The sequence below is a fragment of the Condylura cristata genome, unplaced genomic scaffold, assembly GCF_000260355.1.
Source record: "Condylura cristata isolate star-nosed mole 26May11 unplaced genomic scaffold, ConCri1.0 scaffold00003, whole genome shotgun sequence".
Taxonomy (NCBI): domain Eukaryota; kingdom Metazoa; phylum Chordata; class Mammalia; order Eulipotyphla; family Talpidae; genus Condylura; species Condylura cristata.
Window position 1 is genome coordinate 28,818,483 of NW_004567104.1, and position 64,029 is coordinate 28,882,511.

Below are 64,029 nucleotides of genomic sequence, written 5' to 3' on the forward strand. Positions count from 1 at the left end.
GATGAATACACAGGTGACTGTGACTGCAATTCCCACCCTGCAGTTGCTTAATGTCTCTTCACTGTTAATTAATATCTTTAAAAAAGTTATAAGAAATTAAAAATTAAGATATATTGGTCATTAAGACTTTTTCCTTTAAAGAATTGCTTAAATTCTTTTTCATTCATCAATTTACAAATACTTAAATTCAAAGTATCAACAATAATAAAAACTTTATGAACTATGGATAGATGTTATAAAAGGAATTTGCTTTTCATATTGTATTCTTTGGATGCTCACTTTCTGATTATCACAGCAATAGCTGGTGTTAGCTAAAACCCAACTGAAATAGGAGAGAGGTGTTTAAGATTAGAGTTTGTGTGTGATTTTTCATCTTAAGCAAGTATAAATCAATATATTAGTTTTGTTTGCATATTACCAATAAATATAAAAATGCTTGCTTTTTATTTTCCTTGTATGAATTATTCTTATATCCTTTGCCTACCTATTAGAAACTTTGTAAATGTGAGTACATTCTTTCTACTATAGCATAACAAATATCTGTACAAATGTAAAGAACTCAAATTCATTACAGAAAATTTAAACATACATAAAATATAAACCACATTATATATATCCCCAAATTTTCCTAGTTTGCCATTTAGTCTACTTTATCAAGAGAATTAAAGTTCTATATAACCAAAGCTTTAATCTGCTTCCTCAGTACAATACGAAGAGAAATCCTTAGAATTATTCAAGCCAGAGAAGATAGTATCATCTTACCATCGCATGAATTTTAAATAAGGGAATTCTTAGGTGGAAAGCAGTGAAAAACAAGCTGTCCGCAGAGGATACTGGATAAGGAAATTGTTATTAATTATTATTAATGTTTTGATAGAAACAACATTAGAAGTAGAGCAACAAGGTATAGGGAGTAAGCCTGAATTTAATCCCCACACTGATTAACTGAGACCATTCTTTGGGTTATCTACATTCAAAAAAAAAGGGGGGGGGAGGGGCTCCAACACTTCCATACACACACACACACACATATACATACACATATGTGTGTGTGTGTGGATATAGATATGAAGGTCTACTGGAAAGGTGAAAGCACCTACTGGTTTCAGGCTCTCTGCCTCCCTATCCCCCTCTTGGGTGACTGGTTTCCCTGCAGTTTAAATGAGGTCCAGAAAAAGTTACCACTTCTCACTTTCACTTGATGCCATCTCAAAGAGCTATTACTTCTTATTGCTTGTGACTTACTTATTTGGTAGTTTTAGCTGCACTTAGAGTGGGAAGGATTTTGCTTCAAGGTGTTAAAACTTTAATTGCACATTTCAATAAATGTTCTTTCTTTAAATGAAGATTCAACTTATGTAGGATGACAAAGTACAAGACTTTGAAGTGTGACACCATAAATGAACAATTAAAGTAAGACTTAACAATAAAAGCAATTAGTCAAAAAGTCACTTTTGGAAACTTTACTCAGTGAACTTTTGACTATTTTTCATAACCTTTTATAGGCAGAAAAACAGTTGAAGCATGCTTACATAAAATTATGTTAAAGGGAATTAAATTCAGACACAATTTTTTTCAAGTAAAATTTGTCTAGAGAAGACTCTATAGAATTTAAAACTGAGCATACTGACTTCCAGCATATTATATAGAATAACTCACTGAAATGAGGAAAAAATTAGATTTCTATTTTACTATTTCTAGTAAAGTGAAACTAACATTTGATGATGTGGTACTGAGCTCAGACACTTTACATCTGTTAACTCATTAAATGATTATTTATACAGGAATATGACGACTAACTCGCTGGAAGTCAGAGAGTAGCAAGCAGGATGAAGCCAAGTAATAATGGCATCAAATTCACTATTAACTAAAGATTTCTGATAAAATAGGCTTTAATAATATTTAATATCACATTTTAAAGAATTCTACATATACATTTTGCTCATTTTAACATCTCAAAAAACAATTATCTCTTAAAGCAGACAACATTAAGTGCCAGTTTTTTTTCTTTCTTCGTGGTACATAAATAATAGTACAACTTACATCTTGCTTTTATGAAATACACATATCTATTCACTAGATCTTGTTACATTAGACATTCATGAGGTATGCACTATGTTCAAGATACCCTGGAAAAATGGGAATTCCAATAGTGGCAGGAGATAATAGTGATATTCTAATTAGCTGAAGTGCCCACAAAGTACTTTGATATTTATACCTAATTATGTGGATTTGAGATTCTATCCAGTTTTAATTGAACTGATGCAAAAAAACCGAAATGGTACCTGATATATGGTACTTGAAGAAACCATTCATGGAAACTGAATGCATTTAAAGTATAGAGTTAAGAAAATAACAGAATTGAGACATTACATTACTTCATTAAGTATATTCTCATCTGAGATATTAAAATAGCAGTATTATGTATATAAGTTTATTTATTATTTATTTTATTTTATTTTCCTATTAAAAAGATGCACAATCAAGAAGTTGAGAGGCTAATGGTAAAAGAGAATTCAACTTCTGGTCTTAAAAAAAATCACTTAATAACATTTCTTTCTGTTAAATAAAATGTTATTTTTAAATATTCTCTCACAAGTGAATGGGTGGGGATAGTGGTGTGTACAGAAAAAGCAAAAAATGACTGCATTTTACTTAATAAAGGCACCACTAAAAGGCCCAGTTATTTGTGGATTCTGTATGAATAACCCAACTCTCAGTATCAACACTAAAGGTGTTTTCTCTGCCTCTCAAACACATGTGCAAAGCAGTCCAGAGCAAATTTTGAGTTGCCCTAACGCATAACTTCCCAAAGAGGTTAAATAAAGTGATGCTTTACCTTCTTTAAACTTCCACACTATCTATTTGGCATACAATTTTTTTGCTCTTTTGCTTTTTGTTGGTTAATTCACTGATTAAAATGATTTCCAAGTATTATGAGGAAATGCAGACTAGTGTTCCCAAGCACAAGAAAGCTGGACATACCTTACAGAAAAAATGTATGCCTGAATGATAAATTTCATTTAGGCATGAGTTACAGTGCTGTTGGCCATGTGTTCAACATTAATCAACAACATAGATTAAACAAGGTCTTTAAACAAACAAAAATAAAGCAAGGTTATGTATTGTCTGGTTGATGAAAATATTGCAGCCAGGGTTTACAGGAACCTAACCTAGAAGTAAAGGTTCAGTATTCACTAATTCAAGATTTGCACAATCACTTCACAGAATCTAACAGTCAGTATGGCTTACATTCCTTGTCACTGTCATATAAATATGAAATTCTTTTGCCATACACTCTTCCACTGAACTCATGAATTTTAAGGATACTATAATTGAAAGAGCTATTTATTTTTAATTCTCTTTAAAGGAGTATACTGTGTATAGTATAAATGAGTATACTGGTTATAATTAAAATTAAACAGGTTGTTTCAAATGTGCTCAACAACTTTATGTGCTCAACTCACAGAGTTCCTAATACTGTGACAAAAATATTAGGTTGTCTTAAAAGTCACAATGCATTTTTGGCTTTTCACACAACCCAATAATATATACAACTCATCCCTCCTTATCTGGGGGGATAAACTCCAAGACATCTCAGTGGATGCCTGAAACCCCAGGTAGTACCAAACAGATATATACTATTATTTTTCCTACATACATACAATAGTTTAATTTATAGTCACAATAAGAGATTAACAATACAAATTAAATGAACAATTCTACCAATATATTCTAATAAATTATGTAAATGTGATTATCTCTCAAAATATTTTGTGGTAGGTAGTATTGACCATGGGTAACAGAATCTTGGATAAGAGGGAACTACTGTATTGCACTACCAACAGAATTATTTTCTTTGCTTTAAAATCACGTAGCCATGTAACAGTGATCATAAACCAGTCCAATCCTTTTTACTACTTTCAACCAAGCATCATGAACTTCAATGGGCTTGGTAGCTCCTTTGGGATTATCACCCTCTAACTATCAATCAACTCTAACAATCAAAGTCACTCATGTCCCAAAAGGCCCCTCTTATGTGAATAGTTCTTACAAAGGAACAGTCATTTATGTAGGTGAGTCAGTCCAGAATAGTAACTTTTGAGGCAGAAAGACCTGGAAATAAACCCCAGCCAATTACTGAGAGAAGCCAACCATACAACAGGAGTACAGGAAATTATGGCACATCAAAGTTGAGAATAAATTAAGGCAGCAGAGAAATATAGTAATAAATCACTTAGTAGCCAAACAAAAGGAAGCTCCTAATGGAGAATAGCTAGTTTACATATATACCAGTGAGAACCACAATTCTGCTGTTAAATATCCTTAAGTTACCTATTTAGTTTTTGTTTTTTGAATTATCTTGTCTTCCTACTAAACCTATGTTCTGGTGAGATTCTATTTTGTTAATCCCTACACAACCAGGGGCCCTGTCTGCCTGACCCCTTTCACATTTGAAGCAGTTTACTCCAAACAGAGGTTGGATTATGTATTAAAAGGATGTATTAAAAGAATTTAAGATTCAAAGAAGTGTGGGGGTGTTGCTAGACAAACTAAGGCGCCTCTCCACCCCAAAAGGCCACAATTCTAAGCTATGATCCTATTTTTCTTCAAATCCCTATAAAATGCCACCACCAAATAGTAGTTCCTGTAACAGTCCTGAACAGGTGTGCTCTTGCTCCAATATTCTAAATTTCACGAACAATCCCATTTTAGTTTTATAACTCGACAAATTGCCTGCATTTTTTTTTTTCTTCATTGAGCCATTGCGCCTTGGCTCTTTTTCTGTGCATAAAAACACCCAACTCGTTCTTTCTTTTTAAAAGGCGGGTATGCTCTTCCATAGTACCAATGTACACAGTTAATTAATCACCACACTTATTAATGAACCTTGGATTGTAGCGATACTGACCAGGGTGTGGGTCAGGATGCTTTTGATTACGCTCACGTCAAATAGAAATGACTGCGGAAGAGATGGTCTTTTTCTTGTTAGGGTCTCTTATTAGCTTGAGATTAGTTTCTAAAGGGTTCTCGAGACACGAGAAAACACTTTCATTTTTGAAGAATTTCAGAGAACCCGGAGTTCAGAGATTAAAAAAAAGCTTTAACAGGTGAGGCTCTGAAACTTCAACTTCATTCTTTACGGTTCCCAATCCTCCCAAGTTCAAGATGCTAGTTTAAAAAAAGAGACCAAGTGCGTATACACTTAAAGAAAGAAAGAAAGAAAGAAAGAAACAACCCGATAAACGTCGCAGCTCCAGCCTTCTTTCAAATCACCCCACCCCTTAGCCTGGCCGGAGAGGGAGACCCGAGCGGCGCGGCAGCCGCATCCCAGCAGCCGCCCAGCCCGCCGGCGCGGCGAGTCGGGGTCGGGGGTGCGCGGATCCGGGAGGGCGAGGCCGCCCGGACGGGGAAGGAGGGGCTCCGTAGGCCGGCCGGGCGACGAGCGGCGGTCCCTCCCTCCCGGCTCTCACCTCAGCTCTTCGTCGACACTCCGGCCGGGCTGCTCGGCCGCGGGCACCATAGAGGACGTCGCGGAGCTCTTGTTCTTCAAGATCCCCTTGATGGGCTGGTGCGAGGCCGTCGAGGCCGCCATTGCCCGCCGCTCCGGCGGTCGGCTCAGCGTAGCTGCTGGGTGCCGGGTCCAGGAAGGAAAGAACGCGAGCAGATACTCGCCAGGCAGCCACGGAGCCCGCTCGGGGCTAAGGCGGCTGCACCTGCTACCGCGGAGCCGGATACCGGCGTCGTTCTCACGACACAACGACCCCGACGCCACAGCCGACGCCGCGCGAGTGGCTGCCCCTCGCACGCCCTAGGCCACGGGCACTTTATCAGCGGCCCGCGAGCTGAAGCCGGCCTAGTGCCCCAGCGCTGGAGCGACGCCGACGCCAAAGTCAAGCGGACCCGCCCTCTCGCGATATCTAGGGCGGGGCGGGGGCGGAGCGAGAACAAAGCCAACCTCCCGGCCCCGCCCCTCCCGGCCCCTTCGGTGGGCCCGCCCCTATGCTGGCGGGTGTAGCCCGCTGGGAGCCCTGGCGTGGTTTCAGAACCTACAGAGATTCCTGGATGTCCTCTGCACTGTTGTAGTTCTCCCCAAGCACCCTGACTCCCACCACACTGTTATTTGTGTAGATTATAGATGGGAAAATCGAGACTCAAAAGTTCCGTTATTCCCCAAATATGTTAGCTGACTTTCAGAGAAATATGTCCCTCTCCCCACTTACCCCACATAAAAATGCAACTCTATCTTATAACATCATGGAATATCAGCATTGGAATGGTGCGTAGAGACCTATTATGAAATCATAGAATATTAGCTTTATGAACTCATAGACGATCATCACTATTGAAATAGGCTGTTACCATTGGAGGAGCTGAAGGACACAAAGGAAATATTGCGTGACCACTACAGCCACAGGACCTTATCCACAGCCTGTGGTCATAGAAATGAAAACCTCTGAATTCTAACCTGGTGCTTCCACTTTTTAACATATTCTATGCACTGATAATCCCGTGCAAGGTGTCACTGGCACAAGTTTCTAGAATTGTGATTTATCTCCCCCTCCCCCAAATTTCCTAGGAAATTCCTTTAAGGTATCCACCTGTCCAACGTGGGGAGAATCAGCCAAAAGCCTGGGAGCTATGTAAGAAGGTCTTTTTTTGTAAGAAGAGCCCCAAAGATGAAAAGCAAAAAAAACCTTACTATGTGCCTGGGCATGAATGGAAGATCTCAGGACACTCAGAAGCAGGTAGAGCTTGAGGTTCCAGGTGTTAGCATATGTGGGGGTCCAGGTTGGGCATATTGCAAGGAGAAATGGGTTCTCTGGAGTACAGAAAAGGCCAGAAGTTTGAAGCCCTGGGAGCAATCTCAGCAGTGTGTTGTATCCTCAGGGTCAAGCTGGGACAGGAAGAGGGACTGCCAGTATACTCCAGCTGCACAGCCTTTCTCCAAGCAGTGCCAGTACCAAGAGTTGCAGAGATGGAAAAAATGGAGGTCTTACAGATGAGCAATCTGATATGGATGGAATTGTGTTCCCTTCAAAACAAATATGTTGAAGTCCTAACCCTTAATACCTCACAATATCACTTTTTTTTTTAAATAGGGTTATTGCAGATATGAGTCATACTAGAGTAGGGTGGACCCCTAATGCTGTATGACTGATGTCTCTTATAAGAAGATGTGCATGTGATGACAAGGGACTGTAGTGATGCAACTATGAGCCAAGCAACACCTGGGACTACCCAAATCTGAGGCATGGAACAGATTCTTTGTCAGAACGCTCAGAAGGAATCAACCCTGCTGACACCTTACTTTTGGACACCAAGCCTCCAGAGCTGTGAGACATTATATTTCTGATGTTTAAAGCCCCCCAGTTTGTGGTACTTTCTTATAGCAGCCCTATATTCCCTTGCCACTTCTACCCATAGTTCCCAACCCCTCGTCACCAGGCACTTTCCCATGACCCCTTCCAGGCCACCTTTCCTTTGACAGGCCAGAGCAGACTAATTTATGCAGAACTACCACCTTCAGCAGCTCATTCTTCTGTGGACTTACAGATGACTGGGTATGGAAGGAACACTGTCAGTCCCATCACATAGTTATCAATTCAGGTGCTGCTCTTCTAGTAACCCTGGTGATCTGAAGTTTGCCTCCTCCCAGTGCAGCTCATTTTATCTTTGGAAAGTTCAGAAAATTCTTCCTTACTGTTCATTTAAAGATCAGTGCATTTTATTGTATGATATGTAATCATTTTTATTGTATATAGGTTTGGAGGTAGTATCATTGCATATATAACTTGCACTTCAATAAGGTTGCTTAGGAAAAAGAAAAACAAAAGACTACATTGAGATAAGACCTGGTTTCCAGCAACACCTATTGGTGTAGCAGTGTGGGCTGGGGGCAGGGCCCTACTATTCTATCTTACCCAGGTGGCAGGAATCTCACTCAAGTCCCCTATTTCTAGGCCCCAAATCTCTCATCTCCCTTTGAACTATGCTACTCAGGAGCAATCTCAGTGTTCCGGCAAACTGTTCTGTTTTTATTGCCCGGCCCCTAGCCTTGAACCGAGTTCCTAGCAACACGTTCTGTTCTGTTCCTAGAACCAGTAAACACGTGACTGCTGAGTGGAGATAATGGAGGGAAGTGCATATGAAGGGCAGAGGGCAACAATTTTGCCTGTCAGAGGTGCATGTGTCCCCCAGGAATTTCTCTAGCGCCTTCCACTGCTGCTCTTGGCTCCCACTCTGTTCCTATCCGGAGGTTTCGGCTGCCCTCCGCCCTGCCAGGCCAGGCTGCTCACTGGATCTGACATTATGCCTTGACAGCCCTGCCTAGCTCCTGGGAAGAGAGGAGGTTTTCACTGGGGGAAATAGGAAGGTTGCCTGCCTTCCTGAGTCCTTTTTCCTGCAGGTCCCACACGTGTGTTCCTCTCCTGTCCTGTCAGCAGAAAAATAGGTCAGGAGTGGTCATCATGCTCCCAAGGAAATACACAAAACTTCCCTTTATGTTCTAAATTATCGGGCAGATTTGCTTTGTTCCTGCGTTGGCCTGGCAGTTACCACCCTGAATCTTAACAATGAGTCCTTAATTAAGCACTGCCTTGCTTTAAGACCCTCTAATGAAAAGGGCTACATCAGTATGACATAATGTGTTTTATTACAGTTAATAAAATAAAAACCATTGGAACAGCAAATGATGAAAAGTTCTCTGAAGAACCTTGAAAAAATGTTACCTCCATCAAAATTCAAACTTTTGCCTCTTATATTATTTCTGCCACTCCCAACTCCACTGAGTGAATGAAGAAAGCTTTCTGAATATCAAAGTAATCATGAGGGGCCTCCCTGGTGGCCTAGTGGTTAAGTCTCAGTGCTATCACCACTATGGTTTAAGTTTGAGCCTCAGCCAGGGAGCTGACCCACATGGTGCAGCAGACCTCTCATGTCTTGCCTGCTGCTCTCCCTCAGCAGTATTTTTCAACAGATCTGCCTGTTCTGCTCCCCACTCTGTCTCTGGTGAGACCTCCCACACCCCACACCTCTGGCGTACACCCCAGTTCTTCTATGAAATAGTAGTTTGACTGCAAGACTGTGAGTGTCAGTACAGCTTTCTTTTATTTTAGAATAATTGAGCTAAGTAGTGGCCCAAAGATTTCCAAATGCCTCAAAGAGCTCTCTCTTTGTACCTCCTCTGAGACTGGCTCTTGTGGGAAGTCATCTGGACCAAACAGCCTAAGCACTGAATTATCTGTATTTATGTTACATTTCCTGTGTGTGAAATATCTGGCTGTCAAGAGATGGACTGTGGATGGAATCCTCCATCCTGGTTTCAGTTGTGTAGATAGCTGTTGAGCTCAAGGAGATCACATTTAAAAATATATACATGTATAAGGATTATTTGACAATTATTTCTGTTCCCTTTCTAAAGCTTCATTGTAGTTGCCTGACTTGATGCTACTCTACAAGGGGACAGTGGACAATTTTAATATGCCCACTATGTGACTGAGCTATTTATTCACTGGAATAAGCTATGGAAGCCAATATTGCTTGGTTTCTCACCAAGAACCGAATTCCCAAGCTAAAAATTGAATTCCCACCTGCTGAGGTCATCAACCAGGGTTGGAGGAGCAGAGAAGTGAATAATGGAACCTCTGGAAAAATATTCAAAGGTCATGACCGAACAGTCATGGAATCAGCAGCAGCTCTTTGTTTGCCAAGAATAGCACATTATTCTTTTTCTTTTCAGGTAATCCCTCCATGAGGCAAGAAAAGCACAGATTTTGTAGAGCATGGTAGAAATCATGGTAGTCAGGACAAAAAGAATCAGAAAGAGAAACGCAAGTCAAAGACAAAGATTAATTTTCTGCTTAAAAAAGACTGATGTGCAATTGTGGCTCTCTCTACTGTTTCTCTTCTTTTCAAAGCTATTTACCAGAAGGATTCCTCATCAATAAAACCTCCAAATTTCCAAAATACATTTTTCTGAGGATACTCAGAACATATATACAGTTGTTGGGTATATAGAAGTTTCATTAGTTCCTGAACGTTTCCCAATACTTTTTAAACTATTTAAATTGGAGGACTCTGGAGAAGTACTTATTTTTTTCCAAAAACTATCAGACAAAATAAATAAATAAATAAAAGAGAGAAAAGAAAGAGGTTAGGATAAGCAGTGTGAAGACTCTTGGTTAGTAGGATATGTGAATTATTTTCTTGGTTAAGCTACAAATTCATCTTGTGCCTGCTAGCATTCACTCAGTTTTTTGTAAATTTCTGTAAGTCTACTGGCTTGATTTGTAAATTATTGCAAGTAGTAAGCAAGCAGTGCCATGAGTTATAATTTTATTGTGCTATTTTTGCTATATCTGTTGCATTTCATTATTCTATGAACTCACCATAAACTAAGGATTATAGACTTTAATTAAGAATACATGTGATGTTAGTATACACAATTCATGGAAAACCCAAATGCATTTTGAAGTTTATACAGTTATTGTTTACAATGGAAGATGTTTTACTTTAGTTGTGTTTATATTCGCTTGCATTTGTTCTAGCTGGAATTTCTAAAATATGATATCTTTTTCTCTTTACTTGACTGGTTATAACAGTCTCCAGATTGGTTTAGAGACCAATCTTCATGTCCCTTACTGTCAAAATGTCTTCATGGTTTTCTTGCTGCTCTCATATTTAAAAAATTAGATTATGAGCCCTGGTGGTGCAGTGGGTTAGGATGCAGCACTACAAGCGAGCCTCAGCCGCTTCAGTGCAAGTTTGATCCCCCACCCCAGAGGTGATCCACATGGCGCTGCAGACCTCTCCTGACCCACCCGCTGCTCCCTGCAGCAGTGTACTTCATCAGTTGGCCTGTTCTGCTCCCCACTCTGTCTCTGGTGAATCCTCTCACCATCCCTGCACCTCTGGCCTGTACCCCAGTTCTGTATGCATAAACAAATAATTTTTAAAAAATGTGTACATCCATAAAAAGACTCTGCTTTGTTAGCTGCAGCATTAGATGCACAGAGAACACTTAGCTCCTTCTCCCCTTTTATCCCTTTTTACTCAAGGATCTCAGTCTTCAGCAGGTGCTCATGAAATAGGACAAAGTCCCAACTCCTTGGGCCTTCACCATCTGGCCATATCATCTCTCTAGGTTCCCTGTCTTTTCACATCTACTTCCTGTCTCCCATCGTCTTCACACTAGTCACATGACCCTTCTCATTGTGTTAATGTATCCCATAGCCCTTCATTCTTCCATGCCTTTATTAATCTTTGTGAAATGCCATTCCCCATTATTGCCCTGAATCGTCCTGGTTCAAAGGTCACCTTCTTCACTGAGCTAGAGTTAATTTTTGGTTCCACGCACCCTCTTTCCTCCACCTGATTTCAGGGAACTATTTGCATTCCTCTTTCTTATGGTTTCATAATTCTCTAAGTGCTTTCACTTCTATGATGCTTCTCTAGAGCAGCTGCATTTCTCCTTGTCTACCTCAAGAACATAGCTTAATAATTGCAGTGTGTGTTCACAAGGAGCCCTTGATAAGTGTTGTTTGAATCAGTGAATAAATGAGTCCACTGCTTTAAGATTCTTGGAGAAGGAGCTGATTAAATATGTCTTGCTTTACATGGCAGAGAGAGACATTAACAGCTAGAAATGCTGGAAAGGAAATAATGAACTAAAAATTGCCAAATAAGCTGGAGAAGGCCTTGATAGAGGATGTGATCCTGCCAACAGTCAGAAGTCTTTATTAAGGGCTTGTCATGCCCAGGCCCTTTTCTAGGTCACACATACTGCTTGCTTTCACAAATGGAACTACAGCAAGTATTTTCTTTTCATTATAATTTCCAACCCTTGCTGCATTGTCTTCTGTTGTTAAACACACCCACACATAATCACACACACACACACACACACACACACACACCATCTAATTGTAATTAGGTCTCTCCTAGCTCTGGTTCTGTGTTCTGAGAGAACAACATTGCTGTTTTCCCAAGGGTTATCGTCCTATTTATGTCTGTCAGGAGTTCTTATTCAGGGTCTTGTGCTCTGGATGGGATTCCAGACCCTCTGGGCTCAGACCCTATGGCTCAGGAAGGTGGTGGGAAACCCTCAGAGAGCCATAGAGCTCTCACAAGAGCAATTGGTGTCTAATTGCAAATGTCTCCCTCAATTTGTCCTCCACGGACTGGAAGTCTGGAGAGTGCAAGGTAAACGAGACTTTGGAGGAAATTTCAGTTTGGGAAACCAGCAGCAGGAGCCATGTGGGCTGGTGTTTTCTGTGCAGACATTTCATTTGCGAAACATAAAGCAGGAAATGCTGAACTTTCCCAATAATCTTTTTAAAAATATCTCCATGAAGAACAGTCTAGGGCATAAAAATCTTACTTCTCACTTTTTCTCTTATATGAGGTTTTCTAACCAGAGTCTTGAATTAAAAATGGAGTCAATATGAAATTAGCATTGTCCCTAGAATTTTTTTTTTTTTCTAGGTATGGCACCCTGACTGTTTTATTGTGGGCAACAGACTAGAACATACTTTCTAAGCGCTGGTCATTAGTGGTTTACCTACTTGAAAATCAAACTCTACAATAAGCTCCTAGCTGACATTTTGTTTTAATTTTATAAGTTACTGCCATTGCCATAAGGGACAAGGCTGAAGAGAGGACCCCACAGGCAGGCACAAGTCAGCATTTATTGGTTAGTGAAAGAGAAGGAAAGGGAGCTCTGAGGAGATTCTCTGGGTGAGAGGGACTCTCCAGGTGCCAGGGGTAGGGCCTTTATAGGTTTTAGGACTGGGACTTGAGAACAAAGGAACTGAACTTTCCTGGCTGAGAAAGCAAGGAATGTAGACTCAACTGAGGTCTATTTCTTGTAGCTAATTGTGGGCGCCAGTCAGCGGCGGCTCGGTGGTCATGCAGTCATGACAGCTCAAGGTGAGCTCTCATGGAGGCTGCACCTGGAGGGGCTGGTTTGAACTGGTCTCCTCTCAAGGTCTGAGATTCTTTCCTTCTGGTTCTGCATCCCCCCCCCTTTTTTTTTTGTCATAGCAGCCAACTTGATAAATTACAGAAAGATAGCCCAGGAATGGCAAGGAGTAGTAAGAAAAACAATGATCCCAGTAAATTTATTGCAGCAGGTGTCTGGGCCCAGTAGGTGTTTGGGCCCAGAACAATCAGGTTTGTTTAACCTCTTATTTACTAGTATATGGCAATGGCAAAACTAAACAGCAAAATTTTGTCCTGGAGTCCTATCCTGATCCTGTTCCATGATCCTTCCTGTTAGGACTTCAAAATAGCTCTGGGTGGTGTATGTGTGTGTGTGTGTGTGTGTGTGTGTGCACGCGCGCGTGTGTGTGGTGTGTAACATCATTTAACCCATAATAGCTGGGTAGGAGGGAAAGAAAAGGAAGGATCAGAGAAGGCTGGCTTGATAGAATTGATAAGCTGGTAAGTTGGAACCATCCAGGTGCTGCAAGGGACAGAGAAAATTGTCATATCATTTAGAACAGTGTGGCCTGCAGATGGCACCTTTGGGGAGCTGCAGGTGGTTCAATCCAACAGGTGTGAAGGGCATTTGCCCAGTGGTGGCCAAGAAAGTGCAACAGGATCCAGGCCTAAAACTTGCTCCTTCCCACCTAAACATGCCTTCCCTCCCTAAATATCCTTTTTGACTTTCCAGCCACCTTGGGCTCCTATGACCCCATCACTCCTCACAGTTAGATAATTCCTGTCTACCTGGTTCTACCTCTGAAAATCTCCTAAATCTGCCTTCTTTCTACCCCCACTGCCTTAGTTCAGGTCCACATCATCCCAGCACGTGTTGCAATGGCTACCTCACTGGCCCTCCTGCTTTCCCATTCACCCGTTCCCTCTCCTGCTCTCTTGCTGCCAGAGTCATGGCTCACAATTAGTACCTTAGGACAGTGTAGCTCTCAGGGGGAAAATGTCTGTGCAGGCAGTAAGTTTATCTTCTTTCTGTGGTGAAAGAGGTTGCCTGAGCCTGCTTCCTGGGCTTCATCCACACTTCCTCATCAGCCCCTGGAGTTCCTTGTAGCCAGGGGACTTCAGCCTCTGATCTGCCTTTAGGGACCTTGTTCTACCCTAAAAATGAATTAATACACTGGAATTTTAATTAAATTTTTTTTAAAGATTTATTTATTTATGTATACAGAACTGGGGTACAGGACAAAGGTGCATGGGGTGAAAGGATTCACCAGAGTGGGGAGCAGAACAGGCAGATAGACAGAAACACACTGCTGAGGGGAGCAGCAGGTGAGACAGGACAGGTCTGCTGTGCCATGTGGGTCAGCTACCTGGTTGGGGATCGAACTCATGCTGCAGTGGCTGCATATAGCTTCATAGTGCTGTGCTTAACTCCTTGTGCTACCATGGAGGGCCCTGAATTTATTTTTTAATGCAAGCTAAATTAATTCTTAGTTTTCAATCCTTCAATCAACTCCTTCACCTTCAGATAGTAAGCTGAACTCAGCCGTTGATGAGATTATCTGACCCTTGCCAACTTCATAGCATACCATAGGACCCTGGACCCAGATGCCTCTTGAATTACTTGAGTCCTCTAGTATGACAGTCTTTCTTCAGCCTGGGAGCCTTCTGTTTCTGTCTTACTCTAGTTCATTCTTACAATGCAGTTCAGAATTCAGTCCTGAGAAAAACCATCTCTGAATCCTCCAGGCCAGTATCAGGTAGACTCTGCTGTGTACTCCCACAATGTCCTATTCTAACCTCAATTCCAGGCTTCTAGTCCTATGTGCTTTCCCGATTCTACACTGTAATGGTTCATTTCTTGTTTATCTTTTCCTTCAGACAACTCAAGCAGGCTCTGGGTCAATTCTCTTAAATGCAATGTACCTAAAGTACTGCCTTTTGGCATAGGTGAGGATATCCAGTGCTTTTTTTTTTGGTTTGTTTGTTTTTAACATTTGGCATTTTTGTTTCTCTTGGTGAAATTGTTGGATTTCCAAGGACATTTGATGTGGACACTGAGGCACCCCCTCCCCCAAGTAGGTATAGCGTACAGTTATTCATGATAACAACTAGCAACAAAACCTGCTTGATGGGGGTGGAGCAGTTAGCAGGCAGCTGGATACAATGCTGTGGATGAGATACTAAGATTAATAGGCGCTCTGAAGGCTGCTGTCTGTCTGTGGGGGATTCCCATGGCAGAGGCTTGAAAGAACTTGTTTCCAGTCACCTCTGCCTTATTTATACTATTTTGTGCAAATTAGTACTTACAGTTTGTAGTATTTATACTGTACCTTTTAATAAATTACATTCAGTCATTTTGAGATCTTGATATACAGTAAATAGAAACAATAACCACAAGGACTTAACACCATCACTCATAAAATGTTGCAAGTCTGTTATGAGATAACTTGAAATACAAAGTCTGAAGTGTTTTGGGTCAAATATTTTGAAAGTCTTTATAATACCAAGAAGAACAAAGGATAGCACCAATAAAAGAAAAAGATACTCAAAGGGGGATTGACTTTTAAGCCGGAACCCTGAGTTAACTTCATTTCTCTGTTCTAAAATTAGGGAAATATTAAAATAAGTAAGACAGGGTTCTGCTTCTAAGTCCCTTACCATCTAGTGAGGGAGACTGGTCAGCCAACAGCTAAGAGTTAAGGAGATAATTCAGGTCAATAAGGTAGAGGTGACACATTGGATTTATCTTTGGAGATAGTAATTCTAAGAACAAGAATAGTCGCCTTTCTGCCAAAGCTAATCTATGAACTGTAGGCATTCTCAGGAATAATTCAGATAATGAGTCAAACTATTCCTCAGAGTAGATAACTGAAAATGAAGGTTATCAAGCTTTGCACTTAATGAGGAAACTCACACTATTTCTTGACCGTATTGAATTTGGTGACTTATAATGTTTCTGGGATGTTTTATGGATTCTGTTTTTATAAAGTTGCTCCATTATCAGAACAGTCTCCTTTTATTATTTGGAAGTAATAATTATTCTTCATTTTAAATTTCTTTGCTTGGTGATCTCCCCCTGTCCCCCCCACCCCCCAACAGTTTTGTGTTTAACTAACATGTAGGCTTACTGAAACTCCTCTCTTAGGAAGCCACCCAGTGGTGCTCTTTGTAACTTTATTTTATTATTATCATTTTTCATAGTCCAGAGCTCTTATTTCCCCCCCACACCTAGCATGCCAGGAATTCATGGGAAGGGGTTCCAGCAGTTCAGGGTCCCTTCTATTGGTCCTCAGCAAGGGTGCCTCTCTGGGTGGAAGCAGCTGGTGCCTCTGTTGAACCCAGGTCCCTTTTTCTTTGGCTTCCTTTCTTTCCTTTCCTTTCACATGTTTCAGGAAACTATCCTGGCTCTTACAGAACTTAACATGCGCAACACAGAAAATACTCTTGGCAAGAATCTCACTTTTGTTTGTTTACAACAGTGCCAGCTGCATGTCGGGTAACTACTCATATATAACTGAAATGGGAAGGTGTTTTCTCCAGGGTGTTAACCCTTCCCCCAGGCCTCACCCCATCTTCCCCAATTGCCGGCTGTCTGATTAAAGTGTGCTTTAATGTTTCACTTCTGGTCTCTACCTTACTGGCGTTTGGTGGTGACCGGGGCCGAACTCAGGTCTTCTGGTTACAGTACTATCACATTTTGTCTCATGGAGACAAAAAACACTTATCTTATAGGAGGTGTCTTGTTTTATTTTGGGGGAAAACTAACAAAATGGTGGAAAGACATAAATTATTCTTCTCTGGTAGAAAATAGGGTCCAAGTTAAAGTCTTAAGTACAATTAGTCACATAGTCTTATTCAGGTCATTTCACTTTACTGGATTGCACTTTCTCTATTTGGAAAGTGAATGTGCATTTGAGAGGATGATAATCCGTGGGGAAGTATGGAAATAGTAAGTTTGGAAGCAATCTTAGTTGACTATGTTGACAAACATATATATATTCCTATATATGTTATTTATAATAACTAGTCACTTATTCAGCCCTTGTATTCAATCATTTCTTCACTTACTGCACTCATTCATTCAATAAAACTGTATGGAAAATCTACTATGTGTTTGGCACTATCCGAAGCTCTGAGGATATAGAATACACAAAGACAAAAAAAGGCAATGTTTCTGTCTTCAGAGACAGGAAAGAGCAACAAATTTATAAACAAATAAATCAATAAGATCATTGTAGACTGTGAAAAGAGTAAAAAAGAAAAAAGAATGAAGTGACAGAAGGTAAATGGGGAATCATTTTTACATAGATGCTTGTTAAGATGTCATCTGGGCTGAGACTTTACAAATGAAATGCCAACAACTTTAGCTTCCAGGCCTACCGAGGTAAGAGTTTATTCGTATCAGTAATCTGTGAGTGCAAAATGGTCCATTTAGACTACTTCCCATGTACAGTACTCTTGGTTGACAAAATGCTGTAGATATCAGCCTCAGTTTTGTAGATTTCCATAGCAACCGTCAATGGGTTGGTCCTGGTCCTTACCAATCCCTCCCTTATTTGGGAGGGAGGGTTCCAGGAGTCTGAGTCTGTGGTACATGCCCTAGACTCATCATTCCTGCTCAGGCCAGGCTACAGGCAAGGAACAAGCACCTGCTTAGTCACAGCCAAACTGCCCTGACAAAGGTGTGACTCCCTGCTTCCCCCAGCCCTGCCCATGCCAGCCAAGGAGTTTCTGAGCCCATTTGTCATCTCCTGGGGACAGAACTGACGCACAGAGTGCTGGCAGCTCTTGGGTTGGAGACAGAAAGCTTGAACTAAAAGCAGGCAGAGCTGGTGGTTGTCAATATAGGAGTGGAATTTTTCTTCTCCCACTTGTCCTCTGTACTCAGAATTTTACGCTAGAAGTTAGCATCTAATCCCCTCAGTTTTGAAAGGTCTTTGTAATTTTGATATTCAGGTCTCTCATTAACTTTTGAATGAGAGATTCATTCACAATGAATGTCATTTTAAACTTCATGGCTTAACATCTTAAAAAGGACTCATCAAAAAATTCTAAAAATGACAAGTCTGGCTACATGTGTCATACCTGATGTCTCTTCTCCAGAGTTGCCCCACTTCTAAAAGAAAGCATTCACTCTATCCTTAGAGCACAGCTCTGAGCCTTCCTACCTTCCACTGAGTTACTCCCACCACACTGCTCTTCAACTTTCAGGAGACCACTCTTCCCATAAGAGTTTCATGGTCTAGTAATTAAAGACATACATGCACAGATAACTCAAGGTAAAGACCATGAGTCCCTGTCTGCTATTTCCCACCATTCTGCTTAAAAAATAAAGCACTGTTGTGGTAGGCTAAAATGTCCTTCCAGTTTATGCTAACTGAAATTAATCAGGAGAAAGACATGTACTGGATGATTTCATACATATGTGGAATATAGAGAAACAAAACAAATGAACAGACAAAACTAAGCCAGATAACCCCCAGAAATAAACCCCATGAAATATGACTACTAGAGGGGGAAGGAAAAGATGGAGACAAGTGGGGAAGGGGGCCCAGTGGACTATGTGGAAGATTATGGGTGCTTTGCTGATGGGTGTGGAGCAGAGACATACATCTGAAGAGGTTTGCCTCCGAATCACGTGCCGTGTCGTCAATCAATGTTACCTCAATACAAAAATACAGTATAAAAAATAAAGTTAAAATTCCCTTTCAAAATTGCCAAGTCCTCATCCCTGAAGCTTCTAAATGTTAGTTTAGTGAATGAGTTTTTGCAGCTATAAATAAATTAAGGTTCGGAGATGGGGAGTTTATCTTGATTTATTCAGGTAAGTCCTAAATGTCACCATAAGTGTCTTTGTAAAAGGGAGACACAGGAAGACCCCCTGCCCCCCACCCCAACTCCCTCTACCACACACAACACACACACACACACACACACACACACACACACACACACACACAAGCTCTGTGAAAAGAGAACAGAAAGATCTGTGAAGATGGGAGTGATGCAGCCACAGGCAAAGAATGTCACAGGCCCCTGGAAGGTAGAAGAAGTGAGAACAGATTCTGCTCTAGAGCTTCCAGAGGTGCACACTCGATCCACACCTTTCATCTGGTCCACTGACACAGATTTTGGACTTGAGGCCTGCAGAACTCTCGGAGGAGAAATTCCTGTTCTTTCCAACTCCAGTTCACTGCAACTTGTTACAACAGCCACAGAACATTAATACAACTTATTAATTGCTTAATTGTGGAAATACCCTGTGTGCCCTAGTCAACCGCTACCTCGTTCCTTCTACTTCCAAAGGTAACCAGGAGTTTGGATTTAGTTTATTAGTCTCTGAATTCATTATACTTTTAATACATATGTATATTCTGAAATAATACCATTTTGTATGTAATATCCTACTGTATCCTTCCACATATTTTTTATCCTTCTGCATATTTTTATTTATATATGTTGGAGTATATTTTCTAAATTATATATACATATAAAACTGGGGTTCTTTTTTTTAAAAAAAGATTTATTTATTTATTTGTGCATACAGAACTGGGGTACAGGCCAGAGATGCAGGGGTGGTGAGAGGATTCACCAGAGAGAGTGAGGAGCAGAACAGGCAGATAGAAGAAGTACACTGCTGAGGGGAGCAGCGGGCGGGTCAGGAGAGGTCTGCCATGTTATAGGGTCACCTCAGGGGCAGGCGGGGATTGAACTCATGTGGAAGTGGCTTTAGCTTCTTAGTGCTGTTCTTTAACCTGCTGTGCCACCAGGGAGGGCCCTGGTATTCTTTTTTACTGTGACATAGTGTTACTGTGCGTGTGTGTATGTACCAAAGTTTTAAAATCAACTCTGCTGTTGAGGTATATTTTGGTTGTTTCTATTTTCTCAGACAGGATTGCAATGTACATTTTTTCCCCCTGGTATATGGCACCTTTTAGGTGTAGGAGTATGACTTGGATATTTGCCAGGGAATGCAATTACAAAGCCAGAGATTGTTATCCTCAACTTTTCTAGATATTGCCAATTACTCTGTAAAAATGCTTGTGAACACTTGAGAGTTTGGTTTTCAACAGCAGGAGATCTCAAGAGGGAAATGATGTGCACCACAGGTGTAGAGCTTTACCAAAGTGAGAGACCCAAGCAGAGATACATAGCCAGTTCTCGCTATAGCCAATAGTGGTTCTCAAAATCTGAATTGCTTGACAAGTCTGCAGTCTTTGCTTTCTTTTGCTGTATCTCCACCCTGGGATTACTTCAGTGAAATGTGACATGACTTATTGAGAACCAGAAGATTGGGTGTCTGGTAAGGAGCAAAGGGAGAACAGGCAGGGGAGTAGGCCTGGAAGGAACACCCCGAGGACAGAGGTGCCAGGCAGGAGCACGCATGTCAATCAGAGACATTAGTGACCTGGAGCAGACTGAGCACCTATCCTGTGGAAGGGGTCCAGCGGCTTCAGCAGCACTTCCCTCTCTTAAGAGATTTCACCATGTATATCAAGTTTAGCTCTGATTTAAGAGCTGCTCTAAGTAAAATAATGAAGAATACCTTTGTGCCTATATCTTCTTTCTCTTTATAGCGAGAACTGGATTGCATAAAATAATCTTTAGATGACATGGAAGTGATACTCTGTGCACTTTCACAAAATAAAATATAACTTTGAATGTTGTTTAAAATGTATATGTATTTGCTGGAGATGTAAACATAGGTAGTTGTGGACAAATAATAGGATGTGATATCTGGGATTTGCTTTAAACATTCCAGAAGAAGAATTGGATGGTAGTGGGTGATAGCAAAACAAGATTGGTGAAGTGTTGGGGATCACTGGAGCTCCTGATGAGAAGGTGGGGATTGGTTATACACTACTGTATAGTTTATCAGTTATCCTACTTCCTTTCTTTTCTTTTGGATTTTCTTTGGTTGTTTTCTCCCATTTTTCTGTAGTTACTTATGTTCCCAAATATTTTCAGGTTCACTCACAGCTGATACTTATTTTATAGTTAGCCCCAGACAGCCAGCCAGCCAGCAAGCCTTTCATTCACAAAATGTTTTGTCTTTGAAATGGGCAAGATGTTGTAAATGGTGCAAAATGTAATTCTTTTCATTGTTTTTGAGGTAACTGGATAGCTGTTAGGATAAACTCATCATATTTTGTCCTATAAGAGAGATAAAAGCAGCTGAATGCCCTTGGAAATAACTGTATTTTAGTGGAGCCAAGGGACCTCCGGTGAATAGCAGTGAGATAAGATACAGGGCGTGACAGCAGGTGAGCCAGGGAGAGAGGGTCATCCTGCAACACCTACCTCCTCCGAACCTCCTGCTTTATCTCATGGTTTTCAGTCTTTAGGAATTTCAGACTGCAAGCTGCATTTTGAAGTTAAACTCAATAAAATAAAAAAATATTAAGGTCCTTGGGATTTCTGTAAACTTTAATATAAAGCATAAAGTCTCTATGGTGATACTTCATGGGTGAATTGGTGGTGGGAATTTATGGGGATTACACCTGAGAGGAGAAAGCAAATATTATACATAAATGAGCATATATATAATAAAGAAATAAACTAGAGAAGAAAAAAAGGCCATGAGTCTTCCAATGAATAAATTCACAATAAAGTGAATGTTTTATATTCGTACTGAAAACAAAAACAAACATAACCACATGGCTTAATTTTCTATTCATTTTTCCCAAACATTACTAGATTATAATACCCTGTGAGCTAAGTGAAGTTGCTGGGTGATAATTCTGAGGTCTTTCTGATTTTAAAATTCTCAATATAAAACAAATCCCAAAGTGGCTCCTGACTTACTGAAGGTAGACGCACCGGGCGGTGTGACTAACCGTCATGGTTGCCTGAGTCTCCCAGGCTTCAGCCCTTCCCAAAGTTCTCATGATTTTGTCTGCATACCTCTCTACCTTCGAATGCTCAGCTTGGATTATAATGGCAGGTTGACTTTTTCGTCATTTTCACTTGTCTCTGAGCTTCTCTGGGACGATGAGGATTTTATATTTTTCAATGTTTGGAATGCAGTTGAGCCTCAATGAACATCAGTTGAATAAAAGACCAAAAGAAAGCTTATTTTCTTAACAATTCTCATAATCTTCTTTTTCTCCTCATAGTCTCTTCTCTCTGGGAAGACTCCAAGTTGGTCCCATTCTTCAGCCTGATTCTGGAAACCTCCTATTCTGAAAGTCAAAGAGACTCAAACTGTTCCCCCCAACACATGGCTCCCCAAAGGCAGTTATCTACTACCAGCACCCCTACTACCAGGTCACCCAGGATGTGCCTTGGCAACCAGCTTTCAGTTTCTAGAAATAGGTTTGTTACCATGGCACTTAATGAATTCAGTGCTTAGTTTTGTTTCGGTATAACTACGTAAGGTTTCCAAACATGAGCTAATAATGAAAAACCACACAAATTAATCCAATTCAGAATCTATTGTGAACACAGCAGGTCACAGCAATCAGTTTATTATTAGGCGCGTGAGGTAATAAGGTGCCATGTGGCTAAGTGGGAGACTTTCCTTGGCTCTAGTATCACATTTCCCTTCTGGTATCTACAGTGGTTTGCCATGGCTGTCTGGCTTATCTTTATGAGGGGTGGGGTGGAGGAAAGCAAAGCAAAAGAAGTAACTTGGGGAGGATGGAGCCTCCCTTTTAGAGCCTAAGTTACAGGAAGTTGGGGCAGTTCGCCTGATCCGTGATAGTCATTTTCTCAATGTCAATGCTATTAGAGGCCAAGATATCTTTTAGATAGGTCACTGTCTCTGGAGGGAGGTAAGGATTTCTTCCCAAGATCCAAACGTAATCCATGTGAAATAGCCAGACAATGGTGGTACAGGAATAGACGAGGGCGTAGTTCTCATAGTCGGTGGCCAGGACCCAGTATGGAGTCAAGGGCATCACTGGGAACCAGAGAAGAGGAGGATTATTAAAAGGGAGGGCAACCATCTCAGGCCCTGGAAGCCTAGTTTATCAGTGGTTTTTCATTCTGGCTTCACGTGGGAATCACATGAGAACTTGAAAAATATTAGACCTCCTCTATGCTCCCCATCCCTTTTCGTCAAGTTCTGACCTGGAGATGGATGGTACTTTTGAAAGCAGTCAATATTCTAATGTGATTTTAATGCACAGTCAATATTCTAAGCCATCATATGGGCCCCCCCTTTCAGGCAGCAGGTCTGGCTCCAGAAGCCCATGGTAACTGGGTGTTTAATGGGATCCTCCAGGGATCGGAAGGTGCTGAGGCCTGCTTATGGAGGCTCCCTTGGGCTAAGAAGAGTAAAAAATGTACAGTTAGAAGCCCTCCATGTGGGGCAGTGGGTTAGGGTACAGCACTGCAAGCTGGCCACAGCCGCTTCACTGTGAGTTCCATCCCCAGCTGGGAAGGTGACCCACATGGCGCTTCAGACCTCTCCTGTCTCGCCCGCTGCTCCCCTCAGCAGTATACATCATCAATCTGCCTGTTCTGCTCCCTACTCTGACTGTGGTGAATCCTTTCATCGCCCCTGCACTTTTGGCCTGTACCCCAGTTCTGTATGTATAAATAAATCTTAAAAAAAAAAAAGAACCCCTGGCTTTTGAGTCAGAATCTCTCAGCTTCCTCTAAAAACTGCCTAAAGGAAGAGACAGGAGCTAATGTTGCTCTGTTTCTTATTCTTCCAGCATGGCTTTCTAAAAACCCTTATTTGTAAGAGTGTGCCAAATCAGGTGGCAACAACTGTGAGCCTTCCTCACAAAGGGCATGTAAGAAATCATTGACTGACATCTGCATGGTATTAAAACCTCAACATTAGAGGGGTCCTTAAAAAGAGAGATGGAGATGGGCCTTCCCTGGTGGCACAATGGTTTGAGGCACAGCACTATGAAGTTATCTATAGCCACTGCAGCAGGAGTTCAGTTCCCACAAGGGGGTTGACCCACATGGTGTCGCAGACTCTCCCCTCTTGCCTGCTGTTCCCCTCGGCAGTATATTTCAATACATCTGCCCCTTCTGTTCCCTACTCTGTCTCTGGTGAATCCTTTCACTCCCTGCACCTCTTGCCTGTACTCCAGTTCTGGTATGCATAAATAGATAAATCTTTTAAAAAGAGAGAGAGAGAGAGCGATGAGGGACTTGCCTTCCCCATCTGAACTCAGAAACTGCTTCTGTGAACTTGACATCCATAGCCTGCAATCCAAACCAATGAAAATAAACCCACTTGTTAAAATGAAGCTGAAGATGACGATAAGCAGGAGAAAGCTGTGTGGTGGCCCCAAATGAATATGAGACTCAAGTACACATGTAGTCATGGGTGACTTGCTTGTGTGGGTTTCAAGCACCCCATGCCCTCCACTTAAAAATAATTAGTTCACCAGGTTCTCCCTGGTGGCGCAACAGGTTAAAGCACCACATTATGAAGCTCTTGGAAGCCACTGCAGCACAAGTTCTATCCCCCTGCCAGGGAGCTGACCCACATGGCAGACCTCTCCTGACCCGCCCACTGCTTCCCTCAGCAGTGTATCTACCTCAGTACATCTGCCTGTTCTGCTCCCTACTCTGTCTCTGGTGAATCTTCTCACCTATCACACCTCTGGCTTGTACCCCAGATCTGTAAGCACAAATAAATCTTTTTTTAAAAAAGATATATATATATATTTAGACGTATAGAACTGGGGTACAGACCAGAGGCTCAGGGATGGTGAGAGGATTCATCAGAGACAGAGTGGGGAGCAGAACAGGCAGATTGATGAAGTACACTGCTGAGGGGAGCAGGTGGTAGGCCAGGAGAGGTCTGCTGTGCCATGTGGTCACCTCTGGGGCGGGGATCGAACTCACACTGAAGTGGCTTCAGCTTCTTAGTGCTGCGTTTTAACCCTCTGTGCCACCAGGGAGGGCCCACAAATAAATAAATCTTAAAAAAAATAGTTTGCTAAAAGGCACGAAATGACGTAAAAATAAACTATTATATTATTTAAAAAAATAATTAGTTTGCCAAAATCAAACCAGAACTCAGCACTCCCGAAAAGCCTTGAGAAGCTGGAGACAAATGAGGCAGCATTTGAGGGGTCAAAGCTTGGCTGGACGTGCAGGACCCAGCAGGTTCTCAGGACAAATAATAGTGCTACTTCTGATGACCACCCACCAGCATCCCTCCTACCTCTGACTTTCCACCTGCTCATAAATCCAAAACCAGAAGGATACCTGCAGGCCGTCTGGACAGAAGGCCTGGACAAGGCTGCAGGGCACAGACTATTGCTCTGATTTACTTTGCTAGTGCTGTCTGTACCCGCCTGCACTGCAGGGCTCACTCGTGAGAGCGCACTTCATCATTTGTCTGCTACCTTTGAATTTCAACTGCTTGGTATGTTCCCAGCTGGACTGAGAGAGCTTCAGCCTTGAGCGATTGGGGAGAAATGAGATTTCTGCTTCCTTCAGTAGCTGCACTTGCTCACATGCCCAGGCACGCACATTCTGTCTCCCTCCCACAGGGTCTAGCTCTCAAGCTTGAACTTACCCAGATATGTCCTCTCAGTCAAGAAAACTCCCATGTTTTCTCCCTTATGAGAAAACTAACAGTCTCCTCTTGCTTCTGGAAGGCACTTTGGCTTTCTATCATGGCGTTTGAAGCTCTCCAGTTTTGCAGTCCTCCCTCTGTCCCCCACCCCGCCCCACCTTTCAGGGACCTCCACCCACCCATGCTCTAGGCTTCTAGCTTCCTTTTTGAAAAAGGTTTATTTATTTGTGCATACAGAACTGGGGTGCAGGCTAGAGGTGCAGAGGTGGTGAGAGGATTCACCAGAGACAGAGTGGGGAGCAGAACAGACAGACTGACAAGGTACATGCTGAGGGGAGCAGCAGGTGAGACAGGAGAGATCTGCTGAGGCAGCTGCGGCTAGCTCGCTCGCAGTGCTGCGCTTTAACCCTCTGTGCCACCGGGGAGGGTCCCTCTCTAGGCTTCTTTCTTCAGAACTTTGTCAAGTCATTTCTCCACTTGGGACATCCTTTCCCATAATCTCCCACAAACCCTGCAAGCCCCCATGCAGACATCAGATCCCTTCCACCAGAATAAAATCTCTTTGTTCTCTGCTTCCCCAGCCAAGAGAAGCTCCTGCTTCTCTTTTAGTTTTAGTTCTGATTGTCGGCTTCCTTTTGAAGGTTGTGCATGTATTATTTGATCTTAATTCCCACCCCCATCCTTTAATTGAGTGTGTGGAGACCTAGGAAGCTAGGTCTCCAATTCCATGTCTAATCAATCTAGTAACCTTGCTTATATCACTGGTTTTTCTGCACTTTGACTTCTTATTTGTAAACAGAGCAGGAGAACTGGGTATGCATAAAGCAGAGCAGGAGAACTGTAAACAGAGCAGGAGAACTGGGTATGCATAAAGCCCTTTACAGTTTACAGAGCATGCTATCTAGTTTATCTTCACATCACTGGATAGAGCTCTGAAATTAGTGCCTGTAGTCAAATGTGCAGGAAGAACTGTTTCTCCTTCTAGCATTCTTTTCTTGGTCTATAAGATAAGAAGGCCCTCTCTGCCCATAAGAAGGCCCTCTCTGCCCCGACTCTAAGAGCTACATTGGTGGGAAGGCATGTGGGTAGGCCTCTCGCAGCTGGTGGCTTCAGTGTCCATCACTTGGTTTATGCTAGAAAGTCTCACATTTCTGGGCTTCATTCTCTGGTGTATCTATAGCAGCAATATACTCTGTTGCCTCTCTCCATTTCTCCGGACTCAGAGGACAAATGTTTGTGATTAAAGGTGTCTCAGGGATCCCAAAATGTGACTAGAAAGTGGCAGACAGAGCCAGAATACAAATTTACCTTCACTCTTGCAAGCAAGCTTTTGCACATATTAATTGTTATGCTAATAACCACAAATTTTTCAGGACTTGGTTGCCACAGAAAGCAAGTCTGGCTCAGGGACCCTAGTGCTTATGCATTCTGTGCTCCTGTCTCTGCTTTCTCTATGAAAATTTCTACTGTTGCTTTATAAGAAACCGCCTGGCTGCTTGTCGCGGGACCTGAACTCCTTGTACCAAGACCAGCTCTGTTTTATTCACTGTTGCCACTCTAGCACAATCTACAGTCAATGTGTGGCACACAGTAGGTGCCCCACAAATACTTAAATAATTATGTATTGAGTCATTGTGGGTGACACTCAGCTGTGATGGGGTGCTCCAAACCAGCACTCTGGTGTTCAGTTTACAAATCACCTGTCCTTGAAACCCCCTAAGGGAAGTGGATACTTACACCAGAAATACTTAACTCCCAACTTGGCGGGTTCTGTGAGATTGCCCTGGGTGGCTTCCCCTTCAAATTGATCCACAGTTCCATCAGGCCTATAATGAGTCAAAAAAATTCTTGAATTCATCAAAAGCCAAAAATCAATGAAGATCCATGACCCTAAGAACTATAGTAGCCATCTCTTAATTTCTGAGTTGGGGAGCTCTTGAAGGCAAGGTAGTCATTAGATTCACCCCCCCCAACTTCCCTTTATGACCAACTCTGAGGCCAAGTAGAGGAAGACAGCCATGGAGCCTGAAAAAGTGAACACAGAGGTGCTCCAGGGTAGAATCACATGGCAAGCCCTTACACTTTGATGTTGTTTTTAGCATTATATGCTGTGGCCTACAGTGCCATTTCCTGCTCCCAATTTCCAAAGAGAGAGAGAATAAAAAGGAGGGAAAAACAACAAAACAACCCCAAAATCTAAAATTTGCTTCTTTAAACATAAGAACAGGCAAAAAGAAAACAAAACCAAAAACAGCAAATGATTGGCTTGATTGCTGAAAAGAAAGCAAAACTTGGGGTTCAAAGATGGGCAAGCTTCTCCTGTTGTTGAGCTTGTCCCTTGTCACGTGCCCCATAAAGGGGTCCCACGTCTTCCAGTTCAGCAAGCTTCCAAAAGATTGTGGGAGATCTGGACAAAGAAGCCAGGCAAAGCAGACAGTGGGGAAACACTGCCATCAATCAGTGATTTTGAGGGGCATCTGGGCCTCAGGAATATTACATGTGACGAGATGGGCACCTTACAGTGAGTGCCTCCTTATGCTTATAACTGGTGATGTCATCTTCTTTTTAATGGTATGTGAAATGGTGATATGTGTGAAGAGTGGTGATCTTAGATCGGATGAAACACTTTCACCCTTTGGAAGGGCCATATCTGGATAAGTCGCAGGGACTTGGGGGAAGAAGGGGACAGTTTGGGGCTGGAGGCAGAGAAGGGAGGAGCACAGACCTCAGGATGCTTTTTCTTGGAGGCTAGCACAGGAGCTGCCTGTTCACCAGTCCTCAAAGGGACAGATAAACTAACATTAGAGTGATAGCACATGTTAGAAAGTCCATAGGCTATGGCCGCGGTGATGGGTGTCTTAGGAACCAGACAATAAGCAATGGGTATGGGGAGGTGGGAAATGTACCCTCATGCTCTGGGATGCCTGGTCTGTTTATCATCAAATAGGGCTGGAGATCCTGCCCTGCTCTGTCACCTGGACCTCAGCCAGGAAGATACTCAGTTTCTATCTGCAGACAGTTGCTAAGCAACAAACCAATCTCTTCCCAATAGCCTTTTCCCCTCCCCCATCATCTTTTGCTCCAGAATAGTTATCAGAAGACCAGTGTCTGATCATAAACTCATTAGTTGTTCATGAGAAAAATGCACTTGTATTTTCAAGGGTAATAGCAGAATAACAACCATAGGCAATATTTATTAAATTATTACTACATGCCAAACACTGCTCTAGGTGTTTGTATATGTGTTATTTCATTTAATCACTCACATAATTCTATGGATGGGGGTTTTTTGATCATTGCCACTTCAGACAGAAGGAAACTGAAGCCTAAAGAATTATCACACTAACCTAAGATCATAGCATTAGTTAGTGGCAGAACTGGGAACTGAAATTGGGAAGTCTAACTCCAAAACCTGAGCCTTTTAGCTCCCAGGCCTGTGCACCTCCCTGGGCCCTCAAATTCTCCTGCGCTGGCTGAATCTTTTTCTGCTCAGGCTTCCTGCCTTGCCCTCTTCTCATTCTGCACATTCAACATTCCTTGAAAAATAAATGATGTCATTTTCCTGAACAAACAAGTCTTTTTCCAGTTTTGTCCAATTAGACAAACCTTTCCAAGTGCCGTTGCTGTTAAATAGATATGGCCCTGGAGACAGGGCCACCTAGCACTCAGGTACAGTTACAGAGGGGTGCTGGCCAGTGCAGAGGAAAGGTGGGGAGCCTCATGGGTTTGGGGATCTGACTCTTGGTCTTAGAAATGAAGTCACTGCAACTTTGAAGCCTACAAAATTATGAGATCTCTGGGTGTCTGCTTTTCCGCTCCTGGAGCCCCACCTGGGCTCTGAAATGGCCTGCATTTTTCTTCAGAGGCCCTCGAGATTTACTTTGTTTCTATGGTTTGTACAGGGCCAGGGGGTCATCCCACTGTACTGTGGCTCACAGGATGCCTAGCGGTACTAGGGAGGCTGCAGAAAGCCCCTCTGAGCTGGAATAACTTCCAGGCTGTGATTGTCTTCTTGGAGTTGAATACAGTTTCTCTGATTCTGCAGGATACAGGAAAAACAACCCCTCCCAGTCTTTTTTTCATTTGTTTTCAGTTCTTTCCCCCTTCACTTATCCCCAGGCTTAAATCTCAGCTTTGTCCTTTACTAGCTGCGTGACCTTTGGGCAAATTACTTTATCTCTCTGAACCTTAGTTTCCTCACTTATAAAAATGGGATAAATAATAGTACCTACTTCAGAATTGTTATGGGAATTAATTGAGTATATATATATACACACACACAAAGACACTCATTTACTACACACAGATAAATACACATATGTACATACATGTATATACACACACAGGCAGTATGGAGCCTTGCACATAGGAAATAATCAATTTAATATTAGCTACTATTGTGTATTGTTGTTCCTATCTTTGTTGATGCTCTTATCTTTGTTGTTGACTGGAAAGGAGTTTTTCCTGGGGCTTTTTTTAAGTTTATATTTGTTTTCTAAATTATGAATTTTGGGATCAGATAGCAATCAATCAATACTAGAAGCTCACCTGTACCTTTTACAGCTCTCCATAATAAAGAACACTTCTGTAAGCTATCCTGTTCACAAAACATAGGATTTGAGTATGCATGTATGTGATCCTTTCTTAATAAGGAGTTTTCTAATAATTAAAGCTGTCAGGAAATATGGTAAACTGCCTTGGAAGGCAATGAGCTCCCAGTTCCTAGAAAGATTGAAGCAAAGGTGGGCACCCTCTGTTAACTCAAGATATAGAAAGGAATTATTCTTGACTTGGAGGTCAGACAAGATGACCCCCACCGTCCCCTGCCTTCAGAGTATCCGTCTCACTCTGACAGCAGCGCTCCTGTTGTTTGAGTCCCTGTGTGTTCTCAGGGGCCTTGGTTCACAGTCAGAAGCTCAGCAAGTGGTCAGGGTAATGAAAAGTGACTTCCAGCTCCCACCATCCTGCCTGCCAAAACCCTTCATCTAGGACAGTTTGCAGGCAGGCATCCAGGACTCGGCGATGTGTATGTCCCCCTGAACTAGATGGCAAGGACACCCAGTCATCCCAGGACAGCACTCAGCAGGTCTGGCTCCTGGACGTGCTTTGCCTTTGAAACCACAGCCACTCACCTCATCTCCTGACTTATCACTTTGATGTTTCCGTTTTCCATTAGTGAGTAGTTGGCTTGGTTGCAGCTTCCCTTCTCAAAGCTCACCGGGATCTTCTCTATTTCATACCACCTTCCAAGATACTGCAGAGACAACAATAAGCAGAGCAAAACCTGTGGCTCTCTGGGGGACCTGCCATCTTTCACCATTGTTGTCTTTCAGAGCAGAGCCCTTTCCTGGGGAAACCAGACAAAATGGCTGCATTGTTCCTAGCATAACTGAGCAAGATACTGATTCAAAGGCGAAGAAATGAGTCGGATGTGTGTGCCTTGGGCGAAAGCCACATTCTATTCCTAAAGCTCTCTTTATTTAGATGTGCTGTCAGTGTCCTCTTAAGCCAAACGCTGCGTGAAATTCTAAACTCTGTAAAAGGAAGGGGTTGATCTAAGTGCCTCCCATCTCAAACATTTGATGATTCTACAAGGCATCCTTGAATGTGTTCAAAGTCAGATATGTTCGCTGTGGAGAGCCAGGGCCAGAGTCGGTTCAGTTCTCCTCGTGTGACCCCATGGAGGGAATTGGGCACTAAGGTTTTTGGCAGGTGACCAGGATTTAGAAGATTGTATCATTCTTCCACAGCAGCCTGGATCTCAGTTTATTGCTTCTGTGTATGGGGTCAATCTTAAAGGCATTATAAAGGGCAAGAGGAGACAGTCTCTCATGTGTCCACAGAGCAGCCTAGACTGTCCTAGTTTGCAAACTTCATGGAGGACAATTTGGCAACATCTAGCAAAACTAAAAATATGTATGCTCTGGCCCAATAATTTCACTTCTGGGAAATGTATTCTCCTGAGAGTAAGAAATAATGCATGTGTAAGGTTATTGATTGAGGTACAATTTGCAATAGTAAAAGACAGGAAATAGCCTAAGTGAGCATTAGCCGGAGCCAGGATAAATGATGGCACATTCATACAGGGGAATGTTATCCGCCCTCTTTTAAAATAGCAGTGTGCAATTAGCCCTGAGATACAGTAAATGGAAGAAGAGCCAGGTGCAAAATGGTGTATATATTTAGTAACCTTTTGTTGCAAAAATATGGGAAAAGATTATTATATTGACTTTCTATTGCGGCTATCAAAATTACCATAAGCTTAGAGCAACACACATTTATTAATTTTTTTCTTTTTGTCCTGTACATCAGGAGTCTGACGCAACACTCATTGGGCTAATAGAGTCAAGGTGTTGGTAGGACTGTTTCTGTGCAGACACTCTGGAGAACTGCTCCCCACGCTTGCCTATGGAGCTCTCCATACAGGGCATGTGGAGCTCTCTAACTTCAGAGTCAGTAAAATCCTTCTCCCATTGCGTCTCTGACTTCTGCTCCATAATCCAACTCTCTGACTATGGCTGGGAAAGATTCCTCTGCTTTTAGTGATGAGATTGGGCCCACATGGATAATTCGGAATACTCTTCCTCCCTCCAGGTCCATAACTTCAATCACATCTACAAAATTCCTTTTCTATGTAAAGCAACATAGAGTTTCTGAGAACTAGGTGGTGAGCATAATCCTGTCTATCACAGTTATGCACATATTTGTTTGTTCACAATAAACTGCTCTTACCAGTTTTACTGGGGAGAGAAAACTCAGACCGGATTACTGACATGGGAGAGAAATTTTTCATGTTCAAATTTTTGTATGTTCTCTTCAACCTTCGGAATTTTGAAACATGCGAATGTACTTACCTAATGAAATATTACTGAAATTACATTAGGTATTTAAAAATGTATTCCTTGACAAAATGAATCAAAGAGATGTAAAAGAAAGTCAGCATTTGAATGGAGGCCGTGCTGCAAGCAGGCATCAATATTGCTTCTGACACATGGCTTTCTGCCCTACAATCGTCCCACCTTTATGACATGCATTATCCATTCATTTACCAAAGCACAGTTTTCAGTTAAAATGACTGAACAAAGAATAATGTTACAGGTCAACTGATTTTACAGGCAATCTCATAAAAGGCTCTATTTTATTTAGTCCTATCCAATAGTTCTGTTATTATTGAGAAGATTTTAGCATTCCTCAATTAAAGCTGAGGAAGCATAATTTTCCAGAACAGAGAAAATTCAGGCATGGAAAATGCTTATCATGTCATGTTGCCTCATGGTCTCTTATTGTTATTTGAAAGCCTTTTCATCTTTTTGGATCTCAACTTCTCTAAATAAATAGAATGCAATGTGAAAAAGAATTCTAAAAAGCAAATAGTGAAATATTTATTTGCGGATGACATGATTATATATATAGAAAAGCCTAAGGAACACTCACTCTCACACACACATACCATTACAACTTATGAATTCAGCAAACTTCAAGGCTATAAAGTCAATATAATAATCATATGTATATATCAAGTGTATTTCTGTCTTAAAATGAACAATCTACAAATCAAACTGAGAAAACTGCACTTATAATAGCATCAAAAGAACAAAATACTTTGAATAAATTTAATGAAAGAAACAAAAACTCTGAAAACTATAAAATATTTGAAAGAAATTAAAGAAAACTTAAATAGAAAAATATCCTGTGTTCAGGGATGAAAAGATTTCAAATTGTTAAAATGACAATAATCACCAAATGGATTTGTAGATTTCATGCAATATTTATCAAAAACTCCAATTACTTTTTTTTGCAAAAATTGACAAACAGCTCATATGGGCATGCAAAGGACCCAGAATAGACAAAAAAACAAAGTGGGAAAACCTAGACATTCAACAATCAAAAATGTATATAGTACTGGCATCAGTTTAGACATATAGATCAATAGAAAAACATTGAGAGTCAAAAAAAAAACTCCTACTTGAATAGTAAATTGATTTTCAACAAGGATGCCAAAACTATTCAAAAGAGAAAGAATAGCCTTCTCAACAAATAAATCTAAGACAATTGGATATCCATGTACTAAAGAATGAAGTTTTATCCCTATGTCACACTATAGACAAAATTTAACTTAAATTGGATCAAAGGTTTAAAAGCAAGAACAAAAGGTGTAAAACTTTCAGAAGTAAATATGGGAGTAAATCCTCATAACCTTGGAATACCCAATATGTTTTTAGATATTTTTAGAATTTTAGACATTACAGCAAAAGAAAAATAGAGATAAATTGGATTTCATTAATATTAAAAACTTTTGTGCTTCAAAGGACATATCAAAAAAAAAAAAGAAGAAAAGACAGTCCTTAGAATGGGAGACATATTTACATATATTTGATAAGGGAAAGTGCTTCTAAAACATAGAAAGAGCGCTTATATGTTGATGATTAAAAGGTAAATAACCCAATTTAAAAAATGAGCAAAGGATTTGGATAGACATTTCTTCAAAGAAGATGGCTAATAAGCACATGAAAAGGTGCTCAATATCACTAGCCACTCGGAAAACACAAATCAAAACCACAATGAGATTCTACTTCATAGCCCACTATAATTGGTTATAATGAAAAAATAATAAGAACCACTGTGAGCAAAGATGGAAAAATTGGAATTATACACTGCTGGTGGGAATGTAAAATATGGCAATTTAGTTGTTTCTTGAAAGTTTAAACATGACACTAACATATGAACTAGCAATTCTCCTCCTAGAATCAACCCAAGAGAGTTAGAAACAAATGTTTACAAAACCCCTATAAACCAAACACACTCTAAAAATTTGTACATGAATGCTAATAGCAGCATTATTCCTCATAGTCAAATGTGTAAATAACCCAAATGATGAGCAGGTAAAATGTAGCATAATTTACACCATAGAATATTACTTGGCAATGAAGTACTGAAATATACTGTAACATAGATGTATCTTGAAAACATTATACTTTAAGAGGAATCAGTCAAAAAAGACCACATATTATATTATTCCATTACTATGAAATGTCCAGTAAATTCATCAAATCATATTAGCTGATTGCTTGGGAGTGAGGAATGGACAGTGACTGTTTATGAGCATGGAGTTTCTTTTGGAGTGATGAAAATTTTCTAAAATTTATTGTAGTTATGGTTTCATAAACATGAATATAGTAAAATCTATTGAAAGTGAAAACTACTTTAGACAGGTGAATTATAGCTCAATAAAACAGTTATATTAAGCACCTTGCTTCATTTTCAAAGAATTTGTAAATGGAGTTCAATTATAATTGCCAAAATGGGTTAGGATTTTGACCCAGAAACTGAATTTCTGGCCCTCCCTGGTGGCGCAGCGGGTTAAAGCACAGCATTGAGAAGCTAAAACCACTTCCGCATGAGTTCGATTCCTACCTGCCCCGGAGGTGACCACATGGCAAGGCAGACCTCTCCTGACCCACCAGCTGCTCCCCTCAGCAGTGTACTTCATAGATCTGCCTGTTCTGCTCCCCACTCTGTCTCTGGTGAAGCCTCTCACCATCCCTGACCCTCTGGCCTGTACCCCAGCTCTGTATGCACAAATAAATAAATCTTTAAAAAAAACAAAAACAAAAACAAAAACTGAATTTCTAAACAAAACCATGGCTTTTTTTTTTTTTCTTGTAAAGCTGTGAGCCGTCATGAGACTATCTCTTGACAGGGTTATTCTAGGTATGATTGGGCCTCAGTAGAAACCACCCCTAAGTGATGGTATCCAGTAAGGGACTCTTTATATTATTTCCTGGGCCTGATCCAGGGGAGAAAAAAACATATGGAGGAGCTGGATATATTTAAACTTTTTTAGCGCAGATAACAAGAAAGCCCCTTGGGGAGTTCTGTCTGTTCCTAGGCCCTGTTTGAGAAACCCTTAGGTATTCTGCACTACTGCGAAGCTTAGTTTTGAATACCATTCTGCATGTGTGACTGGAGCAAGTATAAGCTCACTAACATCCAGCTTCTTCCTTCATCTGTAGAATGGGACAATGATACAGCAGGAGCTACAGTTGGTGCCGGACCTGCATCTTCCCATTGGGTTCACCACAACCGCTGGAGACAATTCTCTTGCATTCTGCTAGATTCCTGCTGCTAGTGCCTGTCTGCTTCTCTGTCAAAGAGCGTTGCCAGACCATGGGCGCTCCCAACGCCCGCTTGCATCATCACATGAGAATCTAAGTCACACTCTACCCTTTCCTCTGAGGATTCCCAGCAGTGATGAACCCTGCTTGATTGTTTTTCTGTCTTCTCTGCCACAGTTTCCCCATTCATGGGATCATCTGCTAAAATTCTCTGCTTTTCAGTCCTTTTCTCAGTGTCTGCTTTTGGGGAGGATCCCAAATCAGATACCTATGGCTTGCTTTAGCAATCAAAGTAGAATAATAAAACTGAACCTTGGAGGATGTTTATAAACAAGAGACAACAAAATAACTGGGAGTTTAGCATTTACCTCACCTTGTTTATATCGAAATTGTCTTGCACTGGAGGAGTCGGGCACTTCCCAAGGTGGAATGCTTGTCCCTCTGCCATCCTGAAGAGGCCAGCCAGCACAGGAAGCAGCAGCACCAGCACTGTCACCATCTTGGGGCTGGGTTGCCTACCTGAAATTGGATGGGGAGTGGTGTGGGAAGCAGCTAGCATCATTCTGAACCTCCTGAGGATACACAGCAAACAGAAAAATTTCTGAGCTGGCCAGTCCTTCCATAGGCCTGCGCTCAGTCAGCCCCCGCAGCTATCATCCTTCGGGCCACCTGAGTGGTCAAGGCCACCTGAGTGGTCAGCGCCCATTAGAGCCTTCCTCCCTCTGAGCCTCTCCTGACGCGTGCGCATGCCTGGGACTGGAGTTAGCTCTGTTCCTTTGCAGCCTCCCCCCTCCCCTCCCGTAACTGCATTTTCCAAGACTGGCACCATGGCTGATTCTCCTCAAGGGCACCACTGCTTGGTATCAGGTGCAGGCTGAGAACAGAAACAAAGTGGGCAGAAGAATAGGTGTGGGGGGGGGAGGTGCGGAGGAGATGGAAGCAGTCAAGTGGGCCTCAGAGAGAGAGAAAAGGAAAGGAAGGTTTGCACAGCATTTGTGTCTCATGAGGGCCCCCCATAACCATGCCTTCCACATCTCAGCAGGCCAGTTAACACTACAGAGTGGCCTGGAAACCTCAGTGGGGAACAGCGGGTTTGGGACTCCAGAGTCACGCTCACGAGGTGTGAATGATGGCGCTGCCACAGTATAACTGTGTCCAGTTTATGCTCAGCCTCCTTGTCTGTGGAGTGGGAATACGGATCACACCAACCTCAGGGAATTTTATGAGAATTAAATGAGTAATAAGGACAGTCTGATACAGACAAAATGCACAATAGATGCTAGTTATTATTTTGAAGATCAGAAATGAATGATTGTGTCCTGGATTTCTTTTCTTAACTTTCTATCGAGGGTATTTTTCATAGTTGAAGTGCATTTAACCAGAGGACTAGTAGCTAAGGTATACCTGTGCAACAGGCATTTCAGCCCAGGGTGCCCCTGGAAAGCTGCTCTAGGGAAGGCCAGTGGGCAGGGCTGCTGAGCAGGGCCAGTGAGGGCTGCTGAGCAGGGCCAGTGAGCAGGCCAAGGGGCTGCAGTGCTTTTGGCGGGTGAAGCTCCCCGAGCTGCTCTTTGCTGCTTTCTTTCTGTTCTCTTCCTTGTTGACGCCTTGCCTGTAGCTGCATACGAGCTATTTCCAGCCTTTTGCCTTTCTCTCTGTGATGAAGAGGATTGAATCAATGCAAGCAAAATGTTCTCAGATCTGAGCATTTAAAAGGATGTGTCATAACAGGAATAATTATAACCGCTTTATTATGAGTTTCTAAACCTCCAAATAACCTTTCATAATCAATAGCTTTTCTTTTGGAGGCTTTGTTGCACTGTTTTCAAAGGAACAATTATGTAACGAGCAAAAGCTGTCAGCTGGGAGAGTAGAGGGTGGAGGGGTGGGGAGGGGTGGTCACTGAGCTCCCCTTGAGCCCCTGCTGTGGCACCACCTTTCCTTAGTCTTTGAGGCCCTCCCATCAGTCCTTACCACTCTATCAATGACACCAACCTTTTAACCTTTGGGGGGGGATTTGCAGAAATCCAGCTCAAATACACAAAGATTCACATCCATTTGCAGAACTTCTTAGAACCACAGATCTCTACTCCTGTCCCCCCCAGTCGGCTCCAAGCTCAGTGCTTTGTCTAGAAGATCGACATTATGCACATACTGGAAGAGCCCCCAAAATTCGACAGGATCTTAGAGGTGACTTATCCCTGCCCCAAGTGTACAACCAAGGAACCTGAAGCCTAAAAGGGACAGTGAACTGGCACTTGAGCTCAATGCACAGTTCCGCTTCCTGCAGTGAACCCGAGCCTTGCTTTCTCTGCACACCACCTTTGGTGACTTTTGAGAAAAACCAATTTACAGACACCTATTATGTGCAACATGAGATTGGGAGGCTGGAAGGGAGTTCTTGTGCAGGCACCATCAGCGTTCACTCCAGATTCCAGCTGGGAGAGGCAGGCCTTACATCTGTCAAGGGCAAATGGCACCTTCCCCATGGTGTAAAAGAACTTCGTTGTTTGGTTCTGGGGAAGTATACATGTGTCTTTCCGTGAGACCAAACCTCCTGTATGCTTTCTATTAGCTATTTCTGAATAAAACCATTCTGCTGGGGGAAAAAACTGGCTGCTTAGTTGTTTGAGGTCAACACTTTCAATAAACACCTACGTCTGTAACCTGATGAGTCTAATTTCATCACATGGCAATTATACCAAACGTTAGTTTCATGTCTTCTGACAAATATCCTATTACAGAATGTTCTGTTGTGGGCTGAAATGTGTTCTTTAATGCTGTAGGAGGATTGCAGAGCAAGGCAATACCCTTGATCTTGCAAAGATGCCTCTTTATTGCAGTAGTTTATGCCTATGGTTAAAATTTTTTGTGAGTGAGTTGACAGCATCAATAATTTTTTTGGTTTGCATTTTAAGTCAACCAACATTTATTAGAACAGCTTCAGAGAATAAATCATATTATTAACATATAACTGTGGTTAATTGAAATAAAAGTCTCAATAATAGTTAGACAAAGAGTTTATTTAGATAATCAAAGTAAGGATTTGAACCTGGGAAGCAGTCGGACATATTAACCACAGGTTAAATTTCGTTTATATAGGCAGGGACCATGAATCACCAATACTCAAAATATAATTCCTTTTGAGAGGGGAATTTCTGTTCTAAGTTGTGTTGACCTAAAGGCATGCTGATGCTATGTGCAGAGGAAGGCAATGCTGGGTATAATCTCTTCCTTTCTCAGGAGATGCAAAAGGACCGTGGAGATGCAAAGGTTGGGTATGCGTGGTTTAAATCTTTATCTGGATCCTTGGTCACTAGTCAGAACCAAAAAGACTGGCTTTAATATAGACAGATTTTGCATATCTCTTTCACAGATTTCAAGACTGCTCTCTTGTCTCCTAGAGTGGACAAGCTTGCTCCCAGCCAATGCTGTGGTCTCAGCATTTTAAGTACCACACACTGAATCCTCATGGCACCCCTTCCAGCTAGGAAAAAACCTATGCTGACATTCTCTTTGTGACCAATTGTGCTCAGCCAGGTCACTTCTTGGCAAGCTGTGAACCCAGATGCTCAGGTTCTCTACAAGTTTGTTTTCGTAACACATGCAATTAGCATGGACCTAGGAGCTGCAGAACATGAAGGACTAAATGTTTAGATTTCATATGATAAAATAGAGTATATTCGCACAAGTGGCTCTTTAAAATCTCCTTAGCTATTGAACCTAACAAGTGAACGCATATTCTGAAGAAAATAATTGAATGTCATATTTGAAAGGCACTTTCTATTTGCACATACAATGAATTCCAGCTCACTTTCCAGTTAATATTACTGAGATGCCATGAGGATGCATCTAGGACAGGGTGTAATGTTCTCTTGGCCTCACATGGTCAAAAGGGGGATGCATAGTGCAAGAAGACTTTGAGATGAGTCAGTATTGGGCAGGCACCCCACCTCTGCCACTTGCTGGCAGTCTTATTTCAGACCTATTGCTTATCTGGGTATCTGTACCTCAATTTCTTCCTCTAAAAAAATGGAACTAATAACCTCTACCTCGTAAGGTTGTTCAAGGAAAAATAAGACCAAATCTGTGAAGTTATTGGCACAAGCCCTCAAGTCTTGTTACTTAATATTTTCTGCTGAAGTCAAGATTATCTCTATTTTAAGCATTTTCATAAGTAAAAATTAAAATAATACATACCTTTTTTAAAAAAATCAAGATGAAACAATTTTCACATGCAAAATCCTCCAATTGCAGATACCTTGTCTTGGTGACTGTTTTTCCCAGTCTGTTTTATAAGCTTCATCTGGTCATTGATGCTTAATTTTAATGCATGCCACACCCCCTACAGTTTGGGAAGGCTGGGCCTAAAAGCTCAGCTCTGTATGAAGCACAAAGATGGGATATTATGTCCATCTCCCTCCCCGATTTCCTTCACAGCTGCTCCTGAAGAAAAAACAATGAGACATTGTGTGTGTGAAAGAAAGACAAAATGTATTTCATTCGGAACATCTTTTTTGCTCAGTGGATTTTAAAATTTAATTTGCTTGGATAGTGCACTTTTAGGATGACTTGCAGCATGTTTTCTAACATCTGGTATTTATTTTTCATTTTTGTATAAATGAAAGATCAACAACCCCATTTCCTGAAATGGAGCATGAGTTCCATCCCACATAGTCCTGGCCTGGATGCAGCTCAGGCACCAGTGTGAAAGTTAGAAATTCAAGTTGGGATCCTGGGCCAGCAACCCTTCTCCAAGCTTCAGTCTATCCAAGTGAAGTGGACAGTCTCCACCAGAACTGGGAAATAGCAGCATTAGCAGTGGGGTTTAAAGCTGAGAACACCAAAGGTCTTTCTGCAGCTCCCTTTTGGGTACCTTTGATGTCCTCTAGCTTGCTCACTGATTATGTAAAACTGGGGGGTCGTGGATTTAAGTCCAGGGGCACTTTTTTTTTTTTTAAGATTTGTTTATTTATGCATACAGAACTGGGGTACAGGCCAGAGGTGCAGGCGCAGTGTGAGGACTCACCAGAGACAGAGTGGGGAGCAGAATAGGTTTACTGACGAAGTACACTGCTGAGGGGAGCAGCGGGCAGGTCTGGAGAGGTCTGTGGCGCCATGTGGATCACCTCTGGGCCAGGCGGAGATCAAACTCAGGCTTTAGCTTCTCAGTGCTCTGCTTTAACCCACTGCGCCACCAGGGAGGGCCACAAATGTTGCTTCTTTTAAAAGGCCTTCCTGACCTTTCAAAAATAGTGCTCTTGTCACTATTACTTTACCTGCTTCATTTTATCCTTATTGCATCTTTATTTGTTGATGTCTTTTCTTGTTAACTGGGTTTTCCCTAGGAGGAAACAAAAATCACAAGTGCAGAGAATTTGCTCTGGTGATTTACTGCTGTACCACTAGCAGCTAGAGCCCAGCTGAGTGGACACTTGCCAATTAAATAGAATGCACCCAAAGATTTTATTGAGTACTCTAAGACATACAAAAGGAAATAGGGGAGGAAAGAAAATATTCAAGACTTTTATTTGAATTGTTTGCATAGGAAAAGTACTAGCTTGTAAGATTCTGTGTCTTCTTTATTGAGTCATACTTGTCTCAAAGAGTTAAAGAAATGTACACAATTATCCACTCATTAGCCTCATAAAAATAATATTTTCCTCTACTTGAATTAACTTCCACAAAGCAATATTGCTAAATTTTCCAAATATGTAAGCTGGAGATCAAATTCTAATAATCTATTGACTATCAATATCTACATCTATCATCCTATAAATTTTATTTCTCAACATTGAAGCAAGAACAGTGAAGGTGGAGGGACTAATCTAGGAATTATTGTAGGAAAAGAAATCACATTTCTTTTCTGGGTGTCAGTTTATTTTATCCTGAAAATGTTGGCAACAACATAATTTAGGGAAATCCTCTCTTCACCTGTTTCTTATAAATGGAGCCAAGTACATGTTCTTAAACATGGCTTATGAAACGAATCAGACCTATGTTCTACACAAATCTTTATTTTTTAATTCCAAAATGGTATGTGTTTGTTGTAAACAATTAAAATAGCACTAAATAGGCTTCAGAAAGTGGAAGTGCACATAACCCCACACTTTTAAGGTACCATTGCTAAATTTGCATTTATTCTTTTGTTATTCTTGTACCCATTTTCACCTAATAGCAATCACAGCATCATGTTCAGTGGTCTTGTTAAGGGGAAGGATATCCTAAAGGAACTCTGTAGTTTTGTGGACTCTACCTGCTACTCCAGCTTTCTAGACTCTACCCCCTACTTCAGTGATTGAAAACTACAACTCCCAGTAGTACCAGGGAGAGAACTGCAAGGACCCAAGGGCGGAGGTAAGCAGGGATTCTGGGACTTTGGGGCATAAATAGGGCGCCATTTGCTACGTTGCTCTCTCAGTCGAGAAATGGCTCTTGGGACCACGTGACTCGGGCCTTCTCTCTCTCTCTCTCTCTCTCTGGGCTTTCAGTTAGATTGTTACCAGAGCTACAAGTCAGCCAAGCAGGTAAGATATTCCAGTTATTTTGTATCCCTCTCTTTTTCCCTGGGTTGTTTCTTTTCCTTCCCCCTTTTGTAAATAAACCCATTTTGACCCTTTTGTGTGTGTCTGCAGTACAACTGAATTTTGAGTGAGCGGGTGAGGACCCACAGACAGGCAGCCCAGTTCACACTGGAATGCCCACCTGTAACAGTCTGAAATTTACTTGTTTTCCTGTAATAATGCATCACTTTACCAATTCACATGGTTTGACCAATACATGCATCATTCTTTTTAATTGGTACAAAATCTCACAATTACCTGACCACACCTTCCTTCCAGAGATGGCCTGTGGCTTAGCAGGAAATAATTCTTTAGTTGGGGGATCTTGCTGTTCTTTAGTTGGGGGATCTTACCTCAGGGGTTTGTCGAAGGCCTTCACTGCAGATGAAATTGTTTTGTAGGATGTTTTGTGACAAGAAATAGAGAACTGACCCATCTTTTAAAATGTTTTTCACTGATGAAAACTTTATTTATCAATAAGTGGTTCTCTCAACTACTATTATCATCCTGTGTGCTCTTCTGAAGTGGTTTTCCTTTTGTCGTTAAAATAATAGGAATAAACAACTGTACTTTTCACGTGAGAGCCCAGACTAAGAGTACTTTGTAACACATGTTCGTTCTTTAAGGTTCAGCTCAAAAACTCCATCCTGGGACGTCCTCGTGAATTCTTGCCCACTACACGCAACATTCTTCTCTCTCTGTTCTGTGTTCTCATGACACATGTGACTTTGTTCTTAGGTTCGTCACACCTTAGGCTACACCATAAGGACCCACTGTCTTCTTCTGAAGACAGTCAGACCTTGAGTCAGTTTGTCTTTTTATCCCTGGTAAATTGCATAATGCCTGGGCTATGAAGTGCTTACTACATTTTATTGGATGACTGAGTGAATAAAAGGATGTCTAATTCTCATTGCTTGCAGGATTACTATGCACCTCATGATTTATTTAGATGCCCTCTATCTCTCCTTCCTGCCCTCTGATAACCTTTCCTTTATTACTAGGAGTTGGAAACAGTGGAGAGACAATAGTGCCAAGCATCTGGTGAATAGTAAGTCAACAGTCGAATTGGTGAAAACCGCAATTTGACATGATATAGGGGAAAGAACACTGAACAGGAAGTCAGGGAACCTGGGTTCTCAGCCCAGCTGTTACTAGCTCACTTATCCATCCATTCATTCACTCTTTCAATGACAGATATCCAGCACTGTCATGTTCAGGTGGTCTTTTCAGTCCTGCAGCTGCAGCAGTAAAGATGAAATACAAGGTGCTGGCTCTAGTGGGGACTTACTTTGCAAAGGAGACTCAGATACATAGGAAGTGATAGGAAGTGAGTGGCCGGCTGCCTCTTCTAGGTGGTCATGAAAGCTTACTCCTAGTGCTGACACTTCAGCTGATGTGTGGGTGGTAAAAAGGAAGCAGTCATTCAAGGATTATAGGAAAGAGCATTGCAGGAAGAACAGCAGTGCAGGAAGAAGGTTTCAAAGGTAGGGGCAGACTTCATATTTTCAAGGGACAGGACCAATGTGGCTTGGTGGAGATAGTGAGTAGGAAAGTGATTCAAAATGAGCTTTGAGGGTCAGCATAATCTATATTTTGCTTTAGAAATTTGGTTTTTATTTCAAGTACAATGGGCACCCATTCGTGGGTTTTAAGCAAGGGTATCCAAGTTCAATCAGGTGTCCTGCCAAGAATGGATTATATCACGATTACAGAGGGATTAATTAAGAAGCTAATACATTCTTTCAGGCAATAGTGTCTTAGATTAGAGTAATTCTGTTAAGGGGAAGGATGTCCTAAAGGGACTCTGCAGAGTCTTATGGACTCCACCTCCTACTCCAGCTTTCTGGACTCTATCCCCTACTCCAGTGATTGGAAACTACAACTCCCAGAAGTACCAGGGAGAGAACTGTGAGAACACAAGGGTGGAGCTAGCAGGAATTCTGGGACATTTGGGGGATAAATAGGATGTGATTGCATCTCGCGCTCTCTCTCTTGGGAAATGGCTCTCCACACCACGTGACTCGATATGTTCAGTCAGCCTAACCACAGGATATTCGATTGACTTTGTATCCCGCTCTCCTTCCCTGGGTTGTTTCCTATTCCTTTCCCCTTTTGTAAATAAACCTGTTATTGACCCTTTTGTGTGTACCTGCAGTGTAACCGAATTGTGAGCGCGGGTGAGGCCCCACAGACAGGCGGCCCAGTCCATTCTGGGCTACCCTGTAACATTTCTAATGGAAAAGGGAAAACTGTATAAATTTGGAATATGCTTTTAAGATAAAATGGAGAAGACTTATGGAAGATGAGGGCAGAGGGGTATCAAAGCTGACTCTTAGATATTTTGGTAGAACAAAATATTGAGTGGATACTTGTGCTAATTACTAAAACTAGGAAGACTGAGACAGGAGCCAGTTTGGGAGGAAAAGTCAAGTTCTTCCTGGAAAGATTATATCTGAGTTGCTACTTGATATCCAAGTGAAAATTGAGAAATCAGTTGGCTATTCAAGTTAACTTTGGGCAGAGTCAGGACTACAAGTAGCGATTGTGAAATCCCAATCATACAAATTGCCTTCAAGGCCATGAGGCTGGTTGGGGTTACCTAGGGGGACCATACAACAATGGAAGAAAAGGATGCTTAGAACAGATCCATGACACTGCATAGTTGAGTGGAGGAAAAGAAGAGGGTGGGCTATCAGAGAATCAAGGGAAGAAAACATTTCAAGAGAGAGGAAATAATCAACTTTTATTGAAAAATTGAAGAAGATAAGAACAAAGAAATTAAACCTGGATTTAGCAACATGGAAGTCACTGGTGACTGTGACAACAGCAGTCTCTATGAAGAGTAGGAGTAGAAATTCAATCTGAGTCCACTGAGAAGAGGCCCTGGAGCAACGTTTTATTTGTCATTATTGAAAGCCTGATTTTTAAACAGATTCTTGAACTGGTGGTTCATATCCATCAGCTCATTCAACTTTAGTACCTGTCTCATCACCAGTAGCTTTTCCAGAACTATCTTCACCATGAAGCTCCATGAGTTTTCCCAATTCAAACTTGGGCTTCAGCATTTTTACTTTCCTAACAAAGACATCATGGAGTGGGTAGATAGACTGCCAAGCCTTTTCTATGCGTTTCCCAATGCGATAACAGCTCTCTTTTAAAGTTGAAAGAAAGCAGAAAAAAATTAAGTGGGTGAAAGGAAGCATGGGGAAATGTGGAGAGCATGAACAGTGGGGACCAATCAGTAGAGGAGAGGCTTTGACTACAGGGGAGGGGCGGTAGAGGCTGCAAGAGCAGCCCTGGGAAGAGAGGTTGCAGGCCAGAGCACAGGTTGAGGCTGGGTTTGAGAGGAGCCAGAGTTCAGAGAAACTAGAGGGTAGGAAGTGGATAAGCAGTTAGGTGCAGCGGTGGGGGGTGGTTCTGTAGAGCTGGCAGAATCCTAAAGATTCTGGAGCTTCTCTGTGTGATGAGAGTCAGGTGCCTACTTGCTGACACTTGTTGGACAAAGAGGTCTGCTTTGACCATGATGAATGGGCTTCTTTGAACAGGACATTCCGCTTAATGTGTGCTTTATTCCATCCAGGATGTTGGGGAGGATGTTGCTTCTGATTAATCTAGAATTAATTATAGTTGTGCCTATCTGCTCAATACTACTTATCAGGTGCTGTGTAGGTGCTTTTCATACATTAGCTCCATTTGTCCCCATCACCTGCCAGGCAGGCATTAGTACTACTTCCGTCAGCAAAATGGAACAACTGAGGGGGAGAAGAGGTGGCCAGGCAGGGTTTCTAAAGTAATGTAGTGAGAATTTAAACTCTGATGGGTGACTCTAAATCCACAGTTCCATCAAGTATGTCCTATTGTAACAGGGTGGTCCCCAGGAAAGTGGGCGGTTCCAGGTTACCTGCCTCACCCAGAAGGACGGTGATGCAGAGTAGGGAAGAGAAGAATCTATAGAGAGGAGACTAAGGAGGAAGGAAGCAGAATGGAGAGCCAGAAGGAGACCTGAGGGAGCCACATGGAGTAGAGAGACATGTGAAGAAACAGTGCTTAGTTCTTCTTGGTCCTGGACTGGGTGAAACAGATGTGGGTGTGAGACCCTTGGGGAGGTGACTATGGCAGCGTTTATCTCAATTTTAATTTTGCTCTTTTCCTTCAGACTTGTCTGGCCATTTCTGACCCTTTTTCATGGGTCCCTGCTGGAAGGTGCTTTAGTCTTGTGGTGACTTTTCAGGCCTTGCTCGGGCCAATCCCATGTGGGTGAACTTTTACCCATGAGAGGACGGAGAAATTTGGGTGTTTGATTTGGAAACTATATTCTTTGTGTTTGCTGTATTGCACACTCATTGTATTAAAGTTCCTTTCCATTAAAAGTCTTATATGTTTTGTCTTGATGTGGCAGATACAGAACCTATTTAGAGCAGGCAGATTTGGGCGTTCAGTGGTGCCCCTCTCTCCCTGCCCTGTGACAGTATTGCCTTGGCACAGAAAGGAGTGAAAGGGTTTAGCTATGACAGTGAACCAGTGTGAATGTCCTCAGTTTCAATACATCTCAGCAGAGAAGGTGACACCTCGGGCTTAGGAATTGCTCGTTAATTCCAAGAAGTGTTGAGGGAAGCAGAAGGGCCAAGTTTTCTGCAGCAGGTTAGGAGAATGGTGATCAGAGGCGTCCTGAAGGCAGAGAAACAGAACCCATTCATTCAGTCCACAATGTAGTCCTGTAACCATCAAATTCCCAGACCTGGAGCACCTGCTGCCAGTTACCAGCGTAGCAGGTTGAATTCTCCGTCATGTTACAGTGGTCTTATGCTTTGCTGGAACATCTTTGGTTTTGCAATTCTATATCAAATCAGGTCAGTTCTTATAAATAAATATGTATAAAACAGGCAGGGTTACTTCTGTTTGTTCTCACCTGGACATAATTCAGGATTTTTAATGTAGATGGGAAGTAATATTTCTGCTTTGTTTTTCTTATTTTCTAAAATAGTAAAATAGTAAATTTTCTTATTTTTTTAAAAATAGCAGGCAGGGTTACCTCTGTGTGTTCCAACCTGGACAAAATTTAGTATTTTTTAATGCAGATGGAGTAAGATTTCTGCTTTGTTTTTCTTATTTTCTAACATAGTACAATGGTGGGAAAAGCCCAGTTCAAGACTCAGAAGATGGGGCTTTTGCCTTGGCTGTTCTTTAGCTGTGTGACCTCAGAGAGTTTCCCAAGCTTTTGGTGAGGGGTAGCAAGCAGGTGCTTATAACATGAAATTCCTGTATCTTCTTGGGAAGAATTGCATTACAATCTAATGGAATTCCTTTGCTATCTTATATAACTTGTTTTCAACATCAATGGACATTTTTACTAAATTGCTGAACAGAGCTCATGACAGAAAATGAGAAGCAGTTTCCCAACCCTGGGTAAAACAGATCAATAAATAGAAGGTGATGGATTCCTATGCCTGCATATAAGTCTCAAAGAAAATGGCCAAGGGTTTTTTTTTTTTAATTATTAATCTATGATTTTCTTTGCCAAAAGCAGTACTGTATTGTGTCTGGGGTCTGGAAGTCTGAGTTTTCTGAAATAAGTATTTACAAGTAGGCCTTATTAGCATCATGAAGAGCTACTTGAGAACCAGAGCGAACTCCATTAGGAACGATAAATAGTTTTTCATGAGCTGCGTGTGCTGGAGGCCAGTGTGTGCCTGCGGGGACTAGGGGAGGGGGCAGGTAAGTGAGGACCACAGCTTTTCTCTGATTTTCAGATTTGGGTGGAGACTATGAAGTAGATCCATTACACACTAAGACTGGATCAGTATATACTTCGGCTCACATCCAGGCTTGGATCCTAAGAGCCAATGTTTAGAATTCGTTGGTATTATGAACTGTTAAGTAATCTTTGCACTTTTCCAACTCTTGTGTTGGCAACTCATCTTTAACCCAGTGGACCTTAACTCTGAACGCATATTCTTGGGAAGCTTTTAACAATACTGTTTCCAGGGTCCTACTTGCAAAACTTTTGACTTCGTTGTTCTGTATGAGGATCTGAGCATCAGCAATTGTTCAAGGCTCTGCCAGTGATTTGAACATGCAGCCTGGTGGAGAGCCACCAAGCCCTGGTCTTCCTGGCCTTTGGCCATCCTGCTTGCTCTTCCCTACCTGGAAGGCTTCCCTGTCCATTTTACTCAGCCAACTCTTACTTGTCTTGGAGGAATTCTTCTTGGAAACCCTGCCTGATCACCTCTTCTCCCCTCAGATGTTCTACTTTGCTGATGGGAGTAGTCCTAGTACCTGCCTGGCAGGGGAGCTAATGTATGAAAAGCACCTATAGAGGACCTGACAAATAGTATTGAGCAGATAAGCACAATTATAATTAATATAGATTAGTCATAAGCGACACCTGAGGTCCTAAGGGTTCCTAATCTGGGTCTTTCCCTTGAGTGGAGATTTACTCCCATGGTTGCTCACAACAGCCCATGGTAAGACCCCACACTGTGTGCTGATCTGCTTTGTCAGTCTGCCCTACAAACTTGCCCGTGGGAAGTGACACTGCCTTATTTCTCTGATGCCCCAGCTTCTCGCACAGTGTCTGGCACAAGGTAACAGTTTGGGAATGTTTGTTCAATAAGCAAAAGGATGAACATATTTGTGGGGGAAAGAATCAGTAGCATGGCCAGACTCATGCCTGGTTCTTCCCAGTTTCCCAAGGCCCTGAAGATATATGTCAGAATTCAGTGTGAGTGTATTCAGGTAGTCTGAGGCTGACATCCATGGGTTCAGTATTTTGAAAGGTCTCCTACCTGTTGTGTGATCTGTACCACCCCAAGTCTTGAATCTTAGGGCTGCAGTCCCAGCCCCCTCACCGCGCAATTAACACCCTGCCCATGTGGCTGCTGGCTGGAGTCAGGCTGCCTCTTTGTCCCCCACAGAGATGTTGGTTCTGTCTCAGAGGAACAAAGGGAACATTCTGACTGGAGAGAATGGCTTTCAGGGTTTTCCTGATGTAGCCCTGCAGAGAAGACCCTTTTATTTCTATCTGTCCAGGGGGCCCCAAAGAGGCAGGGGCATGTCCTTCATTGTGAGATTCAGACAAATACCCAATCAGGTGTGCACATGGAGATTTCCAGGTGGGGTAGTGCTACCTTTAATGACAATGGGGAAGAGAGGGGAGGAGAGGAAGAAAAAAGCTGCTTCTATGAAGAACCAATTGTATAGCTCTCACAAACTATTCCAGGGACTCTGTGTCCAATTCATTCATCTACTCTTTGTAGCAATCCTGTGATGTCAGTAATGGCTCTATACCCTGTTCACCTCTGACCCACTTTTCTTCAACTCCTGTATGTTCCCAGTCTCCAAATTCTATGTCATTCCCTCTTTTCTCCAGTGGCAATGCTTAGCTCAAGTCACAATCTAGTTTGACATGAAATGACAGTTCGACTATCACCGAGTTCACACTACGTGCCACTACCTTAGCGGGGGCTGCATTTGGGCCTGCATCTTGGATTAAAGGAACTCTCTCTGTTGAGTATGTAATTCTGAGTCTTACTGAGATTCTGAGTCTTACTTGATGATTCTGACTAGGACCGTAGAATTCCTTCTATTTCTCCTACCCCAAGGCCTAACTCTTTGACTTGTCATAAATCCATAGGTCTTAATTCAGCAAATGCTTACTGAACTCTTCCTAAAGACCAGGCATTTTGCCAGGCACCAGGAAGATATGATAAGGTAAAATATTCGCCCTTGTGGGTTTTGCTGTTCTACTCTTTTCCCCTCTGAATGGTCACTCTGGGCTCCATCAGCCCGCCATCAGCCGCCCTTCCCTGAGCAGGGAAGCATCAAAAGGCATTTATGCCAGAAGATGAACAAGGCCATTAACCAGACAATATCCTGAGACTTAGGAACTCTACATTCTGTCAAGAGGGACTGTGGGCAAGTCTGTTCTGCTACTTAGGGGGACTACAAGAGATCTCTTATCTTCCCCTCACTTCCAACATCTCCACTCAAGAGAAGGACCTAGATCAGGATCTCTTAGACCCAGGTGCCTAGCTCAGTGGGGCAGTGTGCCACTCTGGGCACCATAGGACCACACAGGGACCCTGGCCTCCAGGGCAAAGCCTACTGACTGGCTGGCCAGGAAGCCTTTCATCTTTGGTGGCATAGACTCTCAAGTACATGTGTCTTGTGTACGTCTTCCCCTTAATATCAAATGTCTGCTTTCCTAGTCTATTCTGTTTGTTTTAACTGGGCTGTATCGAACATAGAATAACTAATATAAATAAAATAGAATATAGAATGAACAAATTTTAAAAGCAGTATATATGAAAGAAAGATGTGTATGCTTCAAGTAGGGATATTGCAGTCATGAAGAGATCTACCACGTTTGAATGAAGGACAGGAAAGACGCTTGGCCCTGAAGACGGTTCCTACCTTACAAACATTCTTTTCTCTATTGTTAGGCCAGAGATGATCTTCATGTTGTAATAGTTCATAGTAAATACTCCAGGTTGAGAATCTCACTTCCTGGTGATTTACCCTAACTCATTCAAGAGATCCCAACAGGTGCCCTAAAAATTTAGGTATCAACTTTACTCACCCTTGCCTCCTTTTTCCATTAATAAAGCCTGAACTGTGGAATTTTCCAGGGACTGGTGCTTCCATTCGAAGGAGAAATGACTGGATTTCCAAGGATACTCGTACTTCAGGAGGGTCATTTGAAAAGATGTCCATGTTCTGTTTAGGGAGTAATTAGAGCAATTACAATTTCTGGTGCAGGGATATTCTTAGGTATGGCTGAGGACCTGAGCGACTGATTTTGAAAGTGGGAAAAAGTGAAAAACAAAAACAAAACAAAACCAAAACTAAAATCAATACAAAAAAAACAAACAATGGTACAAAAGAAACACTGTCCCCACGAGCAGATGGAGTGGCAGGGCAACCCAGCCCAGATCACTGTGCCAGGCCACCCACCACATCTGTGTTGGGCTGCAAAGATACACATCTCTGGCCGAGCAAATGATCCAGGGGACAAATGGCTACATTAGGACACCCTGCAGAGCAGAGAAGTAACTGTAGATATTTTGATTAGAAAATTGGATAAATGGAAGGTACTTCTCAGTTCTACTATAGGAGTCCTGTAATGTATCTGCCAAATAGAATAAATCAAGTGGTCCAGTGAACATCCCAGCTTGAATTACACAGCTTAGCTGTTACCTGTTCAGATGTATTAACCAGATAACTGCCAAACCCTCTTGCCTCATAGGGATCTGTAGAACACAGACATGGGTTTAAATATCAGGGGAGGGCCTCTCTGGTGGCTTACAGGTTAAGTCTTAGCACTATTATTTCAAAGGCCTGAGTTTGATCCCCAGCCAGGGAGCTGACCCACATGGCACTGAAGACCTCTTCTGTATTATCTGCTGCTCCCCTCAGCAGTGTATTTCAGTAGATCCACCTGTTTTGCTCCCCACTGTGTCTCTGGTGAATCCCCCCACTCCCTCCATCTCTGGCCAGTTCTTCTATGCAAAAATAAAAAAAATAAATAAAATCTTTAGCAAATACATAAATATCATAGGGCTGCCCCCTTCAGACTTGCTGCTACTTCTAATACATGCTATTTAATATGCACCCAGACAAGGTCTCAATCTTAATAAGGCCCTTTCCTTTCCTGAGAATCTATGATTTTACAGAGATCTAGAAGGGTATATACTCCCATCATAGGGTGGACAGCAGAGATGCAACTGGGCAGGTTCTCCAATGACTTGACTTTATTCACATCCCCTGAGACTCTTGGGGTTGAGGGAGTCTGTGACCTCTCAGTGATATTACAGCCAACTAAGGTTTATCGTGTTTTGTTTTATTTCAATTATGGTATCTTGAGAGGTCATGCTTATTTACATCCAGAAACTAAAACTGCAAAAATCTCAGTAAGCTAAAGAATCCTTTTCATGTTAGGGTTTATGGACAAGGCACAGGTCTGTGGGTCACGCCAGGCAGACTCTAGGTCCAGCTTTGTCATCAGCTTGTGGCTGACCTTGACAGAACACTTCCTCAGCCCAGATCAAAGAGGGCAGATCACACAGATCACAGCTTCATCTTCCTCCTTGTCACTCGGACACTTTAGCTGCCTTGGTATTGTGTATGGGAAGAGGGTGGCTCAGAGGAGTCATAAAGGGAAGGTAGGGGAAGGTCAGATTAGCTTGGGCACCAATAATTCCTTGGGTCTCCCTAATACTCTGCTTGCCTCTTTAAATATTTGAAGCTGCACTCGATTGCCCAAAGTGTCAGTTCTCACCAGGGCCCCCTTGGAAACATGAGAACAGAGTTTCTGTTTTTCTGCACTATGTTACTCTGATGGGAATAACAACATGCAACCAAAGCATGATTTTTAAACCTATCCTCTGGTCACAAAGGGGCTGTAAGGATCCATTTCTTGGCTATGGAAAAGGAAACTCATGGAGAGTACAGCTGTGGAGATGCTTCTATTTTAAAACTGTTTGCTGCAGGCCCTCCAGCCTCAGCATCAGGAGGGGGATGTACTTGTGAGTAAATAGAATCTGTTATTCCCTTCAGATGAAATTGTTGATCTGAAACAGGAAATGCAAAAATCCGCGCTCTGTTTTTCTGCACTGTTACTCTGATGGGAATAATAACAGTTGTGCAACCAAAGCGTGATTTTAAAACCTATCTTCTGGTCACAAAGGAGCTGTAAGGAAGCCAAGAAGCACAGACTCCCTAAGGCAGGATTTGAAGATTTTGCAAATTCCAAACGATTTTCCCGATGAACTATAGTAACCCACCATGAGAGAGAAGAGACTGAGTCAAACTCCAAGTGCATCTTGTCCTCATAGTGTTTGTTTTGACACCAGAAGAATTTTATCTATGTGTGGCTCTCGCAGCCTGACTCTCGCCATTTTGTTCAGCACTCAATAGGATGAATACTTGGTGAAAGCTAAGCTTCATCTCTCCAAGACAACTGGTTGAGAACTGGAAACTTCCATGATTTATTCTATCGGTTGGTTTTTTTTTACAGGATGCAAGTGATCTACCAAATCGCATAACTGATTGAGGGGGAGACTCCCCATGTCCTCACATGACTCAGTGCATGGTTGGGAGCTGTCGCCCTTGGCCTTGAAGAGAAAGGCAGCCTTTTTGTGATAGCCTCTAGTGGTCAGAGCAGAACCAACCTTGCGATATTAGTGAGGGCCCTGAACCAATCTGGAGAGGGCAAAAAGAAGTGCCTGGATGATTTTGGACAGATGATTTTTTTGTGTCATGTAGTGCAGCCCAAACTTGATACACGTGTACAGTGTCCCCATAATTCTTCCAACAGCGATGGTCCTGTTCTTCCATGTGTTCTCTGACAGTAGACGGTCCCCCTCAGCCTCCACTCCTCACGCCCTTCCCAAATCTGTGCACGAGGCTTATTTTACCCACTCTGCCTGGAAACATAGAGTGTAAGAGGCCAGTGTCCTTATACTGTCCTCACAGCTCGGAAGGGCCTTGGGCCTTTCTTGGCTGAACCAGTGAAACTTGGGGCTCAAATAAGGAAGGAATCCAAGAATTGAGGAGAAGGTAAGGAAGAATAGGACTTTGCCTTGGGGACAGAGAGAGCTTGTCTCACGTTGGCTCATCTATCTTAAGAATAAGGGAAGAGGAAACTTGTAAAGTTTAGCTCTCCAAAATCTAGACAGATCTTGATCTTCTATATCCACTTTACTGAGGCTATCTCTAGTGCTTTACGTAGGGAGATTTTTAGTAAAGAAATTTGATCCTTTTTCTTGTCAGTACATTTTACCCAGCAATGAAAATGACAATGAATTATAAAGCCTTGTCTTCAAATACACCCTGGTTTTAATTTAAAACCAAACACCCAGCTCAGTTTTTATTTCTTACTTTACACTCTTTATAAGTTCTGTGACACAGTGATGATTGCATTTTTCATAACCACTTTTACCTTAAATTATTTCTTGACAAATTTTCTTTAACTCCTAGATATGCAATTTTGCAGATACTAGTTTCTCTCTTTTTGTTTATATTATTTATTGTAGTTTGTGGATACAAAATATAGTCTTTAGTTTATAAAAGGTATGAAGATCAAAAGAAGTCTATTTCAAGTTGAAAGCCAACATTTGATGGATGACACACTTCCTCAGGGTGCTAAGAATAGAAGAAAGTAAAGTCTAGTCCCAAGAACAAACACTGTAATGTTGATATACTACAGACAACTCACCAATGATATTGTAGCTTAGAGGTGCCCGCTTCAGTATAGGTTGTTCATGTTGAGATTAAAATGCTGCTGGTAACAGTTGTTGAAAAAGTATGCAAATAATAGTTCTTTTCACTGTTGCAGTTGCTCTTAGTTATAGAACAGAAAAGTACTTCTGTAACTGTTTTGCACGTACGGTCACAGAAGTAATTCATGTTTAATGCAGAAAACACAGGAAAGCACATAAAAGCCAGTGACCCCATCAGTCAAAGAGAAGGATTTGTAAGTGGTATTTCTGATAGATAGAGAATCACAAAGGTGTAAGGCTTGCAAGATCTTTTAAAAACACAGATGAGCTCTCAGGGAAAAGTTGGGAAAGCAACAAGTGAAGTAGGTGCTGCCATTGCATCACAGGCCATGCAGGACCTGCTGATCGAGAAGTGGAAATTTTGAGCTAGCTTAGTCTTAAATCCTCTCAGGACCAAGTTCGAGGAGTCTGACCCTCTAAACTACCTCGGGGAATGTACAACCTGGTTTTAATTAAATGGTCTTCTGGCCCTGGGATATCTATATCCATGGCCTGTCCAGGTGTCACCACAGGTCAAGGCCTCTCTGGGATTTACTCTGTTCTGTGGGCCCCAGAGGGACCGGGGAGGTGGAGGGGTCAGGGAGTGATTAGAGTGCTTTTAAATTTTCTTCTCCCTCTTCTCCTCTCCCTAACCAGGAGTCATGGTTCTCAGTAGCCAAGCGTCTCTGGAACTGACTTTTTACTTACAATGTTTTCTCCAAAGTCATCACAGCAGCTTTGTATTTTCCTCCCCTGAGCTGTGTCTAGAGAGAAGGAAGTGTGGTTTTTCACTTTGTTCCCTTGTTTGGCCCATTTTATTAAATACACACATCAGCTCCTCACTGCCTTTCCCACACCCTGTACCAAATAAATATACCACCCCCCACACTAAAGGGCCGAGTCTGCTAATGAGTCCACATAGGACCCTCTGACATGGGGTTGGCTCTACTCGATATTCATTCTTCAAAAATTGTTGGGCACCTACACCGGCCAGGTACCATTCTAGGTTTTGGGGTTTCAGCAATGAATGAAACAGACAAAACATCCCCCCTTCATGCCCTGGAGCTCATTCAAGTGAGACTGAAGGGCTACGTGCCCTTGCTACTGCCAGTTCATTCATTCATGCAGGCATCGCTCAGGAAATAGCAAGTGCCTGCTGTAGTGACATGGTAGTGTGTCAGCTTGGCTAGATTGCGTGCGTGTTCCAGAACTTCCTTTCTTGCATGCTTTGGTTAGGATGGGCCAAAGGAAGGAGTCTTGTGTGAGACACAGAGGGTGGAAGTGAAGGAGTGGTGATATCTTGGTGGCTCACACACATTGTTGTTTGTCTGTTGGCCCACCTTGTGGGCAGGAAACATTGGCTGGGCCAGTACCCGCCCCTGGGTTCTTCCTGGGTTCCATTGATTCCTGGTCCAGTGTGGGCATTTATGTTTGTGATGAAGGGCACCTTTATGTCACTTGTCAGCTCTGCAGCTCCTTTGCATTCTGTTTCTCTCTGCAAAAACCCAGTTCAGCATTGCTCACCCTCCACTTTACTGTACCCTGCTTTTCATTTTTTAAAATTATTATAATAGTTTATTTTTATATCATTTTGTACCTTTTTCCATCTCAGTTATAATCCCCATGGGCTTTCTATCACCAAATCACCCGGTTGCCATCACCATAGTGCCCGCCCTCCCCCCCATTTTTGATCCCATTCCCCATTCCACCCTGTAAAATGTCACTGGTATATAGTTGTTCATTATTATTATTTTCTCCCCTGGTCCTTTATGCTCCTGCTATGAGTGAAACCATTTGGTATTTTTTCCTTTTCTTTCTGGCTTATTTCACTAAGCATGATCCCTTCTAGTTCTATCCATGTTGCTGCAAAAGGCATGGGTTTATATTTTTGGTTGCTGAGTAATATTCCATTTCATATCTGTACCACATCTTTTTAACTCAGCCATCTACTTTTGGGCATTTGTTTTGATTCCAAATCTTCCCTATTGTAAATAAACCCTGATTTTTTACTTTTAATTAACTAAGGAAACCAGAACATGTACTTATTATGAACACTATTCAAAAAATACAATATTCCATAAATATTATAACAAGGTTCTCCTATTTATCAAGATACCCTGCATGGTCCTGGCAGTATAGTGGAGAGTGAAACAGATCTGGTTTCTGTCCTTGTGGGCCCTTGTTACCCTGTGTCCAATGAGGCTGCAGAAACCAAAAAATGCAGGCAACTAGTGAAACTGGGTTAAAAGAATTGAGTGGGGGTTGTGTAAGTAGAGAAAAGTGGGTTAGGCAAGTGGGAGGATAGGACCAGATAAATAGCAGTGAAAAGTCTTTGTACCCGAGTGTATTTTTTAAATATTAGATAGTAGACAGGTCTGGGACCCATCAAGAAAGCAGCTTTTGTTAGAAGAATTTATCCATTTGAAAAATATTCCATAAAGGTTAAGTTTCTTAGGAAAAACTTGAGAGGAGAGGCAAGTTAGCAGCTCAAGAGACTCACATTCAGAAGAGACGATCACACAGGACTCAGTGGAAAAACAGGAGATGTTCTGTCTTTCTTTCTCTTTGCTCTGCTGTTAAAAAGGGGAACACGCAGAATGAAAGGCATCTGACAGACACTGTTTTATTAGAACTGATCCATTGAGAGTGAGCCCAGACCGTACCATCAAGAACCTCTCCATTGAGACAGGAATGAGGTGGAGGATGGGACACAGGTGGACCCCAAAACAAGTGGTATATCTTTGGGATAAGCAACTGTGGGGGGAGGGGGTGTGTGTGCACATATTCTTTTCCTACACAGAAAACCTGCTAAACTAGCACATTCTAGGGAAATGAGGATGTGGTGATGGCTGTGTATTTCTCTGCCTCTGTGGAGGGCCTACAATAAACCACTCAGCCTGGCTATCAACACCAGGCAGTAGCCAAGTGGGAACTGGCCCCCAGTTAGTCAGTTTCCTGCTCAAAGCTTCCTGGTGGCCCTCGAATAATTCCCATCTGTCGCCAGAGTGGATGGGCTGTGACTTTGTGTCCCCTCACAGTGCTCAGCAAAGTGATCCCAGCAGGGGCAATGTTACTCATGATGCTTTTATACAAACACTTTCTATCTGTGCAAAGTTAGCTTTCAAATGTTGGGGTCAGAGTGTGGACATGGGATACAGGGAACTAGCTGGTCTTCTTCAAATGTTGTCAAGATGGTTCCAGGTCTGGTTAGGATCTTTTGGACTTAAAGGAACTATGCTCCTTATTGCAATGCTACAGATAGCAGGAAAAACTCAAAACAAAAGCTGGCAGACACTCCAATGCAAGGAACAGATTAGAATCCCTTTCTTCTCAGTGGGGCATTGCTTTCATCACAAGGACAAACACTATGTTTTGGAAATTGCACGTTCTCCTTCCCACTTTGCTTGAAAAGCCATTTCAATAAATAAGACCTAGTGCTATTCTTCAGCTCTTCTAGGTTTGCTTGAAGCGCTTCTAGCTAAGTGCTGGACACAAGCAGGTCATAAAGAAAACAGGAAGCGGAATCCAAGCTAAAGTTTCTATTTGAAAGTTAGTACCTTGTCCTAGCATCTGGTGTTCTCTTCATGGGTCAGAATAACCAGAGTTTCTGTGGCTCATATACTCCCAGGAGACTAAGCACCAAATATCTCACAGATTTCTGTTAATGGTTTTTGCAAACATGGACTCATGCGAAGTCACCTGGAAAAACACTGTGTCCCTCAATCTCACAGTCAGGCCCTGACTAGCAAAGACATAAATATGATGGCCTCCATTGTGACCCTCATCTTGACTATTAATATTGCTTTTACTTGACATAGAGCACATTACCTGTCAATGGTCCGGTGAGCAAAAGAATCACAAAAATTCAAGCACATGTAAAGATTTAACCCAACATTACCCAGTCTAAATCTCTCAGTGGGCAATATGTCACAATCTTCCCTCCTGTACGGCATGACTGGAGAAACACCCAGGTGGCCTTCTCACTGTCCCACCAGACATATGACAGCTTGAGACCCACCTCTAGTATCAGGAGAGCCTGTCACCTGGTTTCCACCTGGAACTCAGAGGCCTGTAGTGGATCCACCTGGGAACTCAGGAGGTTTGATTCAAAACTTGATGATTATTGCATGTAGTATTCTTTAAAAAAATCCTTTGTTGTCAAAAGCCTTTGCCTAGAGTCTTAGGGAGGATTACAAAGAAATGCTTTCTTCCTTCACTTTATTTCTTAGGAAGTTACCTACAGTTCTGGCTAAGTCACAAGGAGCTGCAGGATTTCATTGGTGCTTTTATACATGGAACAATTGGACATTCCTCATGTTTTTTTCCATTTCCATTTGCTGAGGAGAGAACAAGATCTGGAAAAGAGAGGTTGTCTCTTTCTGTCTCTGTCTTTTTTGTTTGTTTGTTTTTCAGTCTGTTTCTCTCTCTTATACACATGCAGACATATTCATATAGACACTCACTGGAGCATATATAAAAGTTCTGATACCATGGGAAGGAATTAAATTGCAGTGGGCAAGGATTGGGGTAGAGGAAGACGCTTTACTTTGAGGGAAAACCTCAGCTGGTTTCTTTGAAATTTTAAACAATCACATTATCACCTGCACATCCACTAACAGATGAAATTCACTCCTCTTACCTTCTGGAACCCAGGGTTTCTCAGCAGTGGCACTTTGGCTATATTGGATGAAATGAATCTATTGTGGGAGGATGTTCCATATAATGTAGGATAAGTTTACCCCCATCTCTGGCCACTAACCACCATAGCAGCCCCAGTTGTGACCATGAAAAACATCTCTAAACATTGCCAGATATCCCTTGGGGGCAAAAAATCCTTCCTGCATTGATAACCACTGATACAGCCTTTTCTCCCAGGATCTGAAGGTTCTTATCTGTATTTTCTCAGGCAGCCTCCCCAGTACACAATTTCTATAGGACACAAGAAAGAATACAGCACCTGGGTGTAGAAGTGAACAGCAATGTTCTTTTAGGCTCCCCTAAGTCCTGGATCTGACCTTTTTGGGCCCAACACTGACCTGATGGGGCCTCTGGCAGCTCACAGAGCACTTTGTGCTGCCCGCTTTGTGAAGACCCATCTCCTCATCAGACACATGGCTAGAATTTCAGTCCCATCCACCAACTCTACTGGGCCTTTGTGTGCAAAGCACAAACTACACAATTGCAGGCTGTTGCCCTGGGCACTATCTTCCCTTCTGCTACTAAACTGTGGTGCCACAGCCAGGTAGTTATTCTGCTAAAACCATGCCAGTCCTATTCTTCTCGAACATATCTGTACCTGAGGTGATGTGCAGCAGTGGGGTGAGGTATATAGGGAGGCATCAGACGGTACTTGCCGAATTAGTTTATCTAATAAAAAAAAATCTGGCCACCTGTGCAGCCTAGACGTACCATTGTGAAACTCTAGGCAGAAATCAAAAAAATCCAGACTGGAAAGGCAGTTGACAGATGACTAAGCGCATTGATGACACACTGCTGCAGAACAGTTTGTATTGGGACTATGTACTGACAAACATCCAGGGAACCTTTAAAGGAAAATTTGACCACACATCTGACCTTGGAGGAATCCACCCCTGGAAGGCATACTTAGCACAGTTCTGACCTGCTTAACCTGTTCAGGCTGCTTATAGAGGTGAAGCACCAGCATTTTAGTGTGGTACCCAGAATGTTGTTCAGAAAGGTTCAAGTCCTTAGAGGAAGTTTATATCATTTTTTAATTTGACTTGTTACTGAGAGTGTATTTCAGCAAAATACCATTTCAAAATTCTAACTCTGAACTAACTTCTCCCACTGCATTGGCCTGACTGTCATGGCAGAATGAGACACACATTCAAAGATGGAGCCTGAGATTCATGTATCTGTACCTGTTTCCTGCACTTCCCAGCCCACCCAGCATAGGTTGATAACAAACACATTGAGGAGTGATTTCTCCTCTTGAATATAGAGCCCCAAATGTGTAATTAAAAAGTTTTGCTACTTTAATCACTTATTAAAAGCAAAATTCAAAATAAATGATCACTAGGATAGCAAAAGTCTTGCTGATGGTGCCTCAGCCTGAAATTCAGGCACCTGTATGTTCATGATACCACTCACCATATAAACCAGTGACTGGAGGAAAGAATTAGTTTACTTCTGATCAGTGGTGACAAGAAGCAAAGCAGGAAGACTAAGTGATACTTATGGAAAATTCTAAAGAGAACCTGGGAAACATTTTCAGTTGAAGGGACACAGGAGAAAAACAATCAGCTAAATGTCTCATAGAGAAAAGGCAAATAGATGAATGCAGTCTTCAAAGCAGTACAAATGAAACTTACAAAGAGATACTGCTTTAGGGTAATTAGAATGACAGGTGTTAAAATGCTGAATAATGTCCAGTGTGTGATGCTGTGGGTTATAAGAAACCTTGGAACTGCTGAAGGAAGGGGTGTTAGCACAACCATTCTGGAGAGGATCAGGATTTAGTCAAAGCACACATACCCTATGATTCAGCAACTCCTTTCCTATACATCTCAAGAAATATCTTGTCAAATTCCAAAAGGGGTCTTGTAAGAGAACATCACTGCAGAGTTATTTGTGATGTTTGAGGTGATCTGGCTCCATCACTGGGTGATGGAAAGATGAATTATGTTATATGTGCACAGTGGAGTGCTATTCAGCACTTGGAAGCAGAAGATTAGTATTAGTTGTATATCTAATGACAAAAGTAGGTCTTAAAAATATGTTGTGAGTTTAGAGAGGAAGAAACCAAATAGAATATAAACTACACTACCTACTTTGATAATTTAAGATGTATGTATATAAACAATAAAATGTACTTTGTAAGAACACAGACAAAAAAGTCCGCATTATTTTCTTTAGGATGTTTAATCATACAGAGGACAGAGAGAGGAGTAAGAGTTGAAATTGATGATGACATTATTTTATGACTTGGAAATGGCAAGGAATAGTCTTTTCTAGAACCTCCAGAAGGAAAAGTAACCCTGCTGACACCTTGATCCTAGCTCTTTAAGACCTATTTTGGGCCACTGATCTCTGGAGTGCTACAAAACTAAATTTTTATTATGTTAAGCCATAGAATTTGTGGTAATTTGTTGCAGCAACAACAGGAAACTCATACAATAACTCGAATTAATATATTAAAAGAACAAGTGTTAAAAGAGTACAATATTCAGGCCCTCCTTGGTGGCGTAGCGGGTTAAAGAACAACACTGAGAAGCTAAAGCCACTTCCGCATGAGTTCGATTCCCGCCTGCCCCGGAGGAGACCACATGGCGTGGCAGACCTCTCCTGACCCGTCCGCTGCTCCCCTCAGCAGTGCACTTCATCCATCTGCCTGTTCTGCTCCCACTCTGTCTCTGGTGAAGCCTCTCACCACCCCTGCACCTCTGGCCTGTACCCCAGTTCTGTATGCATAAATAAATAAATATTTAAAAAAAAAGATTAAAAAAAAAGACTACAATATTCAAAAACAGGACATTTCAAAATAATCAAATAGATATGAAAAACAATGCCAGAAAAGAAGAATTTCTTTGAGAGCAGAATGGACTCTAGTGAAGAATAGATGGCCATAAAGATAAGTCAAGAAAAAGGATGCAAACTGAAACACAAAGAGAAAAAGGTTAAAACGTAGCTGAGCTCTCTAGTAGAAAGTCAACTCATCTAATATAAATACCACTGGATCCCCGGAAGAAAGGAAGAGAGAGAAAATGAGTAAAAGAAATACTAGACAATAACAGAATTTTCCAAAGTTAGTGAAAAACAAGACAGAGGACCAACCATAGAATTAACTTAATTAAGTGGAGAAAGTCAGAAGAAAGTTTTACACACACACACACACACACAATCCCCCACTCATCAGGCACAACACATCAAACTATTAAAAAATGAAGGATAAAGAGGAAATCTTAAAGGGAACCACAGAATAAAAAGACAGAAACAAGCACAGAACAAAGATAAAAGTGACACTAGACTTCTTTCATGAACTAGATGAAACAAGAAAATAGTTTCTTTAAAAACTGATTTAAAAAAAAAAACCTGTCAACCAAAAATTTACATAGTGATAATATTAATACATAAAAACATACCAAGGTTTAAATCTACTAACAACTGACTCTTTTCCTTATTTCATCTATTCTGTTCTTTGTTTTCCCTTTTCTGGTGTCTTCTAGATTGAATAGTTTTTATCATTTCATTTTATCTCCATTCTACAAGTGGCCTAGACATTCCAATTAAAATGCAAAGGTTGTCAGATTATATTTTGAAAGTAAGGCCTACCTATATGCTATTTATTATTTTTAAAAACCTTCAAATACAAAAATGTAAGTGATTAAAAACAAAAGGGTAGGAAAAAAATATGTCATACTAAGAATAATCAGAATACTCAACAGTCAGTTCTACAAGTTCAACACGATCTCAATTAGAATCCAAAAGACTTTGTTGTTGAAAATGATAAGCCAATTAAAAATTTTATTTGGAATTACAAAGAGTGGAGAATAATTAAAGCAATGGTGAAAAAGAACAAATTGGAAACTAAAATAGGACTTTAAGTTCTACTGTAAGGCTATAGTAATCAAATAGTATGGTAGTAGTAGAAAGGATACAAGAATAAATCAGACAAAAATGGAGTCCTGAAATAGATCTATGCATATAGGGTTGATATTTTACTAAGTTGCTAAGATAATTCAATGGGTAAAGGATAGTATTTTTTAACAAATAATGCTAATACAAGTGTCCATTAGGGGAAAAAATGAAACTCCCTCCTTATCTCACAAGATGTATAAAAATTAGCTTGAAGTGGTAATAGGCTTAAACATACTTTATCAAATTAAAATAATTGCTCTTCAAAAGACATTGTTAAGAAAATGAAAATGCAAGGCACAGATTGGGAGGAAAATATTTGCAAACATGTCTGATGAAAGTCTTGTGTTAATCAGTCATAAACCAGCTTTGCCTGTTTTTGAAATTTCTATAAACTGAAATACATGGTATATGCTTTTGGTTTCAGACTTTTCTCTTAATGTTGAGATCTATCTTATGGCAAGTTGGTATAATTTGTTTATTTGTATTAATGTGTAGTATTCTATTGTATGACTATGCCTTAATGTAGCTATTCATCCTATTTCTAATGGACATGTGAGTGCCGTCCAGTTTTTATTACTTGTTAATAAAAACTATTACTTGTTAAACAGAAGGAAACTAAAAGGGAGTTGAATAGCTCTCTCTCAACGGGAATTTGGATCATGTACTTTTGGGACAAGTTATACCTGACTTTTAGGAGCCCATAATTTTGCTTTTCTATAAATTACTCAGAGCATTCATACACATGTTGTTTGGAAAGGGATTGCTGACCTACAGGGCCTGGGCATGTGGCCACACTTGTCTAGTCTTGTAAAGTACCAGGTTAAACACTGAGCAACACAGTTGAAACACAGTCCCTCCAATATTTGTTATGCTCAGTGTTTGTCTTTTCTTCTAAGGTATTTTTTTGTCATTTTATGTTTATTTTGGTGTAGCTGATGTATAGCACATTATTTCAGGTGTGCAATATAATACCTTTTATATTGTTTACAATGCCAAATGATCACCTCAGTAAATCTAGTTAATATCCATCTTAATGAAGTTTCAGTTACCATCCTGTGTCTCTC

General features: G+C 41.7%; 2 protein-coding genes across 3 annotated transcripts in view; both read right to left on the reverse strand.

Annotated features, from left to right (window-relative positions):
* PPP1R2 (protein phosphatase 1, regulatory (inhibitor) subunit 2) overlaps nucleotides 1-5,903 on the reverse strand; it is a 20,327-nt gene extending 14,424 nt beyond the window's left edge. For both annotated transcript variants that reach the window (XM_004675113.2, XM_012734140.1), the window contains exon 1: nucleotides 5,475-5,903. In XM_004675113.2, the coding sequence (XP_004675170.1) occupies nucleotides 5,475-5,596 (122 nt within the window). In that variant the 5' untranslated portion in view covers nucleotides 5,597-5,903. The remainder of the gene's footprint in view (nucleotides 1-5,474) is intronic.
* A 16,463-nt stretch (nucleotides 5,904-22,366) lies between these two features.
* Nucleotides 22,367-39,832, reverse strand: APOD (apolipoprotein D). The gene is made up of 5 exons (XM_012729573.1): nucleotides 39,748-39,832; nucleotides 35,924-36,069; nucleotides 30,568-30,689; nucleotides 27,173-27,261; nucleotides 22,367-22,843 (listed from the first exon to the last, which is right to left on the reverse strand). The coding sequence occupies exons 2-5, from the start codon at nucleotides 36,047-36,049 to the stop codon at nucleotides 22,608-22,610; spliced, it is 573 nt and encodes a 190-aa protein (XP_012585027.1). The 5' UTR covers nucleotides 36,050-36,069; nucleotides 39,748-39,832; the 3' UTR covers nucleotides 22,367-22,607.
* Nucleotides 39,833-64,029: the final 24,197 nt, after the last annotated feature.

Excerpts from the sequence above, each read along its gene's own strand:
- APOD (XM_012729573.1), bottom strand. The coding sequence starts at position 36,049 with ATGGTGACAGTGCTGGTGCTGCTGCTTCCTGTGCTGGCTGGCCTCTTC. Across the intron at positions 30,690-35,923 it reads ACAATTTCGATATAAACAAG|TATCTTGGAAGGTGGTATGA; the intron begins GTGAGGTAAATG and ends TTGTCTCTGCAG. Across the intron at positions 22,844-27,172 it reads GGGAGTTAAGTATTTCTGGT|TGATGCCCTTGACTCCATAC; the intron begins GTAAGTATCCAC and ends TCTGGTTCCCAG.